This window comes from Macrosteles quadrilineatus, unplaced genomic scaffold (genome assembly GCF_028750875.1).
Source record: "Macrosteles quadrilineatus isolate MER2022 unplaced genomic scaffold, UCM_ALF_1.0 Scaffold_5__1_contigs__length_97177068, whole genome shotgun sequence".
NCBI lineage: Eukaryota > Metazoa > Arthropoda > Insecta > Hemiptera > Cicadellidae > Macrosteles > Macrosteles quadrilineatus.
The window spans coordinates 48,277,512-48,349,600 of NW_026542598.1; the positions used below are offsets into that span (position 1 = coordinate 48,277,512).

Sequence of the window (72,089 nt, forward strand, 5' to 3'; positions counted from 1 at the left end):
GGGGTGTCACCGGTGTCACTGACAGTGTCAACTCCACGACGGTACAGTACCGTACACCACGGAGCAGCACCTTCCTTGAGTCATCGTAAGTCACCAAGTCGAGGGTTGAGGTAGACGCAGGATGCTGGGGTGTCACCGGTGTCACTGACAGTGTCAACTCCACGACAGTACAGTACCGTACACCACGGAGCAGCACCTTCCTTGAGTCATCGTAAGTCACCAAGTCGAGGGTTGAGGTAGACGCAGGATGCTGGGGTGTCACCGGTGTCACTGACAGTGTCAACTCCACGACGGTACAGTACCGTACACCACGGAGCAGCACCTTCCTTGAGTCATCGTAAGTCACCAAGTCGAGGGTTGAGGATGCTGGGGTGTCACTGACAGTGTCAACTCCACGACGGTACAGTACCGTACACCACGGAGCAGCACCTTCCTTGAGTCATCGTAAGTCACCAAGTCTAGGGTTGAGGTAGACGCAGGATGCTGGCGTGTCACTGACAGTGTCAACTCCACGATAGTGCAGTACCGTACACCATGGAGCAGCACCTTCCTTGAGTCATCGTAAGTCACCAAGTCGATGTTTGAGGTAGACGCAGGATGCTGGGGTGTCACTGACAGTGTCAACTCCACGACGGTACAGTACCGTACACCACGGAGCAGCACCTTCCTTGAGTCATCATATGTCACCAAGTCAAGGGTTGATGTAGACACAGGATGCTGGGGTGTCACTGACAGTGTCAACTCCACGACGGTGCAGTACCGTACACCACGGAGCAGCACCTTCCAATTAAGCGCTTCCAGCTTGTAGATGTTATCGCAGCCTCCGAAATCGACGACAGCTACAAAAAGCCTAAAAACACACAATCGTATCAATACAATCTGACAAAAATGAATCGGCGCGGTGGGGCAAGCATCCGAGTAGATTCAAAACACTAAATATCCTCGAACCGGTTAAGATATAAAAATATATTTTTCTTACAATGATTGTGGTTAGTTTGGTAGTTTACGTTTTTAACTAATACGAGAGCACGCCCCGTGGTCGAAAAATCGACCAAAAGTATGTTTTGTGCAAACTTCTCTATATTTTCACCCCAAACTGTAAATAAAACATGTGATTGGAATGTCTTCCATTTGTTTGTACGACTGGCATCCTTGTTACGATGATTTTCTGTTTATATTTTGTTGTTATTTCGTCATCACCATAGCAACCCATAAGACCCATGTTAATTTTTTAAAATTTCAAATTAATTTTTTGTGCTTATTTCTGAGCCTATTTTAATTTATAAAGGGATTCTGCACACCTACAGGAAAATAGCTTTCTAACGGTATGCGTAGATTTTCCCTACGATACACACGAGCTGAGAAAAAAGGTTTTAAAGAAACATGCTTGCCTATTAATATATAGATAGATTGGGTGACACGTCTACGGTTATCTGTTTTTTTTCTCATAAAAAATTGGTAATCATGCTATAAGTTTGATAAATAAAGATAAGTACACTCTGAAGTTTGTAAAAAAGTATTGCAAGCTTTTTAATAAATTTATATTTTTAAACCTCTAAATTTTAGACCACTAAACCTTAATTTTAATACTTCAATCCATTGCTCTTATAGTGTTATATAGTCAATGATAAAATCTGATATGGCTACTACTGATGAAGACTTTTAAAGCACGTAATAAAGAGAACATGTACCTCGTTAGATCAAAGTATATAAATAATATAAATCCAACCCATTTTGTGTGTTTTCCCTGTTCCTTCGTCTAATTTAAACATTAAGGTTTTAACTTGACGTTTTACTTCAAATTTAATCATGTATTTGGTTCGCTTAAGAAAAATCCTAATTTATGATGCCAAGCATTTTGCCCAACAAATAACTAACTAACGCATTGATCATCTTCTTACGGCGTTTATTCTTGTATAATTTTTCAGTTGTAATTGTATATTTTAAGCGATTTATACATTAATAGCATGAGCTAACTATCCCATGCAGGTTCTCGATACTAAATGAATCTAGTTCCATTCCGCAAAGGACTGATATCATTGCTTATTAACATCCACACAGTATACAGTAGGTACTTAAACATTTTACTTTTTTATATCAGTCTCAGTTCATTACTTATTTCTCATTGCATTGTCCCATTATCAACTGAGCCGATTTGTAATCTGCAAGTGGCTAGGGTCTGTATCATGGTTGCATTCAAAGTCCGAACAACTTTTTGTTAATTCTGTATTTATTTGTATTTATTAGTTTTTTTTATCTGTTTTAGAAAAGTAAAAACATGTATTTCTGAAATTGGGGTACAGGAAGTAAGTCTTACAAACAAATATACCAACATAACGAATGACTTTAATAAGATCTTTTAGAAATAATATTCAATTTGTAATTCGATGTTAGATATTTAAGTTCATAGTGTCAAAAGTGTACAAGTCATATTCTCCTCATAATAATTCTCAAATTTCAAAGTTTATTTTTACCAACCAATGAGGAAAGAATTTTTGAGTTTTATACAAGAATTAGAGTATAACAAAACTCCAGGACACAATAATAAAGAACACAGCGTCCTTGCTTGAAAATAAGCTATTACCGTAGTACTCATGGTAAGACCTGTACCCGGGACCGATTTATTTTTTCGTTTTGAGGTCCCTAGAGGCCAAAAACACCATCCGTTCAAATTCATATATATATATATATATATATATGTGTGTGTGTGTGTGTGTGTGTGTGTCCGTCAGCACGATAACTCGAGCAAAAATGATCCGATTTTGATGAAATTTGGTACAAACGTGTAAACCTACATTTATTCGATCGAGTTCGCGAACCAGCATGATCGGACTATGGGAACGGGGGTTTATGGGGGGTTTTATGGGGTAAAAATAGGTTTTTCCCATTTTTGACCCTAAAATCACAAAAATTTACAATTTATTTCCAAACCATTTTGTAGAGCTTAAAAAAACAAATAATTTAGTATATTGAAGCGTTATTGTGTGCCTAATGGTTACAGAGAAAATTCCAAAAAATTGTAAATTTAAAATCCCCATGTTATTCTTATGGAGAATAAGTCAACTGTTGTAGTTTACTTGTTTATGAACATATTTTGATCGAATTTGGAAAATACATTTATTTCTTACTAAACTATTAACATAAAAAAAAACACCTTTTTACCCTCCCTGTTGCAGCAAACCTAAGTACTCGTTAAACTAATTCTATTTAAATAGGGAATAAATATGATATTTTTAAGGAAGCATTTTAATGTGAAATCCTATCAGGCTAATGGAAATTCGCTTAGTCTGCAGGTTTGCTGCGGCGGGGGTATTTTTCATATTTATTCTTTCTATGTTTTAATGGATTAATATAATAAGATGGATGGATTCTAAATAATTCATACAAGCCCAAGTTGGTTTTTTTATAAATGTAACGATTTTTGTAATATAATAGTATAATAGTAAGTGCTATGGTTGAGTCACTGCTTTTGTTGACCTATGTTGATAATAGTATGTCAAAGATATACCTGAAAAGACTTAGGGCCTTGAAGCTTATAACTAGCTTATTTAATCAAAATGTTTTTGAACTAAACTGAATAACCTAAATTACTTTTTACACAATGTGTGAAGAAGAAATGATAAACCACAATTTTACTGTTTGGACAGTGATAACCATAATTGTCTGAGAGTTGGGAAGGTAGAGATGATTTAGACCATTTTATTGATTCAAAACTAGACAAGGAAAATACTAGAAATAAAGTAAAAAACCAAATGCACAAAATGTAAGAATATATTTATTTGCTTCGACATTATATCAAGAAAAGGGTAAAGTAAATGTGTATTATGCTCTTTTTGGGCCAATGCTAAATTATGGGCTGATATTGTAGGGTTGAACATATCATGTATCAACTTTAGTCCCATCATTGCATTACAGAAAACTCTTATCCGCATCTTAGCCAATGTTTCTGAGAATGATTATCTCTGGCCACTTTTTAATCGATTTACAATTATTCCTATTAAAACACTTTTAGCCTATATGTCTATAAGTTTTTAAACTTTGTTCACTAATGTAAGAATTTCAATTTAAAATGTTCTCTAAAATAATAGGTATATGATACGAAATGTTTTTGAGAAAGTTCCAAGAATATTTTTAAATAACTTTTAGCATTGCTATTCATATAGTAATCCTTGTTTATTTATCAGTTCAAGTAGATAATTATGGAACGATAAATGAATGGTTGGGGCGTTTGCGAAATGTTTTACATTCTTTGGAGGATTGTGAATATTTGTTTGAAACGTTCAGATAATTGTAAACATTCTTTTGGTGATTTGGTATTTCTTTTAATTCATATAATCTTTCCAAATATGTCTGACTGATTATATAGTTATTTTAGCTGAATTTCTTTCCTGTCCCAAGTTATTATGTTGGTAGAATTTATATTATCATATAAAAATGTTTCGTATCTTTGTTTTGGCTATTTGTTTTTTTCCAAAAGCAATTACGTCGATATTACGTGTTTTTCCAGAATTATTTTAAGTAGGATGTGTCTCTAAGGATACATCTGGTAGTACTTAATATAATCCGAGTTTAACATATATTTTCTCTTTGTGTACGTTATTCCGCTCTTAGTCACTTTCTCAGCAAGTTTAAATTTGTGATGGTCATCCCATAGGAGCATTAGATTTCGGTATAATCTAATTGATTTCCAATTACAATCATCAAAAGTGTAATTGCATATTTTTTTTGTTTTAGATCGTGGACATAGTCTAAATTAAGCTTCATTAATCCTCTATAGCCATCTTAAACTATAAACGTACAGTAATTGTAAATGTAAATGTGATGTGCACTGTATATCTGTCTGTAAAATGTTTCTGTTTTGTAAGAAATTTCCATTTAATTAAATTGATTATTTCACGAGTTTTCACTTTACGTTTTGATGTGTCAACAATATTTTCAAAACTTTTACTTTCTATATGATTATTGTGAAATTCAATACTTTTACTTTTACCCTGTAGAACATCAACTTTCCTTGTTTTTACAAAGCTGCGGTCTATCGACACGTGGTGGTATCTATAGTGTGTATCATTAAACATGTCTCCTGACTCATGTCGGCTCGGGCCAGTCCCAGTGACGTAGGATCAGGATACAGGTTCCATCATACAGACTATACTTGGTTTCCATCGTCTCGCTATACATTGTTTTGTTTCATGTCCCATACAGCTGTCTTAACATTCACAGTCAAAGATTAAATTCTATGATGTGGAACATTAAATTGCATGCAAATGAGGATAGGAAATAATACCAAACACATCGCTTGTTTTATTATATTTAATGTATCAGTTATGTAAAACGACAATGGTATCAGACAAGTTAATACTGATCATACGAGGTTATAGTCGGTCGACATTTAACAGCTAAGTGTATCTTATAGGAACATGACAATTGCACATAGTATATCTTACTACACTGTATCCTTGACCATAGATACACTATCGAAGAATACATTCCGTGCATATGTTAAAGTTGTAGCCAAAGAGTTTAGTTCAATTCAGCCATCAGCTCATACAGTAATAGTTTATGTGGTTCATTCTATAATTGTAAAATGCCATATTTTTCTATTGCCACTATTTGGTACAGAATATCCGTTTATACAGTTTGCCCAAATTAACGTCATACTTACTATACATCGACAAAAACTCAAATATTTTTGTTTTTCTTTTTCTAAATACTTTTTCTTGGTTGACGTAAATAAAAGTGAACATTGTTGTGAATATTGTCTATGTTTTGTCAATAACAACTTTTAATTTATGTTAAACTGAGTTTATTACTTAATGTGAACTGTAGCATCTTTCTTGGCTCCATCTAAACTCGCAGTAAAAATACCAAATGTAAGATATGAGTTGCTTAGGCTTATTTGGCTTATCGGACTATGTTTTGTTCGATAAAAAGGCTACAGCTTATACATATAGATGCAATATATACTTCAATATCCATAGTCAATGATCGTACTATACATTGTGTAATCTACAATTTCGATCCGATAAATCGTAAAATGAATGTCGATACGATAATCGCATCGTGTATTGTGTAACTATGACTTACGAGTTTAACATTGAGGTAGGCCTACTTATTTTGTATTCTAGACTATGCTAAGAATGCATCTTGACGGTTTATATCACTACCAAGGACCTGTACAGATTAAAATTCCATTTTCTCCGTAAACAAAGTTTTGAGTGATTCATTCCCAATCATATTTAACATGTTTAAAGCAGGTAATTTATCATACATTTTTGCAATTATTATTTTTTCTGCAAAAGATCTTGTGGAGTTTGACACATAAAATCAGCAATTAAAATACATAATAATACTTAAAACATGGATATATTAATGCATAACTTAATAATATTTAAAATAAAAGAGTTTATAAAACTAAAAAACGTAATTAGTATATTTGGACTTTAAAGGAACTAGGAGTCTTATCAAATGTTTCCAATTTCGCTTGAGACACCTCCATTTTTCTTTTCATACACTAGTGAAACACGATAATCTAACTATAATAATAATTCAGGTAATTTACTTGTAATTTTGCAATCCTTATGCATATTTATTGTTGAACAATGGAACTGTCATGTCACGTAGTTTATAATAATAAGAGCATACTCAAATACTGGCCAGTTTTGCATACACAGGTGTATTAGTACTTGGACGCAATCAAATTAAATAGTTTTTTAGTAATAATGTAGCGCTGTGCTGTGGAGTGCGGTTTCAGATGTACTCGTAGTAAATGTATGGCCTTCGGCGGCTCTATTTTGTGAATTTCCCAGTTTACATAGTATGAGCAAATATTAAATATGGCTGAACGGCATCAATTTACGTTATGTACTGAAGGACTTATTTTTTTACTCTAAAATTTATTTTAAGATAAATTATGATTTAATGTTCATAGTGTTCAAAATATTTTTTTAATATTTAATAAATTTTAAATTTTAATATTCAAGAATAATTCTAAATAATGAATTCTTCGTGGTTTATGGGCTGTGGAAACTAAACATATAATCCAACACGTATGTTGTTTGCTTAGTTTGATTGCAGTAAAGTCTTATCTGACCAAATAACAATGATGCAGAAATAATACTACAGCTTTTCCTCTGGGTATCAGTGCTTACCAATACCTCGACCAAATATTTCAGCAAAACAAATAAATTTACCAGCACATTATTCCCTATCGGAGTACATACAATTTACAAGCCCAGCGCTAGTAGAGTTCACCGAACGTGATGGTCTGTGACGTCTGCAGATGGTGATGATGATGGTGATGCAGGTGATGGACGTCGTCCATGCTGCTGCTGTCCCCCATGATAACTGAGGGGGGTCCTACAGACGGGGGACCTGAGGGGGGTGCGCCACCGGGGGGAGGAACGACCCCCCCAGCACCGCTCTCCTGTCTCATCATATTGCGGCGCCACTTCGCTCGCGCGTTCTGGAACCAAACCTGGAACAGGGACTTATAGATAAAGTCTGATAGGAGAGTCTATTTATAAAATGTTTACATGTTGAACATGTTATGACTTGAAAACTAGAAAAATGTAAAAATGATATTAAACTGCTATCTTAATATCAGCACCGAAACAAATTGCTATTGACAATCAATTATTGAAGATCGGAATCTAAAAGCCATTTACAGGCTGATGTCAGCTGTATGTTACTTAGGTAAACAAAATAAAGAGTCTTCTGGATTGGATATTTTAACTAAATCCCAAGCTTGTTCTATTTTAGGATAGTATTCTTCTTGTTTTTCAACACTCATTACAAGGATTGTGAATTCGTCAACCGTTGTTTCGACATGACATAAGCCGAAGTGGCTGAGTGGTAAGTGATCTTTTTACAATAAGAATGTCACCGGCTCGTTCTTGCGTTTTTTTAATGGTTCGAAGCTGGATCAAGCTCCAGTTAATCATTGGGCTCTTAGTAAATGGTGCTCACTCAATACAAAGTGGATGAAAGACATTAACAAAGGTATCATAGAATCCATTCAACACTCATCCTTCACTCATGTATTGACATTGTATGGGTTTAATCTAATCCAGTACACTGTCCCCTAATTAGTTGGAAACCCATAATCAAAAATACCGTAGCATACAAGAAAACACTATATGGTTTGTGTAGCAAAATCGTGTATGCAGTCAAATATCTCGTTTATTTAGGTCAAATATATAGAGGTTGCTCTCTACTAGGAAAGCAAACTGGTCTAGTAGTAGAGCACGGGTCTTCCATCTCCCGAATCGTTCAAAGGGTTCAAATTTTACCAATTACCAAAGTATTTTTAGGAAGTGTTAATTACATAACCATCTAAGACTAGCTTTAAGTAATGCGTGAAATGGTTCCGAGTCTACTGAATGGGTGTGAAGGTGGACAAACAATAAAACAACAAAAACATGTCCTCTACGATTCTTAGCTCTATTCTATTCAATGAATGATTAGCAGAATAATTGATAGAATCCTCTATAACATATGTTCAACTAGGTTGCTGAACTGCTAGTAGGACCATGTAGGCTCTTCTTTTGCGTGCCTCTTGTACATTACGCGCGTAACTAGGTGGGAACAATGTACAAGAATGACTCCTACGACGCCTCGTCTTTGAACCACCGGGTGTAACGTCACAGACGCTGTTTCGATATTATCACCACTAATTAAAATTTGACGCCTCATAAACCCACTTTTCGTTTCCACATCCCTCACGCCCGAACCTGCAGATCACCTAATTTAGGAATGTCTAAATGCTAATTTAGGCAGAGCTTCTTTAAATAGAACCGGATTCATTCACCTTCACCTCGGAAAGGATTAGTGATGAATGAAGGCTTTCCATTCCGAAGAAAAACGTGTGATATGCTGATTGCTGAATTATTGCTCAAACATGTAAATTAATTAACCAATGAAATAATTACGTTGAGTAAATAAAATGAGAGACATGTAGATTCTCTGTGACTTTTTAGTATTGTGGTATGATTTGCTAGTAGCTCTTGAATCTTTCATTTCATTCTCAATCTATTATTCATTTCAATTGTGGCAGATGAGTGGTTTGCTAGGTTTCTGGATCCTAAGAAAAGTTATCAGTTTTTGTCTGTTCGAAACTTAGATTTTTTCTCTGGGTTTTCTTAAAATGCATGACAGTTTAAGCAGTAGACTAAAATGAATGTTCATTTAACTACTACATAGTTATTATGGCAGGGAGATGCAACTGTAACGAGTATCCTATCCAAAATATGAATCGAAGAAAATTTGTAAGAAGTATTATCATAAACTAACCAGCACTTCACATCATAAAATATACTTGTCATCCCATGGTAAATTTTGAAGCACGTTTTTTGTGTCTAGTTCATATTGGTGACACTGGGCGCTTGTGTCGACAAAATGTTGTTTCTATTGTTCAGGGTTGATTTCACGATTTGTGATTTACCACAAACTATCTCCAAAATTAATAACCGATGACCAACTATAAATAAAAACTAAAGCTGTTGTATTTGTTCATTTGTGTCTGCATTGGTTATATAACTAGGGGAAAAGTTACTATTTATGATTAGATAGTTTTGTATGGTTAAACGAGGTTTTAAAAAACCGAAATAAGAAGACAAAAACTGTAAAAAAAAAAACACGATCCTACTGGTACCAGACGGAACTAACAATAAAACTGTCTTCAGCTGCTCCGTAAGTATGAAAAATCTACTATAGGATTAAGTGTTATCTATGGTATTGTGTAGCTACTTTCCTGACTAGGATCAACTGTTTCTTAAACCAGGAAAAAAGTTAAACGCCCAGCAATCGAGTACAGCTTCGTCGTCCAATTTTGAGTTTTCTAAAAGATGCCCTTTCTACTATTGAATCTAGATGATTCCTTACAATCATTCAACAGATTTTCAGTTCAACAAAAACAATCACTCATACACCTTCATTCATATCATAACCGTATGTCCTCATAGACAAAGGGAACTCTTACATTGAATCCAACATACAAGCGCGGGTGGAGTTGAGATCGGAAAGATCAAACAATGGCATAGGTAATGGAAACGAACAGAAACTAATTGGACAGCCGTGCAACGGTGAATGTAAGTACGTTTTACAATACAGAAGAGAAAACAGGCTCACAATGAGCATGAGAACAGAAGACTGGTGAGGTGACCATGTTTGTATGTGGAGTGAAGTAGCAGACAATGGTACTTGGGGTGGGTTGAGAGGGCTGTAGGTGAGAGGGGTAGTCCGTGAGCTATCGACTAATCTAGCTGGTACACCACTCCGACACTTGTGGGAAAATGTTCAGTGGATGTTGCGTAACAATTGTCGTATAATAGTAAACAATTTGAAAGTGTATTAATACATTGTAAATTCACAATCAATTTTGGATTGTGTTTAGGGTAGGATTGCTGTATAGTCAAGATAAATCAATAAACACATGATATGGTTTGGGCATAAATTTTGTTTTTGGTTTTATTCCTTTTATTATATATTTTATTATTTGTTACATTAATATTTTATAAAAATTGCCATACAGTTACGGAAATCTATAAATACTCAACGTTATATCAAAGATAAATATAGTTTTTTATCTTTAAAAATGGCGATACATATGGTTTTTTACCATACTCTGTTCACAAAATTTAGGTTGGTTTTAGGGGAAGAAATCTATCAACATTATTTTGATCCTACCTTTGAAACGTCAATCAGCTGCAACAAATTAAATAAGCAAAAAATAGAAGAGAAACTTCCCCTCAAACCACAAAAATTTTGTAAACGAACTATAAGTTTAGGTCGATTCTTTATGTAAAAACTGATGTTAAGTAATCAACATCTATAACCAATTATATAGTTATTATATATTGGCCTTTTTGAACTTTTAAATTTAGTTATACATTTCATTATCTATAACCAACACAATAGATAGGAGATCAGTTTTGTTTTTGGATTTGTGTACATTGGATTCTGTTTAACCACAAACTGTTATACAACATCACAGGCAATATGATCGATAATAAATTTTTTTCACTCGACAGTACATTTTTTTTTAGGTAAATCGTTATAAATGGGAAAGCCTGATGAATAGTAGTATTTGCTTTCAAACAATAATTTTTTTCCAAAACAGAATTAGTGTTTTTAATGACTACAAAAAGAAAGTACATAGTTTAAGTTAGGATTTACAGTATAATCCACCCATAATAGTCAAGATAAAATGTACACCTAGAACTACTTAATTTATTTTAAATTTCAATGTATTTCAAATTACAATTACAATTACAAGTTTAAATTAAATTGGAAACCTTAAAAACAGCCCGCATTACACTTTGTGTAGAATTGCTTCAAAGTTCGAAGACCAGTAGTAGATTATCTTTATCTAAAACATGTATAATTAGTAAGGGGTTTCCTAAACGGCGGTTGAACCATTTACGTTGCATTTAGCACAAGTGCATTTAGATTGCATTACGGTTAATTGATGGCTTGCATAATAGTCAGGACTAAATGCAGACTGAGCCATCCAGTGCGGGCCAGGTGGAACGGTGCCCTCATTTCCTCGCGGTCAGGACTCGGAACTACGGGTCTTTTTTGCTAAATAATACCTAATATTACAATTCCAAAGATAATCGATAGCTATCAAATACGGGTGGCATCTGATAGTGGTAAAACGTCAGTGAAGAGAATTTACATGTGAACTTGAACATTTGAAAGCTATGTGGCGGAATCCATTCACTAGACAGCAACGTACTTTGGGAGGATATGAATACAGGATGTAGTAATCAGTGAAGCCTTGTTAATGACTAGTAAAAGCTGTTTCTTCAGCCAGAGCTATACATTACAAGCCCAATGATCAAGGACAACTGGATTCAATTTGGGACCATCAAAAATCATTGGTAGAGCTGCGGATGAGTTTTATGCCTGTCAGGGTGATTTAGCTATTTCGACACGTCAAAGTGATTGTTAACAAAGGGTTTTGGCTTTTAAATATGCCCTGAATGATTATCTAAAAAAATTGATAGAAATTATAATATTCAGTGGTTTACGTACCTAAACATGAAAAAGTCCTCAAGTCAATTGATTGATTACCATGATTTTAAAACACTAGTGCCATGGTCACTTCAACAAACGAGGATGATACACTTCATATTCATCTGAGTGGACATCGTCAAAGATGTGTCATGGTCAAACTATCAAACGAGAATGGAACATTATTCAACTTAGTATCAAACGTTAAGGGACGGAAAGAAACAATACACACGGGACTCACGCGTATAAATACAAGTACTGTTCACCGATCGATATGTTTAAAATTAAGTTGAAGAATGTTCCATTCACGTTTGGTAGTGTGACCATGACACAAGAGTGATGACATCATGATAACCAGTGTTACCAATAACCATCAATTACACTTAACAATTCTTTGTAATAATTGTATACCGATTTCAAACATCCTCAATGAACTCTTATGATTCATTGAACTGACATACCTGTAAAACCCTTTTCGATAGGCCGGTCTTCTGCGCTAGCTGCTTGAGATCTTTGGCATCAGGGTTCTGGTTGATGTTGAAGTATGACTTCATCGTCCTCAGTTGATGGTGTTTGAAGGACGTCCTCATCCTCTTGGTCCTCTGCTGCGACCCTTGGACACCCGGTGACGTCACCGAGGAGTCGTACGCCAGGGACTCCATGGAGGAAGACAGGTCCCCGCCGTGGAGCATCTCTTGGAAGCAAACATAGTAAAACTGTATAGACTTGTTCATCTAGAAAATATATATTTAAATTTGTGAATAAATAAACGCAGTCACTACTCAACAAAAGAATTACTTGAAATAATTACAGCCAATAATTGCCATATGTTAAAAAAGGTATATAGCACTTATTTTTACCATTGACGAATCGTACAATTGGATGTACCTGAACCTCAAGATCTAATGGGTACCAAAAAGTAAGTAAGACTGCAACGACAACTGCGTAGAATATTTTAAGATAATTCAATTTTGTTTGATCCCTGTATGCTAGATCCCTACGTGTAGTCAGAGACCTCCTACCATCCATGACCCCAGCACAAAGCCTGTCAGCCATGCTGTGGTCATTGTTTTGTGGCCACCACATTCTCTACGATGTCTCTTATCACACGACTACCTGTGTATGCTAGATCCCTGTATGTGTTACGTGTAGTCAGAGACCTCCTACCATCCATGACCCCAGCACAAAGCCTGTCAGCCATGCTGTGGTCATTGTTTTGTGGCCACCACATTCTCTACAATGTATCTTATCACACGACTACCCGTGTATGCTAGATCCCTGTATGTGTTACGTGTAGTCAGAGACCTCCTACCATCCATGACCCCAGCACAAAGCCTGTCAGCCATGCTGTGGTCATTGTTTTGTGGCCACCACATTCTCTACGATGTCTCTTATCACACGACTACCCGTGTATGCTAGATCCCTGTATGTTTTACGTGTAGTCAGAGACCTCCTACCATCCATGACCCCAGCACAAAGCCTGTCAGCCATGCTGTGGTCATTGTTTTGTGGCCACCACATTCTCCACAATGTCTCTTATCACACGACTACCCGTGTATGCTAGATCCCTGTATGTGTTACGTGTAGTCAGAGACCTCCTACCATCCATGACCCCAGCACAAAGCCTGTCAGCCATGCTGTGGTCATTGTTTTGTGGCCACCACATTCTCTACGATGTCTCTTATCACACGACTACCCGTGTATGCTAGATCCCTGTATGTTTTACGTGTAGTCAGAGACCTCCTACCATCCATGACCCCAGCAAAAAGCCTGTCAGCCATGCTGTATTCATTGTTTTGTGGCCACCACATTCTCCACAATGTCTCTTATCACACGACTACCCGTGTATGCTAGATCCCTGTATGTGTTACGTGTAGTCAGAGACCTCCTACCATCCATGACCCCAGCAAAAAGCCTGTCAGCCATGCTGTATTCATTGTTTTGTGGCCACCACATTCTCCACAATGTCTCTTATCACACGACTACCCGTGTATGCTAGATCCCTGTATGTGTTATGTGTAGTCAGGTTCCTCCTCCATCCATGACCCCAGCAAAAAGCCTGTCAGCCATGCTGTATTCATTGTTTTGTGGCCACCACATTCTCCACAATGTCTCTTATCACACGACTACCCGTGTATGCTAGATCCCTGTATGTGTTATGTGTAGTCAGGTTCCTCCTCCATCCATGACCCCAGCAAAAAGCCTGTCAGCCATGCTGTATTCATTGTTTTGTGGCCACCACATTCTCCACAATGTCTCTTATCACACGACTACCCGTGTATGCTAGATCCCTGTATGTGTTATGTGTAGTCAGAGACCTCCTACCATCCATGACCCCAGCACAAAGCCTGTCAGCCATGCTGTGGTCATTGTTTTGTGGCCACCACATTCTCTACGATGTCTCTTATCACACGACTACCCGTGTATGCTAGATCCCTGTATGCTAGATCCCTGTATGTGTTATGTGTAGTCAGAGACCTCCTACCATCCATGACCCCAGCACAAAGCCTGTCAGCCATGCTGTATTCATTGTTTTGTGGCCACCACATTCTCCACAATGTCTCTTATCACACGACTACCCGTGTATGCTAGATCCCTGTATGTTTTACGTGTAGTCAGAGACCTCCTACCATCCATGACCCCAGCACAAAGCCTGTCAGCCATGCTGTGGTCATTGTTTTGTGGCCACCACATTCTCTACGATGTCTCTTATCACACGACTACCCGTGTATGCTAGATCCCTGTATGTTTTACGTGTAGTCAGAGACCTCCTACCATCCATGACCCCAGCAAAAAGCCTGTCAGCCATGCTGTATTCATTGTTTTGTGGCCACCACATTCTCCACAATGTCTCTTATCACACCGATTTATAGCGTCAACAGTTGCCGAACCGACGGTAGGGAAATGCCAGTAGGTGGCCCACCCACCGGCACCATTGAAATCTCCACGTTCGTGATAAATAAACATCACAATCCGACTCGTTTTTCAGGCAGCTCTTCCTTTCCTTTATTTTCTTAAAAGGACAAATAAAAGCGGTCGTACGGGAACCGGCCTCTATAAACGTCCGGGACCGGTCGCCGCGTAACATGTCCCCGGTTTTATGGTATTGGTAACGGTTCGATGCTACACTACCGAAATCGATTCTCGGAGACCGCGATAGCGCGTTCTCGGTGGCCGCTGGCTTCTATTGGCTACCATCGTGCTATCTGCGCGATCGCCGCGGCTTCTGCTAAATATGGCCGAGAGGAGTGCTATTTTACATTTTATCGAAGGCGTGCTGAGGAGGTTTTAACACTCACGAGGAGAGGTTCCAAGGAATGTTATGTGCTTTTAGTTTTATTTTGCTTGTGAACTCTGAACCATTCGAAAGAGTGTCGCACAGTTAACTGTATTCGGTAACCTTGAAACCACAAAAAAAGCATTAAGATAGCAGGAAAATTCAAATAGTTCATGTTTGAACACAGTTTTTGGACTCGAAAATGCATTAATCCTAAAAATATTTGTCTCAATAAGAGTTCAAAATTAATTGCGTTATTGAGGCGAGGTTGAAAATCGAGCAAAGGTCAAAAACACCAGACGCGGAATAGGAGTGTTTTGCTTGTAGTTTATAAGTAACCCTTTAAATAGCTTCAATATTGTTTTGAGCTATGGACAATCATATTTCATCTCCTTATTCAGCTATTTGGCTTTATAAATTACTTGTTTTGGTCGATCATATGGTACATACATTTACCTCAAAAGTTCAACAAAGTGTGGTAGTGAATCTCACGACATGTTTCGCTTATTTTTGAAAGACATGTTTTTTAGGCGAGGTTTTTATACTGTATTGATCAGCTTGTGGGCTTCACTCACCTTAATTTGTTAATCCAGGACTCGTCAAATGTAACACAACGAAGACACAAACACACATACACGCACATAAAAATCGTCCTTGGATTAATTTACTCCGACGTTTCTTGGTCCCTCGAAACGTCGGAGTAAATTAATCCAAGGACGATTTTTATGTGCGTGTATGTGTGTTTGTGTCTTCGTTGTGTTACATTTGACGAGTCCTGGATTAACAAATTAAGGTGAGTGAAGCCCACAAGCTGATCAATACATGTTTCGCCTAGTCAGGCATCGTCAGGTGATCTCATATCAAGAATGCTTCATCCATTATGTGTTTGTATACGAAAATTTTAAATGTTTTAAATGTTTTTTGTTCCTTTTTATGTTCTGTTTAGGCTATTTATTTATTTGAATGTGAACTGAAGACTCTTAATGGATGAAGCATTCTTATGATAGGAGATCACCTAACGATGCATGCATATGCGAAACATGTCGTGAGTTTGACTTCCACACTTAGTTGAACTTTTGACATAAAGGTATGTACAGTACCTTAAAATTGTCCATTAAACAGTTCAGGTGCTATATAATGAATTTTAATTGTTTTAGTCGTTTAAAAGCTACGCAAATATGCATGCAAAAAGCTAACAAATAATAAGCTATGCATTTGATGTAATAAAAAAAATTGCAAACAATTATATATTTTTACTTAATTTTATACATTGATGAAAGGGATTTTGTTGTAGTAAATATTCAATGAAACTGATTATCGACACAACCAAATACGAAAATATTCCAGAAGTGACATTGTGCACAGAATAACTCAAACATTTGAAAAGTTTCTGTTTCTACTTTAGAAATTAATAAACACTTTATCCCCGCAACAAAGACATCGAAAATATCCGTTACTATTGCAGGGTAACTTAAAAGTAATCGCAGACTCGCATTACCACGTTTTAGGTCCAAACAAAGCGGAATATTATTTTGGCATTTTTCTAAACGCTTTTTAAGTTCTAACAAGGCCCTGTAATGCCTTTGCTGATAAGCCCTGTGGTTATCGGCCACTTAGTTCACGCCCTTGTACATGTCTCGGGTAATTATGTCGATACGGTGGCGAGCCGATACATAATTTACCAATTCTACTAGATGTTATGACCGGTAATTGAAGCCTAATTGAGGTTGCCACCTAATCTATGTAAAACTCTGGCTCAACCTTTGTCTAAACTTTAAAATACGATTAGGTTTTATTTCCCCGTAAGCCATGTTAATTTAAACAAAGCTGCTGTCATAGTGCTATTCCTGTCGTAGTTTTTGCTAATACGATATTTTATTGCATAACATTGTATTGTTTACATAATCTTGTTGGATCCGTTAGCTAGAATAGTTAATGTTTATACAGTATAGTTTACAGTAGTGTATGTAACAAAACCTACACAAGTAAAGGCCAATATTGCTCTTACAGTAGTATATGTAACAAAACTTATACCAGTAAAGGCCAATATTGATCTTACATTAGTGTGTGTAACAAAACCTACACAAGTAAAGGCCAATATTGCTCTTACAGTAGTGTGTGCAAAACCTACACAAACACAAGTAAAGGCCAATATTGCTCCAGTGCTCACAAAGGAGTTACGATTTTTACCATTCACAACTGGTTTGTTTTCCATTTTATCAGTCGACACCGAGACAGCCAATGGCAGCGGTTTTTTACTCTGTGCTGTTCAACGTCCGGCTATTGTTGAACCATTGACAGAAAGGTTCCGCCTCAGTGAAGAGACCTGCGAAGAATATTAACGTGGCTTGGAGGGAATCTCGGCAATGGCTCCATAGAGTAATGGAGTGTACACGGTGATTTAACACGGAGCAAGTGCAAACAAACATAGAGAGTGATGGCAGTTCCACATTTCTGCTAAAATTATTAAAATTGTTTCACAAAGATAATAAAGCACGGTTTTTAACACTTCGTTCAGTCACCATAGGATACAATTTTGTTATGTTTGTGTTGATACTGTACATTGAAAAAGTGCTTTAAGAATGAATATTGCAATATCACCACCATCTATTTAGCTAATCAAACATATATATCAAATAAATACTAAAATTGAGCGTTCTGCGTCCTAAAAACCACGGGTAGTGGATTTGTACCCCCTGGAATTTTACTCCCTGGGCAAACGTGACGTCACAAACCAGGGGGTAAAATTACGGGGGTTAAAATCCGGGGGTAAAATTCCGGGGGTAAAATTTCGGTTTTTATTGCTAATCTAATTAATCACGTCCTGTCTATTTTCATTAGACTTCCAAATCCGCGGGGGTAAAATTCCGTCCGCGAACAAACTTTTGAGCGCTTAGTTTACTACGTCATAGTGACGTCAGCTTTGCCCAGGGGGTAAAATTCCAGGGGGATAGAATTCCGGCGACCCAAAAGCCACACCGAAGTCGCGCTTTCTATTTTTTTTTTTTAAATAATATACATTACACAGTGACAAGACCATTGTTTGAAAAGTGTCCTGACAAAAAAAAGCTTAAAAATGTCATTGTCGTTAAACAAAAAAATACAGTTTATTGTGAATCAATAAATTGTATTCAGCCCAACTTCTACTTCAATAAATAACTACGACCACCTCTTAACCACGAAACATGATACGAAGTTCGAAAGCACTCAAATTAAAAACAAACCGCATCTGTACTTTTCACACAATTATTTTGAACCGATTGAAAACAAAATCTTCTCAAACTGGGACGTTTTCAACTTGGAAAAATAAGGAATGTACAACGTGACAGCGTGGAAAAGCGGCATCTGGTGCTCGGTGAATAATTGAGGACGGCCGATGTCAGAGTCTGAGACTGACAACTGACAACAACAACAGTGGAGTGTTGCTCAAACAACAAACAACAGTCGAGCTGTAATTGGCAACAACTCTCCAACTGTAGCAGATTATTTATGTATGTGAAACCGGCTGAAGGCTTGAACTAGGGTGAGATAGGGGTGGGGTGTTATTTGTTTCGTAATTCTAAACTCATTGTACTGTGGGTAGAAACACAGGTTCCTCTTGCCTATTCAGTATACATGAAATTAAATGTATGTATATTTTTTTTGTTTTATTATTGGCGTTTGGTTACTAGGGTTGATTATCGATTTATGTACCAGCGTGACTAATTTTCCCTTGTAGAACATATCTATTTGCCTTTGGTATTCACAACAACAGATTCTCTTTAGATGTAAACTAGACCAGGGTATGGATGGATTCCTTGAAAAAAAAAATATAGTTATGTTAAATAAACTATTAGTAGATTGTGTGGGTTCAATTTCACTTAGCAAGGGTCTGCGATGTATGTGTGTTATTTTTGGCATATCGTACAAAATGTTACTATTAGGACTTGTTTATAAATAGTTACTGATTTTGTCATATTCAATGCCAATTTTATAGACACTCGCAATGATCATAGATAACTATAGCTATATTAAACATAATAGGTACTCGTAGCTAACTGTCGAATCTAGGAATTCAAGGGATGGTCTGTTAAATTGGGGAAATGCTGGCCGACTTTTCAAATGAATCCTGCAAAGCCTTCCGAAACATCAGTCAGTATTTCAACTAGTTCAATATATGATTGTCCACTTTGACAGCAGTCTATTTTCCATACATGTACACTAATCTCTGTTGCAGATTACCTAGAGCTCCGGGTGGAATCCTCATGTTGACTGGCAGATCTGAGACACTGTCTTGGCCGGGGGACGGCGACGACATTAGCTTCCTCTTCCTGGGACGTCCCTTCTGCACGGCGGCGACGGCTGTCCAGTGGGCCGGGGAGAGAGCTTCCAGTTCAGCGGCGCCGCAGAAGTCTCGGTGTCGAAGGAGTTCGTAGTGAGGCCTGCAGTAGACCAGGCCGTCACGCATGCCGAAGTAATCACCCTGGAAGAGAAGAAGGTGTGAGGGAGAAAATATAAACGCAAAAAGAAGATAGTCGAGTGGTGATAAAATAAAGGGGTTTTATTCTTTACTGTTATGATAGTACGTAACATGTGGAAAATTCATTAAAAAAGCTAGGTTGTTAAGTGAAACCAAAGACCAGGTTGTTAGAAACACTACTATCATTAAACAGTTTGACCTTGTCGTAAAAGTAAATGAAGTTAAGTCCACTTGGTGTTGTTGATAGCTAAAGTTAGCAGTGAACTCATCTGGCTGATTGCAAATACACTCGTATATTGTCGGATATTTGTCGGGAGATATTCGCATTATTGACTTGGTGAACATACTGGCCGACGTGTTGGATTTCAGATGGAATCCGAAATATTATAAGTATTTTCACCAGTTCATCTCTGGAAGACCAAAATCTAAAAGTAAATTTTAGACTTATACACTTTTTGTAGTTTAAGAAACCTCAATTCTTCAACTAAGGATAATATACTTTAATACTTTTCAATGAAATATAGTACTCTAACGGAATATGTTAAATAAATGTCTTGGAATACCTTGGTGAGTAATATGCCACACGACGCACAAGAGAAGCAGTGTAGGTGGAATACAGCGTCTCTGGCACGCATCACCAGCTCTGAGGCAGAGATGCCTGCTTGGCACCGGGCACACCGCTTCACTGCGAACAGTCTGCGGAACATCAAACTGGATAAATAAATAGAATAACTAATTATAATGTCTTTAATTTGAAATACAATTTTACAAAAAATTTTTATGTTTAGGGGTTTGATGAAAATCTTTATTCCCAAAGAGTTCTAGGACGGATAAAAGGTTATATTTGACAGTTATTATGTCTATCATCGTGAGCTTGCGTTCATCCGTGATTCAACGACAGCTATTAAAAGTTTACTAATTTGGAATTTCGAATGATTATCATGTTTACAATTAATTTAGTTTGAAATTGAATGAAGCCATTTAATGTCCTTCATCTAGGATACAACATTGTTACTGTTGTATGGGGATAAGATTAGTTACAGCCATTAGTAAAAGAACCTACCATGCATATAATTTACAAACATACAAATTCTCAGTAGTAATACAGTATCTGTGATAATTCAAAATTAAGTGGGGTCTATGTAGAATATTTGTTTGATCAATATGGACGCAAAATATACCGAACCGACTGGACTGAAATATTACTCACAGGTAGATCATTCGTGGCCAAAACGTAGGCCTTGGGCACTTCATCTAGTCTCATAATGTACCTTAGATATTATTTACAAAAGGACAAATACTTAGTAACTTCTCCTCCTTCTTGAGTGAATACCTGGTTATATTCTAACAATAATCAATATATCTGTTTATTAATGCTTAGACCCATAACAGTATTTAGCAGTCAAACCACTGCTTGTAAAAAAAAAAAAATAAGTCACTAAGGTGAAAATGACTAAAATATCTCTGTTTTAGAGATAACAACACGAAATCTTTTACCTCAAGCTTACGTCGCTCAGATTACCCCCACACTACAGGAAATTCAATTCACCTCATAGGTAGATCATTATGAAACCATCAAACCCATGCTCCCTTCATCCTATTAGCGAACTAGTTTGATAACAGCACGTGCCCTCCCCACTGATAACTAAGGTGATTGTTCTGACCGCGACGCGTGGCGCGGATGAGCATGGGATCGAGAGGTGGATGCCCAGCGACGCAGGAGGAGGGTGGAGGATCATCCCCTGTACCTGCAGCCTACACACTACAGATCACTGAGTAGATCACCATTCACCATTCACTGGCGATGGTGATGGGTAAAGGCTCACTGAACCGCTTCAAAGCCAACAACGAGCACGTTTGACACTGGAGTAGTCAGGTATAATGGGGAGGGGTGGTAATTATGAAGATGAATTCGCTGTGAGAAATATGTATTTTCATTGTGGGTCACTAAAAATGTAACATGAAATTGAATCTTTTATATTTAAATATATTTTTCTGAGATTAAGTTATTAGGTTCTCTTCAATGCCTTTAAAGAAGTAGTATTAAGGTCGTTAATATAATCATAGATGAAAGGAGTAGACACTATTTTTACTACTATTTACTCCTTTTATCTATGATATAATGTGAGAATATGTTAGTATCCTTGTTATTACTGTATGTATTTAGACAACAGTTTACAATAAAGACTCTACAGAAAAAAAACCGTTACATTATAGTGGCCACTTGTAAAATAAAATAATAACCAAGTTAGATAAATCCACCGACAGAGAGTGCTGCTGAAAATGAATTTTATTCGTGGTACGCCAAATTTGTTGTCGTAACAAATCAACACAAATAAACGCTATACTAAACCGGTTAACCATACCGTTAAGGCATACAGTACCGGCAGCCTTAACTGTTAACCGATATGGCGAAAGGTAGTCGCAACCAAATTGTGTATTAATTATTTCATGTATTGTTTTGACGTGCTTGTATAAAATTCACAAACAATTAAAACATTATTAATATTAAATCTACTAATGCTGTCGATGAACCGAAATGGGCTGTTAACATGTGCAGTATTGTGTACAGTCATCATTGGTATTACATGAGTAGATACCATCTTGACTTTTGTGAAGAAAGGAAGAAATTCCAAGTGATTTTTTATTTTAGTATTTTTTGTTTAAGTAGAAGATGGTTGAATTTGCCTTTCACAAAGTATGCTACTATCGACAATAAATACTATAGTTGATGCCTTGATTGGATGGTTATAAAATTTACGTATTCGAAGTTATAAGTGACCATTGAGCAAAATGTTCTAAATTAGTTATTGTCCTGAAAAAGAACCAGCAGTTATGTCATATCACTTATTCAAAACACTCATCCTTCAATCATTTTTCCAATACTCCACCTGGGGTATCGGCGTCACAATGCAATCAAAATTAAACAAAAACCTGTAACTATTGCATTCCAAGATGTGAAGGCTGCTTGAGCATAGTACATAGCAGCGACTGTGTAACAAGTTAGGCGGTATATAGGTGGCATATGATGGCAGGGTCGGTGGCAGTGGAAGGTAAACAACTCGGCCACAGGTAAACACTAAACACGCCGATTGTTTACCTTCACACACGCGGCATTTACCTGCCCCCCCCCCCCGGGTGTTTGGTTTGGTGGCTTCACTCGTATGTTTACCCACAAACCGCTCATTATCCAGTTGCACATTTGGGATTTGGGATTTACTCTACCTTTGTAGGTTTCATGTAGCCAGCGTTAGTGAGGAATAACAATATCGACATGATATTGACGAGCATATTGTGATTGTGGAGTAGGCATAGTTATTGGTAGCTGCATTTTAGATTGTTCTTGCATAGTTTGATATTAATTCTTACTTTATATATACTTTAATAATTTACTTTAAAATAGATACCATACCAGTTTCAAGAGTACCTAGAATTGGTATTACAAATGTGGGGAGGTTTTTAATCATAAATTGATGACACAAATGCATAATGCAGAGGTGGATTATAACAGGGTATAGAGCACATATGTTTATATCGTTATTTTTTCATTTAAAAATATGTTTAAAGGGAAAAAAGGTTTTTATAGAAATGGAGGTCAGGTGAAAAATATGTCTTTGAGTGATAAATAAAGATTACTATGAAAAATATCTGTTAAAGTTTTTTTATCAGTGACTTTTAAATAGTCTTACTATTAAACACAATTAAAAATTGTATCTAAATAAAAATGGGTACCTACCAAAATGTTACTCTGCATAAACCTCAACGAAAAATGTAATTTGAATTTTGCTATTATTATTCCTTTACAATTTTTTTGTCTATTCGGACTGCATATTTAAACCAACTGAATAATGACTGAAATAGTTTTTTTTATATTTATATATACTGTATCATCAATTTTCCTATAATTTCTAGTTAGTCAAACCACGATGATTTTTTTGAATTAATTGATGTAAAAGTTGTGAACTTAAATGTCTATTGAATGCTTGTCCTACTGCTGGATATAGATTTGTATTAATATTTTCTTACATATTTACTTGCATACAGGGCTACTTATATAATAAAAATTAAAAACATAGTTAACAAAGTACCCTTTTTTATAACTATTTATAAAATAAATATTTATAGTAATATTATGTTGACTGTTTTTCTCAACAAATAGTAGTCTCGGGCTTTTTTATTATTTGTATTAGAGTTTTAGAAAATGTGAACCAATAGACATTTTAGTTAAAAATTTTCACTAAAATCTTAATAGGAGACAAGGTATAGATTCAATGGAACCCGAAGACTCACGATATTATAGGTTATAAAGGTCACCTTCGTTAAGGCATCTTGTATTATTAAGGTACTTGGTGTTATTAATCTACTTTTTATTGTAAATGTTCATATATTGTCACGTTGGTTGTCAGTTGGATCCCAAGGTTCAATTCAAGACCAGGATGCCAATTATTCATTATGCTATCAATTAAGGATGCTATATGTCAAAAAATATCAACAGTATACTATGACTTGGGCCGTCCCTTTGCAAAAACTGTAAAACTACATCGACACAAACATATAAAATCAAAGGAATATAATTTCATTAGACCTCTTATATACCTTATCGATTTAAGTTCTTGATTGTTTATAAGGTCTAAACATGTAATCAAGTATTTAAAAGGTGTTAAAAAAGTATGTCACGTAATTCTTACGAGTAATGTAAAATTATTCTACGAACGAACAATCCTCCAACAGTTTTCATCATACTGTAAAATAATAAAGAGAACATTGAATCTAAAAATAATGACTTTGCATGGGAATGTTTGAGCAGAACAAATAATTAAAATGTGGAACAAGATTACGTTCCGGAACTCCCTGCTCCCCTTTGGTAGAGAACTTATTACCTCCAAAGCATCCTGTCCCATATATAAAAGCAAATTTTGTATTAAAAAATGTAGTGCTTACCAACAACAACAACAAGAGTGATGATTGCAAATATTACCAAAAATATAAATTACACATATCAACATTAAACGTCTTCGTAAAGAACAACGATTTTAAGGTGACTTAGAGGGAGTTCACTTAAAAAAAAAAATTATTTTACTTTTATTCGTTACAACCACTTTTGATCAAAGAAAAATCCAAAATAATCAACACTACTTACAGAACCACACACAGAGTACGGAGATCCGATTCCCAGAACAAAACAAAACCCAACACAATTACACCATGGACTTTATATTCGACGAAGACACAACTACTAAAGATACGCGATCGAAAAGGATTACGATAGTAATTTAGGCGCGTATTTTACGCGCGATACAACTGACAACGAACAGCTGACTGGGCTCCGAACCACAGGACCACCTGCGAGTTTTTATGAAAAGGAAGCTTAAGTGGTGAAAAAATCTGTACGTCCAGGCGGAAAATGCGGGACAGGAGCGCTTGCAACACTACACCAATTATTCGAGTCCGGTAATTTTGCCCACTGACTACATGCAAACTCTATATTCATTAGCAGACTAATTATCGGACATACGGGCACTGGGCAACCTCTAGCGTCTTTGCCAATTATTGGGAATTCGGAATCGATTAGTCGATGGAATTAATTTGTTTGGGAATTGTTTTATGTGTTCAGTTGTAGCAGGAACTGTTGAATTCTCCCCTTACTTAAATTTAGAAGCGATTTATGGACGTAATTGTCAAAAATATATCCTGTACAGTGTACATTATTCGTACTAATTAGTTTGCGTTGTTTAACGCAATTGCCAATCAAGAAATTGTTCTTGGAACGGTTTAGACCCCGTAAATAATAATTCTGTATAATAATTATTATATGGAAAATATATAAATATATTAACTTAAGCGTCATTGATTACTGCGTTTTTGATTTGAGCGTGTTGGTTGAAAACTGTAAAACACATTCACGCGGAAAACGCAGCCGAATAAAAAAATGTTAACATATTTTTGCCATATCCAAAAGACAGAGCCAACTAATATATTTATAATTGAAATAAAATACTACCATTTTAAAGAGTAAACTAACCAAAAAAGAAAGAAAAATATTCTTTAGTTACATTTCCAAAACTACTTAGGCCTACGAATACATTATTTAAGATGTTTAAATTATTTTGTATTGTTGGAGTAGCTGAAAGAGTTTAGCGCTCACCTTCAAAACAAACGGTATTGACATTCTGACAAAATAAATAAAGCTGCAATAACTTTTGAACCGTAATTGTTACAGCAATGGGGTTTGTACTATTTTTTAGAATTATAAGAACATATTAATTTTGATCAAAACCAGCCTTTCTCCAAAAAAACAAATTTTTCGTTATTTTATGTTTTTTTTTCTTTTTAGAAAATAACATAAGTCACTATAGCTTTTGAACCGTGATTTTTACGGAAATGGGATTTGTACCATTTTGTTCAAAATTTTAAGGAATATAACATACTAAATTTTTTGAAAATCGTTTTGTCCATATTCAAGAAAATCTGATTTTTCCGTTATTTTATTTTATTATTTTATTTTTATGGGAAAAAAACATAATTTACTATAATTTTTAAACCGTAATTTTTACAGACATGGGAACCGTAGCGTTTTGTTTGGAATTTAAAGGGCTACAACATACTAAATTTTTATCAAAATCGTTCGGGCCATTTTTGAGAAAATCCAATTTTCCTTTATTTTATGGGAAAATCAACATTAAAAAACTATATATCATATAATGAAAAAAATTTGGAGATGGCATGGATTAGAACCTACACACCAAATTTAATCAAAATCGGACCACAGGTGTAGTCTCTAGCTCTGTACACATCCAGACACACACAGACATCACTTCGAAAACGACTTTTTTGAACCCAGGGGGACTCAAAACGAATAAATACACTCAAAACTCAAACTCAAAAATTTTGACGAAAATAATACTTTCTCCATATACAGTATTATGGTATAGGAAGAGAAAGTAAAAGAAGGTGGCAGTTTCGATCCCAAGCGAACCGGATAAAATTCCATGTTGCCTATTGTCAAAACCAGGGTTTAGACTGTCAAAAAAAAAAAAATAATACCCCCGCCGCAGCAAACCTGCAGACTAAGCGAATTTCCATTTGACTGATTTGATTTACACTGAAATGTCTACTTACAAATATAACATTTATTCCCGATTTAAATAGAATTAGTTAAACAAGTACTTAGGTTTGCTGCATCAGGGAGGGTAAAACTGTTTTTTTCTGTAAAATGTTAATAGTTAGTAAGAAATTAAAACATTTTCCAAATTTTATCAAAATATGTTCATAAACAAGCAAACTACAACAGTTTACTTATTCTCCATAAGAATAACATGGGAATTTTAAATTTACAATTTTTTGGAATTTTCTCCGTAACCATTAGGCGCATTATAACGCTTCAGTATACTAAATTATTTGTTTTTTTAAGCTCTACAAAATAGTTTAGAAAGAAATTGCAAAATTTTATGTTTTTTGGGTCAAAAATGGGAAAAACCCATTTTTACCCCATAAAACCCCCCGTAAACCCCCGTTCCCATGGTCCGATCATGCTGGTTCGCGAACTCGTTCGAATAAACGTAGGTTTACACGTTTGTACCAAATTTCAAAATCGGATCATTTTTGCTTGAGTTATCGCGCTAACGGACACATATATATATATATATATAAATAAATATATATATATATATATATATATATATGAATTCGAACGGATGGTGTTTTTGGCCTCTAGGGACCTCAAAACGAAAAAAAAAATCGGTCCCGCGTCCAGGTCTTACCATGAGTACTACGGTAATAGCTTATTCCATATATGGGAAATTCGCTAAAACAGAAAATGCACATTGTATGAAAACATAATTATGTATAACATAAATATGATTACTACTGGCAGTGTTATTGAGAGACTCTGGTTCTGATCATGACTGGTTATTTTGGAAACAATGTATTGATCACGTGACGTTGCTGGTGTATTCAGTGTCAGTTGTATTCGAATCCCAGTTACAGAGTCAATGCGGTTGCCATGGTTTCGGGCTCTGTCCCCGCTGTAGCCAATGTGCCAAAGCCAAAGCAGCGCCATCCCCCAATGTGTTCAAGGAGTGTATTTCAAATAGAAGACATCTTGTGATAAGTAATGTTACTTTCTTTTCGTGCATATATCAAATTAAGATGGTTCACTTTCTGGTTTGTTATTATTTTTTACTATTAACTCAGCAAATAATACAGCTATCTGGGAATATTAAAAATTGTAACATTTCTACTTAAATGGAAAAAGTTTATACTGTGATTATGACATGAAATAACGTACGTGGAAAGTTTTAACTAGAGGAAAATATTATTGAGCTCCAGTATTGTTAAAGCATTTAACTACGAGCTAGACTTTTTATTCCCATTGAGTCTTGTTTTAGAATAAACATGAAAGGCAGAGCGTGTCTACTGTCAATAGTATTATTATTGGTTTCTGTCGCATACTTCAATGTTTTAACCAATCGAAATCAAAATGTGGAAATGCTTAGATAGTAGCACCGCACCCTTGGCATAACGTATCTTGTAAATAATAGTATCAAGAACTTAAAGAAAAATATAACTTTACAAATAGCTCACTTGGTAAGTGGATATTTCAATGTTCATTCAAATTCAATAAAAATTGAGCTACATGTTGTCTATATAGATCTTGGCATCCAAAAGTCGATGGTTGAACATACATTTAAAGGTTTGTTTATCTGTTCACGATCCACACATGTTATATCGATAGCATTTATGAATTTTGTCGTTCAACGTCTTTTATAAAAATTAAACACTATACAAGAATATAATCGTCAAGTATATAATCAAGTATATGACTATGGATACAATTAGTGAAGTGTACTTAGGAAATCCTATTGTCATGGTAAAAATATAGACATTTTTAGAATAAAAGAATATTGAGTGGATTGAACCATCAACAGGGTCTACTGAGCTCAGCACAAATAAATAGTGTATCACTAATTAAATATTCTTTATTGCCAACTGCTAGTTTGTGGTTTCTGTAGAATACCAATTTACATACATGTAACCCAGCATCGTATGTATTACACAAATTACTATGAAAAACTAAGCGAGAAACATTTAACTTTGCATGAAAAAAATACTACGAGTATTGTATCGGTAGTAATGTGTCCATAAAACAATCACAACAACACCTAATTCCTAATTTTTATTACTTTACATTTGTGTTGCACTCTATCTATGGCTTTGATTCTGTTATCGGGTTTGTTGTTAACCGTAGTCCATAAGTTCCCATATTACTGTTTTCTTACATCTATTTTGCGTTGTTAGTATCTAGCTGTTAATATTTTAAAAATTCAAACAAACCAAAAATTATAGTGCTGCACCCCGTAGTTCAACCTTGTAACCTTTTAATGGTACTGAACATCATTGAATCCTACTCATTTATTTAGTCATATGTCGAGATTATTTGATTCATATGATTATTTTAAGGTCATGTGGGAAACTCCAGGATTTTTGAGATAAGTATATGCCTATATGTTAATCGGAAATATGAGCTATCATCATGCCAAATTTCAGCCCAATCCGACCAGTAGTTAACGCGTGATTGAACCCCAAACAAATAAACACACAAACTTTCACATTCTAAATATTAGTTATCAACCAATGCCTATTGATACTTCAGAGAATCTAAATATTCTCCTTGAAGTTGTCAGAAAACTGAAGAAGTGTAGAAGGAGGGTTAGGCGAATCAGCTTTTTACTAGCGTCATACGTAACGTCATATTTGGAATCATATTTGTGGGAATTTAAATGAGAGGATGTCGTGGTGACATACTGTACAATCAATTATTCTCTCAACAGCTGACCCCATACGGGTGTTGACTTTCTGACAAAAAATGTCCTCAATTTGTAAATACGCCAATATTAGCAATAGTCTACATACAGAAATGTCCCCTAAAGAGTTACTTTAAATTGCAAACACTTTAGAAGATGTAGGAGTACTAATAATAATAGTACTTGTACTGATCTTTTAAACGCATAGTTGTGCAGTACATCGATGTTTCGTTTGAAGTAATTTGCCTATGGCGGATAGAAAGTAAAAGGTACGCAGTTTTTTTTTTGTTTCCTGTCCATCCAAAGTCTCTACACAAATTGCTACATTTCCACAATTCAAGACCACATACCTGTAATAATCGTCCTTGCAGTATATGTTGCCGTGGCGGGCGAAGCAAGTAAGTTCAGAGTCAAGAGGTATCTTGCACTCACAACACTGCAGACACCCGAGATGCCACTGACGGTCGACAGCCAGAAGGTAGAAACGGTCTTGGATCCTGGTGTGACAGCCGGCACAGAGCGCGAGACCCGGGGACAGAGGCTCAGCGTGCTCCTTCAGCATTCCTTCATCCCCGCCCCAGCACCACCTCAGCACCAGCTCAGCACATCACTGTCGTCTGTAACATATCATGACACATGACTATAGATCCTGGTGTGACAGCCGGCACAGAGCACGAGATCCAGGGACAGAGGCTCAGCGTGCTCCTTCAGCATTCCTTCATCCCCGCCCCAGCACCACCTCAGCACCAGCTCAGCACATCACTGTCGTCTGTAACATAACATGACATATACTGTAACTATAGATCCTGGTGTGACAGCCGGCACAGAGCGCGAGACCCGGGGACAGAGGCTCAGCGTGCTCCTTCAGCATTCCTTCATCCCCGCCCCAGCACCACCTCAGCACCAGCTCAGCACATCACTGTCGTCTGCAACAGAACATGTCACATGACTATAGATCCTGGTGTGACAGCCGGCACAGAGCACGAGACCCAGGGACAGAGGCTCAGCGTGCTCCTTCAGCATTCCTTCATCCCCGCCCCAGCACCACCTCAGCACCAGCTCAGCACATCACTGTTGTCTGTAACAGATCATGACACATGACTATAGATCCTGGTGTGACAGCCAGTACAGAGCGCGAGACCCGGGGACAGAGGCTCAGCGTGCTCCTTCAGCATTCCTTCATCCCCGCCCCAGCACCAGCTCAGCACCAGCTCAGCACATCACTGTCGTCTGTAACAGATCATGACACATGACTATAGATCCTGGTGTGACAGCCAGTACAGAGCGCGAGACCCGGGGACAGAGGCTCAGCGTGCTCCTTCAGCATTCCTTCATCCCCGCCCCAGCACCAGCTCAGCACCAGCTCAGCACATCACTGTCGTCTGTAACAGATCATGACACATGACTATAGATCCTGGTGTGACAGCCGGCACAGAGCGCGAGACCCGGGGACAGAGGCTCAGCGTGCTCCTTCAGCATTCCTTCATCCCCGCCCCAGCACCATCTCAGCACCAGCTCAGCACATCACTCTCGTCTGCAACAGATCATGTCACATGACTATAGATCCTGGTGTGACAGCCGGCGCAGAGCACGAGACCCGGGGACAGAGGCTCAGCGTGCTCCTTCAGCATTCCTTCATCCCCGCCCCAGCACCAGCTCAGCACATCACTGTCGTCTGTAACAGAACATGACACATGAATATAGATCCTGGTGTGACAGCCGGCACAGAGCACGAGACCCGGGGACAGAGGCTCAGCGTGCTCCTTCAGCATTCCTTCATCCCCGCCCCAGCACCACCTCAGCACCAGCTCAGCACATCACTGTCGTCTGCAACAGATCATGACACATGACTATAGATCCTGGTGTGACAGCCGGCACAGAGCGCGAGACCCGGGGACAGAGGCTCAGCGTGCTCCTTCAGCATTCCTTCATCCCCGCCCCAGCACCACCTCAGCACCAGCTCAGCACATCACTGTCGTCTGCAACAGAACAAGACATATAACTATAGATCCTGGTGTGACAGCCGGCACAGAGCGCGAGACCCGGGGACAGAGGCTCAGCGTGCTCCTTCAGCATTCCTTCATCCCCGCCCCAACACCACCTCAGCACCAGCTCAGCACATCACTGTCGTCTGCAACAGAACAAGACATATGATTATAGATCCTGGTGTGACAGCCGGCACAGAGCGCGAGACCCGGGGACAGAGGCTCAGCGTGCTCCTTCAGCATTCCTTCATCCCCGCCCCAGCACCACCTCAGCACCAGCTCAGCACATCACTGTCGTCTGCAACAGAACATATCACATAACTACAGATCCTAGTGTGACAGCAAGCACAGAGCGTGAGACCCGGGGACAGAGACTCGAGCTGCTCCTTCAGCATTGCAACAGAACATATCACATGACTTATAGATACTGTTGTGATACTGCAATAAAATTAGTTCCCAAAGCTTTAATGGCAGTATTGTTCTAACCACCTTCGAATTGTCAAACCACTTCTACTGGGACTGCTATGAGCTCCTTCTGACGTATTCAATGCCATCCTATCCCCCATGGACTTTAAATATATTACCACAAAGAGAGTAGGTAATGTCGTGTGCCACAGAAAAAGTGCCTTTAAAACATTTTGTTGAAGTGCAGACTGACGTCACGCAGTAGCTGAGAGCTGAGCCTGTCGTAGGAATCAGAAAGTTCAGGAATCAGATTTGACCCTGAGAAAACTCATCATTTTTATGACGGTTCAATCTGGATCCAGCTGTACTTGGTCTTGGCTAAAGAGCAAGTTGGTCTTTTTCGGTAATAAAGCTTATATGATTATAATCATGTAATATAATATGATCTTTATCAGTAATGAATCTTTCATATCATTCATTCAATACACATCCTTCACTCATTTTGACGCTCCTGGTGTGATCATACCTAAAAACACATGCAAAGTAGTAATTCAGATAAACGTAACTGTGTCATCTTATTTGGCACGCATCAATACATCTCGTAGAGACCATAAAGCGTTGACTATCGATGCGCGGAGTTACGAGGGATGCAGCCTTGTTACATTCTAATACCTAATTAACGTGAACGTGTTCAGTTGGCGACACTGGATGGTGTTTTCGTCCGCTACAGTTGGCAACGCTATGGTAATGGTACTCTACCAGTTTCGCACTTTAATGGGGCCAGTTTATCGTCCCGATTGATTTATCGTACGGTGACAATTAGCCATCCGAATGCCGATTTCATTCATGAATTGCTCGCGTTGTGTTTTATGTCGCGTTTACGGTTCGTTCGTTCATTCATTGAACCGATCCATCCTGAGCCAGTGTCGCCAGCCAATGGGTAATTAGAAATTCCCGGATTGGCGCCGTGCAATGTGCAATGTGCAAGCTGGTTACTGATTTGCAATCGGGTCTCGCCGAGAAATTATCATCGGTTGATGTGGTTGTGATCGAAATTACTCAAGTGTTGCTGCTTTTCGTTTACTTTCAACAAATAAACCCTGGGTGATATTACTGCTAGAAACTCATTGAACATCATCTGCAAGCATCATTGAATACATCAACTTTATCTGTGATTGAAGCATAATTAAGAAACTTTTTTTGTGATCGCTTTTTACTAATAATGAATTCTTATTTGTCATTAAACGTATTTTGGATAAGTCTCTAAAACTTAAATAAATCTCGTGTTTATGTTTCAAAAGAGTAGGTAGGATAATAATAAGTAAACTAGTTCAATTTCTTCAATTACCAATTAAATTTATTTGCTTGCGCTAACCAGCCAATATCCTTCATCATGAATGTCGTTGCTTAAACTATTTTAGGTACATAATAAGCTCCTAAACTTTAGTGAAGTTTTTCTAAAACTATGTTACTCAGCTAACCAATGCTTTACAATTAATTTATATATTCCTTTGCAAATAATACTTTCTGTCTTTATAAAGGACCGTATTTACCAGCAAAAGATAAGAATACTAATTAATATCAACAACGAGATTGATGAGACTGCGTCAATTTTGTATGATATCAAATTTTCTATAAGCTATACAGCCTACATCTGACCTGTTCTGATATTCAGATAAATACTATTTTTTTTTCAACGTTCTTAGCTACATTTAAGTAGCCATTCCCCTAACTAAACGGAACTACGACATTCTCCACTCAATTAATTATCCATCCCACCTTTATAACACGTTAGAGAGCTACTAAGTCCACAAAACGCCATTAAGTACTAAAGACCATCACTGGATTCTAGCTCACATTCTACCATAAAACTTCGAAAACAAAACCAAAGGGAGGAATGTAAGCCATAAAATAACAGGACATTAGAGACCCTGAAGCCGTCCTGGGCTATGAAATCGTCAGACAGGCCCTTCTCAATTAATTAGAGATGCCGTTGAAAGTGATTTTATACAGCGGAAAGTGAATAAGCCGGCTACGACGAGGTTTAGATTTCAAAAAATATCTAAGAGAACGTAAATATTATTCATTGTTTACCTTCTGAGCATAATATAAAGCAGATTGTAAGTCTACGACACATTACGTAATTTTAAATGACAACAATGTAATCACGTAAATTTAACAGCTGATTTAATTGTAACGATGTCCCAAAAAGAATGGATCAAATCTACAGCTTAACATACATTTTACCAAGGGTTGTTGAAAAGCCAACTATGGCTAATTTTAAAGCTTGCGACTTCAATTTTTTTTAGTAACCTTCAACAGTAATCAGCTGTTCCATTGTTGATGGCAGGTTTGAATTTACAAAACATTTAGTTACAATATGGAAGTGCACTTGAAAGCACAGAATGGTTCATAGAGACGAAATATGTTGTGTGATTTTTCCCTATGGGTTTGTGAAAAGTTAAATGTATCTGTCGCTCGCCGATCTCGAACACGGATGAACTTAGAGCAAAGATAAGGGAAGCCTTTTGAAAATATTTAATGAAATGTGCCACAATGTGTGGTCAGAGCTGGAATAATACTATTATACTATTATAAAATTGAGGTGGTGTCCGTCTGTATGTATGTCTGTCTGGGTGGCTGTCACGACTAAAATACTGAACCAATACAGTCAAAATTAAGCACAAAGATGGTCTTCATAGGAATGTCGTTCCTTTCGGGCTACGCCCCTTTGGACGTCCAAAGTTTTGATGTGAGGTTTACAAAAGTAAATATAAATTGGTCTCCATGGTAGCATGTGAACACTCACTTGACTTTCTTAGATCAAGTAACGGAGAACATGTAGGAGGTTAGGCAGTGCAACCATGGTAGGAAAAAACTTAAGAAGGAAAAAATTGTATGTAAAGTTAAATGTTTATATTAAATAATAAAGTGTTTATGCCAAATTACTTTTGATTCATTCTTTTAAGGACACCCTGTACATCAAGTAAGTAGCTCTTTTAGTCAAGCGATTAAGTAATATTAGAAAATAAACCATTGTAGTATTTGATATATTAATTACTTTAAATAATAACAGTGGACCTCATCCTCCTATAGTAAAATCTAGTAGTCTGTGTTGATGTGTGTATTCATTTGATTACGTTTGAGTGCACTTATATAAACTAAACGGGTTTTTCTCAGATGATATGGTTCACAATGTTAAACCACTTGGTTAAAAGTTAACAAAATAATTTGCAATTGACGGTGTACTCTTTGTTGGAAGGTAAATTCAACTAAGTTCATTTTTATTCTAAAACTTAGATTTATGGAATTGCCAGAGTCTAACTCTATCCACAACCCGTATTTGTAAAAGATAGTAACTTAACCAACAAAAAAACGGGGCGTTGGGGTGTTGGCGACAACGATGCATACAGATATAAAATGTTGACAAGCGTAGCTCAGATATTTAGGAATAAAATTACTGCTTTGATATTGAATGCGTTGATGGATTTTATAATCCATCGTAAAAACAGTGACATAGTCGAGGGACAAATTTCACGCAGCAAACGAATATTAAACAATGGCTCCAAGTAAACCATGAGTACAATAGTACAATGTGATGAACGAAAGTAGAATTCCATCTAGTAAAACAATGTTGTTTGTTCAATAAACCTCTGGTAAGGAATTGGCTATCAAAGTTGTTTTTCTCCTTATTTTTCATACTTAGGTAGTTGATAGGGTCGTTGAAGAAAATATAGTTTACAACAAGAAGCCCTTTTGGATTAGCTTATATCATTAATAAGTTTGAATTTAGAAAAAACTATATTTTGTTTGCAGTACCACATATACAGTAATTTTCTGACTCCAATTTTCATTCTTCCAACATTTTACGAGTTTTGTTGTTATAGCGTAAAAAGTACGATCTTGAACTGTCCAAAGCTAGAATAATGCTTCAGTGAAAAAAAATTAGTAGTTGTAATAAATCTACTGGTGTTGAGTGTATCGGCTATTAGCAACAATGCAACAATGTAGAAGTCAGCTGATCAACGGTGAACAGTAACAGGGGTTTTCAAAGCAAATATTACTATTACTCAAAGGACCAATCCCCTAGCTTGTTATTGAGCGTAATATCATCGACTTTCATACACTTATTCTACAGTATGTAGGATTACATTTGAAGAAGTTAATTTTCGACTGAAGGGAATTAAAATTACAGTACATAACCTTTACTCTTTTGTTATAGTACCAAAAGACAAGACACACTTTATACTTTTATCGGTTATTTTGTGGTTTTAATTATTTTAATTTGTCCAAGCAAGAGAGGAATACTGTAGTAGACCTCAAAACACACTCATCATGCCAGACAGAGACATTTTAAACGTTGGCTTCAAGATGTAACATATTGCGTTGGCTTTACCTAATCCATAAGGACGGTAAATTTATAAGGGTGATATTTGGTCTACGCATTCGTTTTGAACACTGCAAGTCCGCAGTATGTTAATAATTTTGAAGACTGTGTTTGTATGTATTTCATGATGGTGACGTTCAGGATGTTCTGAGGTCGACTAAATGTTTACCTTATATTTACGGGGGGATTTAAACGTATCGTGTTTCACAATGTTGTTAAAATAATAGGAGAAAATACATGATGTCTACCTTTATTTAATGGTTTAGTTTTAAAATACGATATTTTGAAAGTTCGTTAAAAGATAAGAAGCAACTCTTACAAACCAAAACTCCCTCTACATAATCATTCATTAATCGTTTTTATCTGATACTTAAAGGTGAAAAACGTAGGTTTAATCGGCGCTACTATACAACAAATTGGAATTTCAAACTAACAAAAATATGATTCTAAGTTCTAAATGTATGGCATAAATTATTTAATTTTACTATTTATTTACACGCAATTTATGAAATATTAAAAATGATCTACTACGCACGTGATTTATTGTTACTGTAGCGTTACGATCGTATACACAGTGGTCAGTGCTTCGTATTTTAACACTGGCTGAGACCACCTATCAGAACCATTATTACTGAAAGCTCAATAATCAATGACAGCTGGGTCCAGATTTGAACCATCAACCTCTCCATTGCTACATTGTAGACACGCTCATTTAACACTCAACAATGTAAACTGTTTACTTATCATCAAGTTCCAACTGCAAGACCAGGCTTCCGTAACTGAGACCCAAACTATTTATAAGTTAGTACTAAATAGATGGAAACGTGAAATAAATTTTGTATTAAAGTATTTTTTAATTGTTGTTTATGAAGATTTTGCCAGCTCTGATTAAGTTTATTGCAACATTTCTGAAAATATGTATTAATTATAAAAGACAAATTTATCTTCACATATTTTAAGTATGGGCCCAGGGCGGAAATAGTTATGTTTTCCATCGCTGTAGTTTGGGTTAAGACAGTAAATCTGTTTAGGGACAATTTGATAGCGATGTAGAGCTTATTATCTTATTGTTAGAAGTTCTCTCTGATTACTATGTTCTGCCTGCCTTTTGTGCACAAATCATATGTTTTATTATATTGTTAATACTCTATTTACCTTTTTGTTTACTTTTTGTCAGTTCTTTGAAAATCATGTTCATTAAACCATCTCTTGAATTTTATCTTTTTTATTGTATCAATTTTACTATCTATCATTAACACTTATCAATATAGAAAAATCCAAGTTACAAAGACAATTTTCTATTTCAACTTATGGCAAATATATTAACACACTATACCCTTATTGTTCTTAAAAACGCGTGGCACGTTGAGCATAGCTAGTCTCAAATGAAAACTGTTATAAAGATGATATAAAGGCCTCCAAATCTACCAAACATGTTTTAGTTTAGTTCGTGAAATAGTATTACTATTAAGCAAAATTTAATAATTTCCATTACTAAAATGATCAATTTTATCAAAAAATTTTGTGATATCTCATACTGAAAAATGTGGACGTTTAAAGTTAGATTCATATATATTATACCTAAACGTTGGAAATCCAAACTACCGTATTGTAAAGCTGTGCAATAGAAATCACCTAATGTATCATCAATATCCCTTTTAATTAAAATTAATGAATTAATAATATAAATATTGAAGACAATCGAATAATCATACATTCAAATTTATTTTAAATCACCGCAGAACCGAAACACTTAACCATTTAATTGCTTAAACCATTGAAACCCTCTTATAAACAATAAATCTTCCCGAAGAAACCAATTACTGAAGCGATTAAAATATTAAAATCCACTCGTGAGCCCCAGGTAAAACCAATCAATTGCCTACCTTTCATTTAATCCGGCGCGAAATCCACCACCACTGGAATAATACCACTCGACTAACTCATTACAGATACAATACAAATAACTCGGACCGGAATCTGGAAAAAGGAAGTGAAAGAACGGAGCCTTCAAACTCGCTGAGATTTAAATAAAAATTCAATGGAAGCTAAACGTAGGTGGAAGATCGGTGATCGGCGCGCCGCGGTGCGGACGAGCAGTGAAGCAGGTGGAGCATGCGCGTGTGTGAGAGGCCACGCCCCCCTACCCCGCCCCCTCGGCCGCGCATGCTCATGCGTGTAAGTGATCAATATGCATAGCTACTGGCTGTGGCTGTTGGCTGTTGGCTGTAGACACATCGGAGCTGGGACGGCGTTGGGGTGTTAGCGACAACGATGCATATCTTAGATATAAAATGTTGACAAGCGTAGCTCAGATATTTAGGAATTAAATCACTGCTTTGATATTGAATGCGTAAAAGCTGCATACCTAAATGCCACAAGGGTGGTCACCATGTAATCAGGAGGTTTTGGTTCGAACCTGTGAAAAGTCAGTATCTTATTGATGGTTCAAAACTTGACCCAACTGTTCTTGATCATTGTGAGTTTAATAATTGAACTTGGTTAATGAAGCTGGTGATCTTAGTAATGAAACTATCATCATCTCATTCATTCAAGACTCATACTTTAGCCTAATCATCTTCACCTTAAAATACCCAGACTGGCGTGTGTTGGCGTTGTATAAATAAAATCTATTGCAAAGAAATCAGTAAAGTAATCAACTTATCTTTAAGGAGCCACAATCTGCTTTAATGAGAAACAAATAGTAAATAAGCGTACTCCAATAGTTTGGGGTTAAAACGCTAGTTAAAATGGAATGTGTAAATATGTAATTTGTATTTAGCTGTAAATTTTATTATAAAATAATGCAACCTAGATAAGGTTGCCGTCACCAAAAGTTAAGCGAAATGGGGACGCATATACTTGCGTAGAACTAGGGGCCTCATACGGGAAATTAAAATGATTTGTCTATAATTAAAATCAAATTTCATTTTTTCACACATTTATAATGTAGTAATCGAGATTTCATTCTCACAGAATCTATTACAAATTGTGTTTGACTGAATAAAAGTATATATGACAAATAAAATTTTAGTATTCTTGTTACAGTTATAAAACATTGGTTGGAGTGAATAAAACTAGTATATTCTCATTAGTATTTTCTAACTAGTTTTAGCTAATTCTCAAAACTAGGTGAATAAGAATTTGCTAAAACTAGTTAGAATATACTTGGGTCATTTGGCAAATACTAGTATATTCTAACAGGTTAGAGTAAACTAGGCCTAGAAAATACTAAACAAAATACAAACTTTCAATTCTGAACATATCACCCGCCTTGGTGCCCTTTGTTTTCACACACTACACAGGAATACCAGTACCTCAGTCTAGCTTTATCTGTCTGCAAGTGAATATTACCCTCCATGTACTAACGTTGATCGGGCATTGCTGGTAAAAATCGTTAAAAAATAGTTATATATTGTCTTGGATAAATACAAAATGCAAACAAAAACTAAAGCCTTGTCCTTATTAACAAACAAGTTTTGCTAATAACAATGTATTAGGAAAGGTTATTACTAGCACAAGTGAAAAAAACTCATAAATAATAATAAAACTGTTTGAAAAAGAAGACGGATATGAAAGCTACGGGAAACAAAGCCATCAAGCCGAAAGACTGGGAAAATGAATTTCTAGATATGAATCAGGAAGAAAAGACGTGTTTAGTAAAGTTACCGGTTCCATTTCAGTGGGAATTAAGAGACACGCACAAAATGAAGGAGACCCACTCTAAGGACCTTCTGTTTCCTTCACTGGTGAATTGGAGGGGCTCAAAGAAAAATTTTAAATGAGGAAAACAAAAGAAAAACTAATATAAAACAGATGAAACCAAAGATCACTTGCGTAACTTCAACGTTTAGTACTGCTACAGCAGTTTCAAAAATTCACTTGTTGTAAAATCTATGTTTTCACTAGTAAAACGCATAAGCTGCTTTACATAATATGTAAAGTAAACTATATAGAACTAAATAGAAAAACGCACTGTGATAGCCGTGAGTTAGATGTAGATCTACATCTAACTCACGGCTATCACAGTGCGTTTTTCTATCATAAACATAGCCAAGACTGAATGAAAACCCTACTTTGGCCTCCGTCACTAGAAAGCTAGCCTGCCTACCCCTAGCTTAAAAATCTTTAAGAATATACTAACCTTGGCTAGTAAAAACTAGCGTTTATTCACCCACAAAGGTTAGAATATTCTAGTCATTTGGTGATCTTAGAATTTACTAGGGGTAGTATATTCTGACTATTTTTATTCACCTAGAACTTAGAATATACTTGAAATCAGCTTAGTTTAAGCAAATACTAGTTTTTATTCACACCACCCATTGTTACAGTATAAGGTTGCTTACGTCAGACAAACAAGAATAACAGATTTACGTACATGAACACACAAGCACAAGATGAAATAAAACTGCATTATTATTTTCAATTTTAACATACAACTTATATGAAAATGTAAAATTTATTTTAGTGATTTTCGAAATATGAAACTATTTCGATAGTCATTGCAATACTACCAAGTCCGATGAAAATTAAAACAAGAATCAAAAGCCAAATAATCAAGTCATATAACAACCTTTTCACTGAGAGTAGACGGAGTGGACTAGTCATCCATTCCCACCATATAGCAAAGTTTAAAGGATGATTTGTGTATTTATTGTTAGTGAAATATAAATTGACGATGTTTTTTTTCAAAGTATTTTATAGTGAACGCTTTACAGACTTTTACACTTACTATAACAACACAAGCACTGTTTAATAAATAGTGTTGATCGGGTTTTTTATTAATGAATTGAGTTTGAAAAATGAAAGAAACCAAGAAATAATCAGCAAACATAAAAAAGTACTCTACATTTATTGAACATAAACAGAAACTTAGGCTTCTCAAAACTGTGTTCAACTGATCTATAAGCATACCAAATTCTAAAATAAGGGAGGGCATGCAAAATCGATTAAAATACACATAAACCCACTTTATGCGCTGAAAAAAAAACTATCAAAACCTATTTTATACCATTAAAATTTCCATAAACGAAAATATGTAATGTGTTATGTACATTTAGAGTATGAAATATAAAAATAAAAATGCCAATGGAGAACTCCGTTATATAGTTTAATGTAATAATAGATCAATCGAAAACATAGTTTATTGGACATGTTTGTTTTAGGTACCTACCTATTAAAACAATTTCTTCTGTAGAAAAATGAAAGCATCATGATTTATATTTTATGTATAACTTTTTAATGCTTTTCCCGAGGACATTTTTTACTATATAAACCAGATTTTGACATCTTACGTTAAACCTGAAAATGATTTTGACCAGACACAAAAAAACTAAAATATACTGTATACTGCAGGTCTCGTTGTAAGTTTGGCCAAGAAATCTAGAAATCTGTATAATTTGACTGAAGCATCGTTGAACGGCATAGCGTTTATCAATAGATTATACCATGAATACACAAACTTGGGAATACTAAATAAAACGGGATCAATATTTTTACAAATATAGTATTTTAAATATCGAAAAGACTTTCCTTAAAATAAACATAGTCAATGAGAGTAATCCTTCAACCAAGGAATAACATAGACGGTTATTCCTTGGTATGTTGTTCCTTGGTCCCTGGGATAACCATCCCTACTATTTGGAAGATACACAAATATAAATTAACCATAAAAGAAGCTTTATCATTTCCAGTATCCAGCAGGACGTAAACTCACCCACCTCCATAACTCGATCCATCTTTAACCCTGTTCTGGATTTCTCCCTCCATAAATGTAGCAGACACCCCGTTCTAGCTTTCTCTCTATAAAAGTCTGTGATATTTGAATTTCAAAATGGAAGATTTATAGGTCTAGACAAAAGGAAGACGAGATGCGGCTTCGCATACACAAGTACCGGGCATTCAATGCAGAATCAATTCATTGTTCGTAGCCTGGCGAGTGGCGGCACTGGCAGTACAGTAGTCTGTAGTCAACGATCAGGGATAAGGCTACATGGCGACGGGATAGGCGGTCTACATGTCAAAGAATTATCATTTCAGCTACAGTTTTCTATCCCAGACTAAGCTGTCTCTATAATGTAGTTTTTTGTCTAAACAAATTATTGTGATGCTTGAACTACTGTTTCACAACAATACACTTTTGGATACTGAAGTAGTCATAAATATATGTATCACCTGTGTACCATTTTATTTTATTCAAAAGGTCGTAGTTGAGTGAACCACTCACAGAGTTCGAAACAGTCTAAAATTATATTTCCCTCTTAGCTTTTTATTTTGGGCTAGTTGATGTAGATACACGTTGCAACTTACATGAAGCTAGAGTTTCATAAAATAAGTTGTCTTTTCAGAATCGCTTAGTTAAAAAGTTGGCATATTCAAATAATATAAGAGATCAGTTATTGTAATCAGCTTACTCTTGGTGGTGGCTTAATTTCACCGCACTCATTTTTATAAGAAAACAATGAAGTACAGTATCTAGTTCTATCCATAGTCTAAGGTACATATTTATTCGTTAAAAAACTAAGTGAGCATATTTTTATAAGTTCAAGAGTGTATTAGATACCAAAATAGATTTAGATTAAAAGACTATTGTGAATATTTCCCATAACTGATTATTAAACTACAAGTTTCACGACGTTGCGAGTTTGGAATATAACTGTCTTCAGCTCGGAAAAAAATCAAACCCACAATAACAATAACTAAACACAATATTACCATTGACTTTATACCAACTCAATGAACATTAGACAATGGCTTTAAATGTATCAAAATTTGTTGGGGCAATTCATTTTATACTGACAAAAATAAAACGATACTTTTTTGCACAATAGGTTATACTAAATTAATTAAGTTGATGGTTGAAAATTGAATGATTGAATGATAATATTTACTCCTTATTTATGTGTTTTTTCAACAAAAACTTTAAGAGTTTGACAATACATATACTCTAGTTGTTATTTAATTTCTAAAATTCAATACTAGGATACATAAATTTATCGAAAAATCATTGATTAATGCCATTTCTGTTTCTATATCAATACAAGTTACGCCCTTCATACAAAGAATTCCAAAAAGTATAAATTCAATATAATAAGTAATTATAGTAATAATAATAAACAATTCATCAACTATTATGAACATGTTATGAATAGTATGATTTTTAACAGTCAAGAACCCCTTATCAAATCAAAATACCTTACAAAATTTTCAAAATAATTTTTAAGGTCCTGAGGATGAGTACACTAATTAACGGTTCGAACACAATGTGTTTGGCTACTGAAACTGTCAAGAGATATTTTTTTCTTTCGAAGACTACGGGTTTCCAACCTCGAGTTTAATCGTTTTTACTGCCTCGGCATTCGACTTAAAACATATAAAAATAGTATTACTTAATAGAAATTCAATTATTTAAATCTTAAACCGATATAATGTGCCTTTCATTTCAACTGCTCAACATAAAACGGCTAACTCTTTATTGAACCCACAGATGGTCCCAAACCGAAACTTATGATTAACCCTAAATGCAAAACCGGCCATAAAATATGTCCGTGAGTGTGGAATCCACGATTTCTACACTAATTTAATTAATTATGCATAATTTTACGTCAAAGCTCACTCGGACGGATGCTAATCCTAATTAACACGGAGTTAACTCTTTACGAGGTAACTGTAAGGCAATAAAAGACAATGTCGTTTTAGGGAACCCATTACCCAGGGCTAGATAAGGGCCGTTAACGCGTTTCCCAATTTCGCCCTCTTGTACGTAAAATCGTAAAGGTTTATGTGGTATGACCGTAATAACTTTCAATTAAGTAGGGCGAACGGTCATTATCGGGCGTTACCGATCGTTCGGACGGTTTTACCCCAAAACAGGCATGTGTCGAATATGCATTATTCATAGAGTAATTGCTGAGTCTTATCGATATTGGGCGTGAAGAAGCTCGGTGGCTATGTGACGAAAGTCGGACCTAGGGACGGAGGATTTTAGACAAGTTAGGGTAAATAGTCTGGCATTGAGGAAAATGAACTGGAAATTAAGGTGAAATAAAATGGGCTATTGACATAAATGGTAGATCTATTATCCTATGGGTCTGATAAATATGGAACTAAATAGCAACAACGTAGTAGCTACTACGAGAAGGTCATACATTACTATACATCGTATGGCTTTTTATGTCGGGAGTTCTCCAATACGTGGAAAGTTCTTTCAAATAGGTTTTTAGAGTGGTTTTCTTTATATGTAGCACCGGAAAATCAGTGCTAATCCTAAAGGTGATTGGACGGATTTTAACTCGGGACTTTGATCCGCGCTCAGATCACTAGACACTAGAAAATATATGAACATGCTTTAATTGGTAACATAAAAATTAAAAGGCTGTTTGAACAAAGGAATGAGAATATAATTAAAGTAAAGAAATACGATACCGGTGAGGGTACAATCACAACAGTTAATAATTTATGTGTGAGAGAATACCCTGAGGAAGTAGGTATAATAAATCTACTCATAAATCGTAGTCTACGCTGTTTTTTATGTGACATTTTGTATTAAATATAAAAAAAAATCTTTAAGGCAAAGCGACCATATTCCTCAATTTGTGTGTGGATGTTCTGGGGATGAACCCACTCCTCTTATACCGAAGGCTGATTTGATACTCTACTAAATTAACACGTGGTTAGCAACACACCATGAGACCTGAGATAGTCCTGATTGTTTCAGAATCATCGAAAACCGCTCTCACCTCCCTGAGTAAGTCTACAAACACTCCATTTGATCGTTTCCTTTTGTAAATGACTAGCGCTCGCAAATGTCTAGTTATCGCAAACGGTTATCAAACGCATCAAACAGCGATGTTTGAAAACAAATCCAGTGTATTTGATACATAAGCTGGGGTGGTGCAGAGACTTACTCGAGGGGTGACGGGCCTAAAGCTGCTTTGACTTTGACTTTGTCATGGCAAAAGCGTCTCGCATGTCATTATTACAAAAGCTCTTCAATACGTTTAAACCCTCGCTTTTCTCTTTACAGGAAACGTAAATCATATCGAATCTCCTAGGTAGTATGCGCGTCCTTTGTAAAATGTGTAACTTGAAGATAATCAAAAAAATTAGTTTATCGATAGCAGCAGTTGCTTCGAGACTGGCGAAGAAACTTGATTTTGCTATTCTTAGACTTTAGGTTGTTTGAAATTAATAATCGATCGATGTTAGTCTCTGTGGGTGGTATATTTTACTTGAGTGCTTAATTATCTTACATTTAAACGATATATTTAGACTACTGTAGATCTTTTAAATAAGTTCCAAATGACTACCAAGGTATCCATAACCCTAACTTTTGGAAGAAGATATTTCTCATTTTTTGTAAAACGGAAGGTTTACGATGCGACGTTTTTATGACATTAGGTGGTTTGTTTTGTAAGATGAGTTAAATTATTTGCAAGGGGTTAAAAACTGTTCCAGAATACCAAAACCTTTCTTTGTGTTCAGTTTATTTAATTTAATGCAGATCTTCTTAGTCTGAACGACTTCGATCGTGTAACAAGGAGTTTAATATTTTTTTTATGTAATTGAGTAGGCATGTCCCTATTTGTAATACGGAAGTGTCTTTTTCGCAATAATCCAACACATCCATCACAAAAACCTCAAGTTTTGACATGCACTCCGTGTACATTTCGAAACTTTCCCCCTCAAATCTTAGGTCGGAAAGTCGCACCTGTCATCCCGTAACACCGACATGGCGCAACCAAAGAAGAACTTTCCATTTTGCACGGCCAATAAAAAGCGGTCGGACTGTTGATGGAAGTGGACGTCTCGACAGGCGGCAAAGGCAGGGAAAGTGGGAGTGACAATCGCTCAGCAATGCCGTCTAGAAAGCAATCATCTGTATGCGAGGACCGCCTCGGCCGAATTAATAACAATTACAGTGCGTGCAGGACTCGCGACGCGATCGTGGCGAAGTCTGCTGGAACCTGATCCTGCAACTCCTTCCTTGGACGATCCTGCCGCAACCTTCTGCGGCTGAGGATGTTCATGGGAAGACTTTGTAACTGGTGAGGATCATATGAAAAAATAGTTGGAAAACGTGTAAGGATTTCTTCTTTAACAATGTATTGAGAAAGAAAAAGAAAAATGTAACTAAGTTGAATGATTAATTCATGCGAAATTGGAATTGAAGTGTAAGATTTTTGTTATTTTCGACTTAAACATAGACCACCACTTCAAATTTCATTGAATTTCAAATTTCATTTCATATTTGAGGTGAGTTATTCCAGGAATTCACGATTAGAAAATATTGTGTGACACGTATTAGAACTTGTAAATAAATGAAAATACTACTATAATTACAACAGCGTGTGGTATACTTATGCCATCAAACCTCAAAGTTGCTGATTTGATTCCAAGCCGGCTCGATTCTGGTCTCATGTGCTATTTGTCATTGAGCTATCATGTAAAAAACTAAACATTTATCAACACACACAAACCTAAAACATTTATCAAGTTTTGAACTGTATTCAATTGTTGATACAGTTATGCATTTTTTTTGTTCAGGTCGCTAATTAGTGATGCTAACTAAATAAAGAGCGTTGAAAATTGTAAAAGGAGTTTGAGTTGCGTTTTGTCGTTGCATCGTAAAATCGTAAATAAGATTTTGCTAAAACCCTCAAGTTGTCAGGTAACACTTTGAAAGACTGGGAATTAACGTATACCTTTGACTTATACATTGTACTCATGTTATGGCTTTAAACATTAGGCTACGGTTCCACAACAACCCCTCAAATGTGTTTTTTTTTTTAGGGGATCGAATCGGTACCTCACGCATGGAAGTTCAAGCTGCACACCACTTGGATAGCAATACTCTCTAATTAACCAAATACTGGTTATGATCCCAAATTGAAAGTATCTGATCACGTCACAGTTTAGAAACAAATCTTTGCAAAGCTCGAAGTTGAGAGGTGACATTTAAAATGAATGGGGACTTACTCAAACATATGTTTTGGCGCTACATTTTGGGCCCTGGCCGCTTTTGAGTCGCCGCTGCCTCTGTTCTGGGCGGGTCGGACTGCAGCACGTGCCCTGCGGTGCTCTTGACATCGGAGCTTCTGGGGATCAATTTAAACAAACATTAAAGACACCAGGGTCACACCCCGCCACCCTGCCCTGGCGTCATGGTCAGACGCTGCCCTGAGCTGGAAATAGGCCATCCAACACCATCCGGGGTTGTTTCAGGGGTTTAAAACTGAGGTTATGTTCAGGTATATGAAAAGACATATTTTGAATTTACGAAAGCGTAAGTTACCTGGCATCATGGCTAGATCCTGGAGATGGAAATAAGCAATCCAACACCACCCGGGATTGGTTTTGTCACTGAGGTATTGATCATCTTATGGAAAGAGGCATTAGCTGGGAATGTCAGCATAATAATGCAAATATTATTTGGAACTACGGAAGGCTCTAACGACACTAACTAATGTCAAAAGGGTTTGAAACTTACCACAGTTTTCTTTATCATTGGGTTGTCAATAAATTGTCCTAGCTTGCTTAAAAATAACTGGAGTAGATTTTTCATGTCAAACTGGATATGTATAGTAATGAAGAGTGGTTAATTGGAAGAGTAAGGTATATAAGAAATTTTGAAAACAAACAAAAATTATAAGCAAAGTCACTGCAGAACATATCAGTTGAGTATTAGGTCAGCTCGTGAATGAGGATGAACCAACAATCAAAAAGTCATAATTAGTAAATTAAGTACAAACGCTTTTGCCAGTGATAGGTATCATGTTGGTGGCCCATAAGAATTTCAAAATTAGCTACATTAACTTAGACTGTTAAAATTGTGACTATAACCAACATCCTTATCCTGATTTTTCATGCAGATTTAATATTGGATGGTTCGTAGTCATATTTTGGACTGGATTGATACAAGTTCGAATCAATTGAAGCTTCTACAAGAATCTCACTCCTCGTCCTTCTCCGATCTTCTGGTCGTTTCGAATACGGCCATCGCCAAATATGGGGAAAGGAAACAATTGACTCCAAAAAACCAAAACAAATAAAAAGACAGGGAGAATTCCCATTTGACCCAGATACCACGATTGTTCGGGTCCACTTTCTTGCGACTGACGGAATGGCCAAATCAGGAGGCGGCGAAGACTGGTCCACATTACAATACAACGTCACCGTTTCTCTTAATTGTGGGACACCCGGGGTAAAAACCGGTCAGGAGAAGAAAAGTAAACACAGAGAAGAGATAAATCAAAGAGTGTTTAGTGACGAGTGACTGGATGATTGCAGTATGCGGACTTTCCGTAAAAAGGCAAACCAATTAAATTCATCAGGGTGAACAAATTGTTTCCCCAACGAGGGAGATTTTTTGGTGTCACGAGTTTACGCAGGCGCCAATTGTGGATTGAGCTATTCCAGTTTTTAGACTGATTTCAACTTTTTAAACGGATTAGAAAATACTTCTCACGAGTGGTGACAGAGATTGTTGCGCTGGGTTGTTAGGGGAATACTTTGTTTTTGTACAAAATATGGAGGAATTTACCTCATTGTCGTATATCAAGCTGTAGAACGTATAGGAACTTAACAGGAATAAATACTTGAGTAGAAAAAAGCTCTCACCATAATATAATGTATGAAAATAGGTCATGAAAATCAATAGGAACCAATGAAGTACTTCCCAAAAAATTCAAATATTTTTAATAGTGTACTTTGTCCTACATTTAGATGATGGAATCTTACTTTTGGAAGCAAACGCAATGTATGTTTGGTAAAAATAATATATATACATGTTCCAGAATCATAATACAGTATGTCGTGTGAGTTACTATACCCAATAAGCAAAATCATTAAGAATTTATCAAGATAGACATCTTCCAGCTTGGAATAAATTTGTATCCATACAGAATAAATTTAAATGAACCACTTTTACTATATAATACGATGTGCAAGATGCTATAGGTTACAATAAGTTTACTTTTCTGTTTGAATTGGCTGGCTGATATGTTCGACAGAATTATGATTAGCTCTGTCGAAGAATCAATTCAGTTACGTACCTGTACAAAAATTAAGAAATGACCCCTGTATGCTACTACAAATAGACAAAAAAAACCCGTAAGCTAGGCAAAACCCTAAGTTCTTAGGCATTTTAGTATGAGATCACTGGTTTCACCTACCTCAACAAATTTGAACATCTCTATCCAACTGTCGTAATCTATTAACTTGACATTACTTTATAGCGTTTAAACTATGATGTGGCCGCTAGTACTGAACCGTGCAACCCCTGTAGGCTGAGGGTGACAGAGAGGGGACGTCCTGTGACGGGTTGCATTCCTTGTTCAGCTCGCTTTACATCTTAATTTGGCCAAGTCTGTTCAACTTCAAAGGACACGCGCCCCTTCTCGTGTTGTGAAACCAAGCAGACTCCCTTGTAACAACAGGCGCTATCTTGTATCTCGCCTGACTATCGGAGTTGGCAGACGTTGTCACAAGAGAGAAACACTAGGAAAGAAACTTATAGGCTGTTCAATAGTCAATTTAAATTCCACTTCCTGATTGATATGATTCATGCAACGTATGAATAAGAAAAATGATACCATAAGCACATCATTGAGATGTAGAAAAAATATTATTCTGCATGTTTGCACTGTGCATCTATGATGCTGACAGAATGAAATGGTCTTTGAAAGGTGGTGATAAGAAAAGAATCTCAACGGTGGTTCAATAGTGAACCCAGATTCCATTTATTGTTGATATGTTAAGATTTTTTGCGTATGAATGGAAAATAAGATCAGACCAAAAGTTCATCCTTGAGGTACACCATACTCTAAAAAGCTACATGTTCTATAATCCTAAAATGATATTCTGCATGCATACAACAGTATCTTTGATGTTGGTAAAAATGTTTGCTGACAGGCACTGTGTGACAAGACAATGGAGTTAAGTCCAATATAATTTCCAAGGTTAGTGTCACGAAGAGAGTCGGGCTCAATCCTGAAGAGTCGTTACCGTTTTCCCTTCAATGTGTTGGTGTTTCATCCAAATTCCAGCAGTGTAGACACCATACAATTGTGATGTTACACCACAGTTGCACCTTCTGAGAAGCTTGCTGGGGGTGACTCCGGCACCGTCATGTTACCCAGCGGCAGCAAACCTGCGATAACGCGACTCCTCACCTCGCACTTGCCCAGATAACAGTGATAAGGGGTCGTGAGGCTGGGAGGGGAATATCTAAGTGAGCCCCCGTGGAGCCACTATCAGATCTCACCTAATGAGCTGGCTTGGTCTTTGTCCACACTGCTTTATGCATATGGCCCTCCGCACCTACAGCGACAGCGCTTACGTGAGATAAACAAAGTACTCAAACACTGGACGATCGATTTTATATCTGGATTTTGATGTTTTGCATTGCCTTTGTGTATTTATATGGTTATATATTTATTTCTTTAGGTTTCTGTATTGGAGTTGGTAATGGCAAAGTAAATGTGAAAATTTCGTTTCCGTCCTTGATGAGAAATTCTTTTAATGTCGAACTCCAATTGCCAAGCAGGTTTATGAATCGCTCATTGGGCTGAAAAAATATCATCGTAGAGTATTTCAGCAAAAAACATTTTAATCATTATTAAACATGCCGAGTAAATCTTTCGAATAATGTCTTCTCTAACAGAAATATTTTGAATTGTAGGGATTTTGTACAATTTCCCTTAATGCGCTTAGTCGTTAACATAAAGACAATCTTAAACGACTAACTGAGGTTATATCTTAGTACATTATGGTTGGATGCAGCAATGGTTGGACAATGTGTTCAAGATTCACAGTTAGTTTGACAACTAAAAACAGTAAACTGGAAACTTAACAAAACTGATTTTAAACAGAGGTAGAGAACACCATTTCTGTCTTGCATCTAAGATAGAAGAAACACAAAACTGTCTTTAACCATGAACCAAAGACCAACAACTGATATAACTGCAATAACTGTGCTGGGAAAAAAGAGACCCCAAAAAGCTGCGCAGAAAAGATGGAGAGGCTCCCATTTCTATTCAGGAACGGAGGAACAAGAACCAAGTCTCCCAGGTGTCCATTACCAGAGGCTCACGTCTGGGGAACACAGGACCATTTCGCATTTTGGACAGTTCCTTGTTTACAAGCACTATCTGGACCGATCTGCTGCATGTTGAAGCATATCTGAGCCATTTGATACCCTTGTGTCGCTGAGTACAAGAATTGTTCTCACAGTCTTACTGTTTAGAACCACTCTCTGATGATAGTATCTCAATTTTTCAAACACCTGCTTCAGTATCAAAAAAATATGCCCAAAACAATAACTTGCTATCTGTTAAAATTACCACACTATTAATTAAATTTACCTCATAGCATAAGACGAGGAACACACACAAACAATCATAATATATATTTAGAACATATACAGCAATATATTACCCACACATCACCTGCAAGTCATGGAGAACACTTATTGTTATTTTGTCATTATTCTAGCTCAAATCACTTTCTTCGTTTGCAATTTTATTACTAAATATGGTAGATGGGCTCAGGACTACAGACATAGATGTTCATGTTGGTAGCCCTGAGTTGGGCTACCATTGAACTAAATTCTATTCTGAAGAAAATTATCTGTACAATTTTAAATTATTTTTTATTGATAAGTATCATAGGATTGGTAAGTTCACTGCTCGACTGTGGCTAAATATGAAACATAATTTAAAACTTCATGCTTAGTCCGAATTTGAAACCCGTTTAGAATCAAGCCACGATTTCTATTTATTTCAAACCTACCTGTGTGTGCGCTTTCTTACCGCAAAGTTAATCATACATATGTATATTCATTGAAACACCCATTAATATTTATTAAAGCCAAATATTCTTTTGACCACAAACGGAATCCCATCTAAAATCAAACCACCCTTTTCGAAAGGACTGCTGCATCCTAAATTTCCATATAAAACCTGCCGAAAGCAAAAAGCTGCCCCCAGAAGCCGTCTGTCCGCTACCCGCAGACCCTCATTACAATTTGCTAATCAAGAAATTTGGGGAGGCGGCTCAGAATGCCCAATCTCTATGGAAATTGGAAATTTGTGTTATTTATAGAGGGTGTTCCCAACACTCATAAAGCTGTTTAACTATGATTATAAACTGTGTCTTTCAGGATTATGGCACCAAAGTATTTATAAAATAACCTGATCTGGATGAAGATGTTTGAAAATATGACTTGTGTGCTGAAGGCAAGGATCAAAGCTCACTATTCACCAACATAGCTCACTGCTATGTAATAATGCTAATGCTGATGCCTAGGGGTTTGGAACCCATAATAAACTAAGGTTACACCTATCTAGAATCAAAAGGGAAGAAGTTTCTCCGAATTTGAGTACCTCTTTCATTAAAAGGCGTAGATTGTTATTATAACAACTAATTTAGATTTATTTGTCTTGTAATTATCTATATTTAGGTATTAAGATCATGCACTAATGTTTAAAGTCAAATATATGACGACCATAATAGTACCATAATACCATAATAATGCACTTAATATTACATGAATTAGTAACTAACAGGAATCTGACAAATTTAATCACTTTGGGTCTAAACTGTAAAGATTAGTAAACTCAGACTTAACCGAGACACAAACTGGCTCTCAACCTCAACTAATGCAAAGGTGAGTTAGAAGAATGAGCAAGGTCCAAAACGTAGACGAATGAAACATTCTAAACTATGTTCTTGGTCAAAATCTATTTTAGCCGAATATTCCGGTACGTTGAACAGGCCCACAGCTACTACCTTTCAAACCTACTACAGTACTTAGAAAAATAAAAGTTTCTAAACTACTAAGCAAAACGACTTACCGCAGATTGTGTTCACAATGTCAAACACTACACAGTTTTTTTCTGGGGAAGGAGTTTGTACAATATAATCAGACGAAGTTATTCGATAGACAGTATTGTATCTTAGTGTGACGTTGTCATCGTAAGAGGTTCGGACGTCATGCAGAACCGTCACAACGGGAAACAATACTTTGCAATTTACCCTCCTCTGTCCACACAGCTGAGCTAGACAACTCATCAGTCGGTGAGAAAATGTAACTTATCTCAGTATATTGTATGGAGAAACATAAACTGGTTAATTCTCCAATGATTCTGATTCAGACATTAGTCTGCCTGTCTGTCATGTCTTAGGTGTGGAGAACCAAGCCAAGTAAATGAAAATGCCCTGAACCTCTACCTTCGACTATTTTTTTGCAATTTTCACATTACTTCAGACTAGATCTATGGGTTGCGGTATTATCACTCAGATAAAATCCATTTGTGACTTGGTGTGATTTGAACCCGGGACCGAAGTCCCGCGCTCTAACCACTAGACCAGCTCGCTCCTTCTTTATCTTTGACTATAAAGAATGATAACGTCCCATTACCACGTCAAAGCTCTTGCTAGTTTAAAATGAAAATAACCAGATTTCCTTTGTTTTTCGTATTTAAATTGTATGAACCGACAATTTTACCAAACAAAACTAAATGGGACTGTATGAAAGGACCATGAGGTCCTAAGTTCACCTCAATAAGAAGGATTTTCATTTCATTTAAAAGGAAGACTTACTGTAAGCTATTTAATCTTTTATGGATACCACTATTAAAGTTTCGAAATCTAAAAGAGAAAATCACCATGGAATGATTTAAAAACAACTATTTAAACCTACATAAAATTATTAAGACGAGAAATCTTTACAACCTCTGCTTTGCATTTTCGAGAGCAGTATTAATAAATTACCGTACATCCTATTATGACTTAATCTCCGAAAGTTATTAAGTTCAGAATCATCCGGCCATTCAATGGCATCATAAAGTGTATGATAAACGCAAGTGCAATTTTCAATAAACATAACCAGAACAAAACGAGGATAATAATAACTACGTATTTGGAATTTCTCATTAAGTTGAAGCGCACTGACTGACGTTTACTCGGGGGCCTCTGTAAATACATACGCCATAAACCGGTGGTTTTTATTTATTACTCCAGAATGCGATCATAAAATCGCAGAGTGTAATTAAAACGCCGTTTCACGAGTAAGGCCGGCAGCAACACCTCCGATTGGTCGTTCCAGACGTGCAGACGGTAGTCCAGTTGAGGAGGTTTATCAAGGTAGACCTGAACGAAGGAGTTTGTAGGAGTGTAGGAGTTTTGCCAACGGGTATCAGGTAGAAAGGGTCCCCATCCGTGAATTCATCATACTGCGGAGTTTTGCCATCGGTTGTGGGTTGCGCGAGAGGGGGAGGGAGAGAGAGAGATTACACGTGACCGTGAGGGTGGCTTCCGCTAGGGGTGGACAAACCAGGCAGGATGCTGACTGTGTTCAAAGTAATGCAGTTATGCACCTCTGACTGTGAAAGGAAATGTATTGAATTTTTAACCTAACCTAACCTAACCCACTGCGACAAGCGCATAACTGTTAAGCGTAGACAACCCTGACAGTGTTTCCACACGACCAAAAAAAATATCCCGCTTACAGGGTCGAAAAATCCCGTTTTATCCCGCTTTTAAATCGGTGAAAAATCCCGTTTTATCCCGCATGATTTTTTTGGTACAATTCCTAGTATTAAACTGTACGTATCATTTTTATAAGTTGTTTAAACATCACTATTATATTTTGCTACAGTATTTAAACAATTTGAGTTAGTTTTTCTCTAAAATTGAGTAGAAAAAAATAAAAATAGTCGTCACGGCCGAAAATCCCGTTTTATCCCGCATCCCGTTTTAATCCCGCTCAAGGTCTAAAAATCCCGTTTTCGGGATAATAATCCCGCGAATGGAAACACTGAACCCTGACAATCGCTCTCCCTCCCTCCGTCACACTCTTTCTCCCACCACCACCGTTGGCAAATCTCCGCACCAAGAGGTGGCCGAGGGATCCCGTTTGTAGAAATCCATCAAAAGTGGGTGCTATAGAGTTTTTTAAGCATTGTTTGTGAATAAAATTGAATTAGAAATTGAGAACGGCATTGAAGTTGTAGAACAAACCACTTATTCGTTTGGTAATTCGTAAGACCTAGAGTTCTTGACATTGTAAACGTCCAAAAGTATATCCTCGAGATCATACTGTAAAAGACTGGAACAGCGAGCAAGGAATATCATTCCTTGCTATCTTCCTTCCTTGTATTCCTTGCTCGCTGGACTGGAATGATACAATGCTGGCATACGCGTATGGCCTTTGATACAGGCGGAAAGGATTTTTTTAGATACTGTTGTAGTAACACGTCTCTTCCTTCTAACAAACATTTATTTTAGAACACTTTTAAAATGATTTTTTCACATAACAAGTGTCGTGGCTTATGGAACATATGTGGTCCTCTTTCCCAGTCATGCCCTGAACGAACAACTTACAATCTCTATGGTCCTTTGGTAATTGTACATGATGTTGGTTAATGGATTTCCTCGGGCCTGTATTTCATCACATTGTAGATGTTGACACAATAAATAAATGTTTATAAAGTAATGCCATAATTACAACCATTGCCCTTATCGACCACATTGAAGTGGGCTAAAACAGTGACGGATACTGCTGGGTTTTACCTCCTCTTTGGGGAAAAGGGTTGTGGCCAGAAAATACACAAGAAACAATTTAAAATCGATCAAGGTACCATCTCATCTGTGGAAATGGAGTTGCTGAAGGAATCAGCGATGGATGTAGCTTGAACATTTTCCACACAGATATGGTTCGACGGATTGCAATGTGTTGGTGGTAAATATAAGTTCAAGTAATGCAAAATTTCTTCGGATTATTCGACAGCATAAACTGTACTCGTCTAGTTATGTAGTCACTACAGTAATCATAGATGGTGGAAATGGGTTTACAGTACATGTATCCAGATTGGTGTGCGATCATAAACACATTTTCGCTGGCGGCGAAGCAGCAGATGGAGGTGGCGAGCACGCTGGTAGTCTACATGATCCGAAGGTTGATTTATCCGGGCCCGCCCTCGTCCGGGGCCCGTCATTAAACCATCATCACACGGCTACGGCGATATGAAGACGTTCCTGCAACGTCAACACTACCACACTGTTGCGTCACGCATTAAATGGTCATTGGTGTAAACTAGTAATATACTAGAACAGTAAAGGTTTAATTGTAAAAGTAGCAAATCTCTAAAGGGTAACCAACAAAAAATTATTGTACATTTTCTATAATAGCATTATTATTGTTTACCTCTTATAATTTTACCGAACTAACCATGCTAGTAGGTAGTGTGAATGCATATATCATTAAGAGCTCCAACCTGTAAAATAAAACCAATTGTAAAAAAATTTAATATTTCATGACTATGAGTCTCTTACATGTAACAACTATTATTGTTTACAGTCAAAACTGCTGAATATACAAGCTTGCTTTACTAACTTTACTACGTCTGTTACTGCATATTCCATTTTCACATTGCATGTGGATTGTAAATTTTGCATGACGAATACAAAACTTAACAATAAATCTCCTACTTTATGGCCTGTCAGAGTTAGGTAAGAACATTGCAGTAGAATGGATTATAGGCTATCCGTAAAATGATGAATATTTTAGGGTAAAAAGTCCAGTATGAATTTTGTTTGGATGGCCGCTAACACGGGTTTAGCATTCGTTTGTAATAATAAGTTAATACGTTATACATAGAAACAAATTATAATGCACTGTAAGAGCGGAATTCTGACACTGTAGTTACGCAGAAAATTATCCAGCAGAGGGCAACCCTGTAACTAGTTCCAGGAGTCCGGGGAAAAGCTTTCCCTCCGGAAAATTAGAAAGATTAGTTGCATTCAAAAATAAATATTTTTAGGCTGTCTTAGAGACAACATTCTCTTTCAAAACATATTTTTCAGATTCGCAGTAATGCAATCCTCTTAACGCGATCATGGCAACATCGTGATTTTTTTCTTCGATCACGATATTATTACAATAAATCCTTTTCGATTTATATTCCTCTTAAAATACAATTTAAAATTCCCCAAAAATGTTCAACCTCTCAGAGCTTGAACGACATTACTGTTGTGGGCAAACGGCAGGTATAACTAAATAATGTGACTTGTTAAAATCAACCCAAATGCATCTGGAACTTGATTTTTTTGTACAGTATTTACATTTTGTGCATACGATATTCAGGGTCGACTCCTTTGAGTAAATAAAATAAACATTATTTTGGACTTAGTGGCACATTACCTAAAACCTTCCAAATTCTTGCTGGGTTTTAAATAAATTGGGGTTTGATTTTGTCATTAGTGATAGCATTGACCTAGTCAAAGGTAATAGTAAATAAAATATGTTATTGTTTCAAACACTCTGGGGTTTCTGGGTCTAAGTTTCCTTCAATTTAATGGGTTTGATCTGAATAGATATTAAGGACTCGTTGTCTATATAAATATCTTTAAACTATAGGATGTTCGTTTATTGGAATATGGTTATTTCTCTTGTATAGTTCGTGCGAACGCAGAGCACTGGCTCTGAGTAGACACAATAAGAATATGCAGCAATATTGAAAATCAAATGTGTAGACACTGAAAACTGATTCTTATTAATATCATCATATCACTTTTAAATTAAAAAGTCACTATAGAGACACGTTTTAGCCACAGGATGCATATGTGCTTTTAAACCATTGGTATGTGTACACAATGTAATATTTTAGTTTTATTATATTTTTTAATGTATAGTTCAGTTATTTTATGTTTGTAACGTGTGTCTACGACAGGTAACTGATGAAAGTCCTCCGCCAACCTCAACAATTAACCATGATAGGTAGAGTTATTCCCAGATTCTGGAAGCTTATTCCCAGAACTGTTCAGTGAATCGACTCAGGTGGTCGAAGTGAATATCCGAAATAGATTCCCTCGAGTTAAATAACCCTAGATAAACCATCTTGGAGAATAAACTAGTAGTCCACAGATGGCAGATGGGCTGGCATAATTAACCAGTTCCATGGCAAGCTGATACCATAGAAGATACCACTAGTGATAGTTTTATGCCAACTCTTCATTAGGTTACAGTTGGCACATAAATTCAGCCCAAATTAGTTTATAATGTATGCATTGTTAAAAATAACGATTATTTTATTGCTATTAATATTCAGTGAATTAACGATGACTTGACCTAGTTATTGGTTGTAATATCCTAGAAAGTAATAGTGCTGAATTTTGTAACTAACTATTTTATTTGAAAATTAATTACTGACTAATTAAAATTAATTGGTATGGTTTCCTTCACTTATCAATTTAACGTTTTTGGATTATGATGAAATGAATTTTCTTAGAGTAGGTTTGTATCTTTAGTAAACGCATATAATGAGTTAAATAATTAGTTACTGTTAATTTACCATGGTTTAATTTATTTATCTGACGAGTAATGGCTAAAAGACAAAAAACACCTTGGAATCCAAAAGAATACCTACAATATTTATGTTATTTTTATTATTTTTTATATTGTTTGTCTAAAATTTCTACGCAGTTGAATGGAACAAATTATATTATTAACATGCACACGTCAAACAATAACAAAACTAGTTTTACAGATCCTTCACAACACATAAACAAAGACCAAAAAGTATAAACAAAGAAAAATAAATATTCAAACGGATAAAGCTACTAAATTTATAAGCACGACACACCCACATATATACCAGGTTCCAGGTTCATATATTTAGGCAACATTAGCCCTCTCCACACATGTCCAATAGATTTACACAGTTTCTTAAGTTCATTTATGTGTTTGTTTAACTATATGTAAATGTGCGCTCGCGGCGGACACCGTAAATAACCAGGTAACTTCCCAATACCCTCGACCCATGAATCATATCCTGTATTTGCATGTTCGAGGCTAGGTCCAGCGGGTCCGGAGAGGGTGCTCCGGGACCGAATACATTACAGGTAATATTTTAGCTTCAACCTAACCTATCCTAAATCATCGAGAGCCGCCATTTTGTCCCGTGTATCTTTATTATTCTCGCCGTAAAGTACACCAACTCAATACACGATGTGGTGACTGTTCTATGTGTTGTGAGTTTATGTGTGGATGTGGTATCATTACATCAATATGGCGGAGTAATGCGAATTTTAACCTATGCGAGAAGTATGAGTGTAGAATGTAGTGTGACTTGTGTAGGTTTGTTACTAAATAAGTTTAAAGACAACTTTATAACCAACAATTTCTGTCGGGTGTGCTAGAGACAACTGGTTGTTTACCTAGGGTCATTTATAAGCAATTAAATGATAAAGGGCTAGAGTTCAGTTTAAAATAACCAAAAAGCTACAGACTGTTTTCTGGATCGAACCACCACAGATTTCAAAGCTCTATGGTACTATGCTATATAGTGATTATTTAGTTGAACTTGTAATATAACAACAGTAATATCGTATATTTCATAACAAATATTATTCGTGTATTAGTTTGCACTATCAGGCGTGATATCAGTAATAGTTCTGATAAAATTAATTGATATCCGCTTCCTTTTACTTTAAATCAATAACTAATCATAATTTTTTAATTATTTTAAAATAAGTAATGCAGTTTAAAATATCTGGGAATGGATGTTTCCAATTGTGATTGTTAATTAAAACTATGATGGAAAGAAACAAAAAATTATCACACTATTACCCATTTTTATGAAAACTACTATCTGCAATTTACAATGACTGTAGCGACAGGAAAAGATATTTTAAGTAATCTGACACAAATAACATATAATTTAATTTCAATTGTTTTAAAAAGAGTAATGCCTTTATAATTAATCCGCAAACAAACAGAAAAGAAATTCTTTGTAGATTACTAGTAAAAATTTTCATCTCTAAAAACACCCGAGTAACCAGCCTCATGTAAACATACGTGCTTCATATAATTATTACACTACCTATTGTTTTGATTTGGGTATTAGTTTAGGCCAAGCCAACACAATTTCCTATGAAATGTTTAAAATTTTACTCATATCCAATGCCAATCTTTGAAATGATGCCTTTCCAAGCTGCATTACCATAGCATGGACCTGCATGCTTATTACGTAGACATAAGTGTTATATGCAGGCTGTAACAAAGTGCAATAATCTCTCTGCACCATCGCGCACGCTGGAATGGGCTTCCGTCACCATGAATATTTAAATCACTTTTCTGCGTCTTGTCTATAATTAAATGTTATAATTGATACAAAGGCGTTACGGGAACTAATGATAATATCATAGCTGGACCCAGATATCATCTTCGCAGACCACCCCTTCTGTGTTGGGACTGCCCTCTGCTATGCCTTACATCGTTATTTCTGTGTCTATAATTTACTTTGCATAGCCATTTTTCACCATCATTCTCAAGGATGACATTTAATGATGTCTGAGACTATTGAACGAAGCATTGCACTATTTATAAGGTAGTTTGAGACAAAGAAGATTGTACTCTAAACTATTGTCCGTATACACGGACATCTATATAGATAAGATGTTACATTGTCATTGAGTTGTTTTTTGATATTTAATGATATATGAGATCTCGTTTATCTCATTAAGGAATTGTTCTCTTTACTTTGAGTATGTTTAAATGGATATTGTCAAAGAGAATTTTTTTTTGTACATATTTTTCTAGATACAGATAAAACTTAAAATTTTGGACCTATAAATTTTACTTTTGGAGCCTATATATATTAATTGTACAACATTATCACATCCAACTTTTTCAGTTAATTTATAAAATTATATATATTAATGTTATATATTTGAAACATTTGGTTTTCCTTTTCCGAGTTCGTTTGGCTCTTCCACCCGACCGATTTTCATGATTGAGGTCTCAAATTGAAGGCATGCACGCCAAGTTTTCACATCAAGCATCGGATAATATTACCTACTGTATTACTCGACCAAAACACATAATTTGATTTGTTTTCGAATTCTTCAATTTAATATGTATTTTGCTAGTTATAATTACAGCCTATAATCCTATACATATATACCGGCTTTCATTTAAGCTATTAGTTATTCAAATCAGACGAGTTTCAAGCAAACGGAAGGTGAACAACCAACAAATTATTTTTCATAAGGTTTTTCTATGATTAAAAATATTATGTTTTTCCTTATGTTTTAGACTCAAAATAATCAGTACACTATAGGCTTTAAATTAAGCTATTGATCGTTTGAATCAGTTAACCTCAAGATACTTTATTACTCAATCAAAAATCATAAATTTGATTATTTCTCGGACATTATATTCATTTCAACGCTGCGGAGCAGCGTGGGCCCTCTAGTTTTATTTAATCGTTTGAATGTTTCATGTAGAGATTGGTAGATATCTTTCTAGTACACTCATAAATGATTGTTAGCATAAGCACCTAACATACGAATTTTGAAGATATGTGCAAGACAAGGAATGACTATATATTCACTCCTTCCAATTTTGATTCTCCAATAAGGTGTGAACTAGTAAGCCTATCTTTTATTTTAGTGATAGGGAAGCACATCAAAAAGCCTCTTTAAAGTTTGGGTCGTCCATCAGAAGACTACCACGGCTCTCGGGGCTGTAGTTATTTAGTTTATCTGACTTTTACCAACACTTATACTGCAATAACAATTTCTTACTTTTCGCACTCTGTTTTTAGGTTCAACAGACGCCTTCAACCCTATTTTCAACTAATCACTGTCATCAAACCCTATATTTTGGTTTACGGAAGATACGTTTTATGGAAGATATCAACCATCTTTGCCTCACACTCTGTTCTACGGACCTACGGTCTAAGCACAGACTGTTCTTCTGCTCGGTATTTGTAGTGTCGACTGTTCTACGGTCTATGCCTTCTACCGTACCCACCAGTGGCCACTGTTCTACGGCATATGGCTTCTACCGTACCCACCAGTGGCCACTGTTCTACGGTCTACGGCTTCTACAGTCACACTGGCCACTGTTCTACGGTCTACGTCTTCTACCATACCCACCAGTGGCCACTGTTCTACGTCTCCCACCATCACATTGGACACTGTTCAAATGTGTCGACTGTTCTACGGTCTATGCCTTCTACCGTACCCACCAGTGGCCACTGTTCTACGGTATATGGCTTCTACCGTACCCATCAGTGGCCACTGTTCTACGGTCTACGTCTTCCACCGTCACACTGGACACTGTTCTACGGTCTACGTCTTCCACCGTACCCATCAGTGTCCACTGTTCTACGGTCTACGTCTTCTACCGTACCCACCAGTGGTCACTTTTCTAATTTCTACGTCTTTTACCGTACCCACCAGTGGCCACTGTTCCACGGTCTACGTCTTCTACCTACCCACCAGTGGCCACTGTTCCACGGTCTACGTCTTCTACCGTACCCACCAGTGGCCACTATTCAACGGTCTACGTCTTCTACCGTACCATCAGTGGCCACTGTTCTACGGCCTACGTCTTCCACCGTCACACTGGACACTGTTCTACGGTCTACGTCTTCCACCGTACCCACCAGTGGCCACTGTTCCACGGTCTACGTCTTCTACCTACCCACCAGTGGCCACTGTTCCACGGTCTACGTCTTCTACCGTACCCACCAGTGGCCACTATTCAACGGTCTACGTCTTCTACCGTACCACCAGTGGCCACTGTTCCACGGTCTACGTCTTTTACCGTACCCACCAGTGGCCACTGTTCCCCGGTCTACGTCTTCTACCGTACCCACCAGTGGCCACTGTTCAACGGTCTACGTCTTCTACCTACCCACCAGTGGCCACTGTTCAACGGTCTACGTCTTCTACCTATCCACCAGTGGCCACTGTTCCACGGTCTACGTCTTCTACCGTATCCACCAGTGGCCACTGTCCTACGGTCTACGTCTTCTACCGTACCCACCAGTGGCCACTGTCGTCGCAGCTACTCGCTATCAGCAGACGACATCGAGCTCGTGATAACTCTCGGTTCGGTGCTCGTGGCTAACTCTAACAAGGCTCGATCCAATCGTTCTTCCAGCAAACCGGCTAAATTTAACAAGTTAATCAACCGCGGGATTAGCCGCTTTATCGTGAGACTCGGTCGTGAGGGATAGCATCGCCGTTTCGGAGGTCCCGCGAACAAATCACCGAGATTTATAATCTATTTGCATGTTAAGTCTAACTCGGTAATATATTCTCCGTAAGCGCATGCTCGTCCGCTCTTCACACCTAATCGCAACACCTACCCGGTCCTGGGTTTATTAAAACAGCCCGACATAAATCATATGATTTAGAGCCGGTTTGTTCAGATCCATCATTTGAACAAATACGCCCGATCGGTCGAAACACGGACCGTATTTATTGCGGATTGTATTTCACACTGTAATCGTCCGAGTATTTCTGTTGTAAGTCGTCGTACGTGTGGAAGTCGTGTTCTGCATATTAATGGCCATGTGGGCGTTAATGGCGCTTCTTTCTGTTTTAATGGTTGTTACAAATACCCAACAAATCAGGCGAGATCGGGCTGTTGTGGGAAAATCGGATCGTTCAGTGTTGGTTATTACGAGAATTATAAGACGGATTTGTATATTCATCTTTTAAGTTGAAGAGGAATCGGTGCACTGATTGCTACGTTGGGAAACAAATTAAAGACCAAGGTAAATAATCGCTCAAACAATGTCATGCTGACATGGATGTTTTTAATTTTAGCCACCAAAAGTTAATACCTTTTTGAATGCTTCGTTCCAAAAAAAAGGAAACATTCATTTAATTAGTACTAGCTGTTACCCACAGGCTTCACCCCGTGTGACTTCATAAGTATTAATAAAACCATTGATTTACAGTAATATGAACAAATAATCACACCTGATTTTAATAAAGTAATAAATTGAAAGAATAACATACAAATAAACACAGCTGAGTTATTTTTAACATTAGGTATATGGTAAGTTCCTTTTAGAAATGAATAACGGAACTTAAAGGGCAATCTATGAAATAATAGATAGTTTTGTGCAAGGTTTCTCGTCATTACAAACATTTTAATATGTGGTTTATGGGGGTGTGAATTGTCGATTTCTCAAAAGTTCATGGATACTTTGGGCTTTATATATAGATTTTCCTTGACGTATTATCCTTAAATTTTTTAATGAAATAATTACTATGTTACGTTTTACGAAAACTAAAGACAATAGGTAACTTTTTATTATTATGTAAATAGATTGATTTAAGTAATACAAAATATACTGTTATGGTCATCCATAATGGTTTGTAAAAAAATCAGTGCCGACATAAAGTGTCATCCAAAACGAGTTGAAAATATCAACTCACAAGGATGAATGATAAATATTTTACGAATGATAGAACAAGATAATCGTAACCTGTAAGGGGAGGTAGTGGTCTACTACCGTTGCAGTATTAGGAACTGGATACAAAAATGTGGTAATCATATCACAAGTGTCATTAAAATAGCTTCAATACTACTAATGAAATATTTTCACTATAACTCTTAAAATACTCTATGACTACGAGTGCTCAATTACGATAATTTTCAGTAACACATTTTTCAAGTGGGAACAATATTCAAACGTGTTTTAATCCACACCTCAAAACCAATTAACACTTTCGCCATTGAAACCGTAAGCACCATTGGGAAAACGAATATACCAACAAATACCAACCGGAATGAACAAGTGGCCATCATGGGTATCAGCTGCTGATTATCGCACCCCAAGACAAAGACTGATAATGAGCTTACTATGAGAGCTCTCCTCAGCCGTGCTGAAGCTCTCGGCAACATGGCGAGTAGAGAGGTATTAAATTAATTAGCAACAATTATACACTATGTTGTTTAACGACTAATTGGATATTTTATCCACTTTTGCAAATCAGTATGAATATATTTCTTTTTATTAAAAATGTATTTAATTTTACACACATTTAAATTACCAACATAAAATACACCCTGTAATAATTTTAGATTAACACAATTCAGGCACTAAAATAAACTTCGGTTAATAACTAAAACGAAATATTTAATAATAATTCCTTATAGAACAATGTGAAACTGATTAGATTGCGAAAGCTGGTGCTCGTGTGGGATCAACAATCGCATCACAAATTCACACTACAGTAAAAGTGACAATGAGCGGTAAAAGTACTCAAATAAAATATATATACATAGAAAATATAGGACAACTATAGTAAACCATAGAATCATTAGAAAAACTAGCATTTATAAAATGTCTATCAGTTTCAAATACTAATCTGAACAACGATTTAAAATTGTTATGATTGTATAAATTCCACCAACATAATCAAAGGAGATCGACATCAAAAGATAATTATTCATAACTTAAAAATCTATGGAACTAGCCAGACATATTTGTACCAATGATAAGAACTAACTGAAATACCAAAAGCACGATAAAATGTTTACTGTAATCTAAGTATTCAAACAAAATTTTCACAATCCTTAAAAGAATTTAAAGCTTTTTTTTAGCATCTTAATAATCTGTATAATGTTTGCAATTATCTACCTGAACGAATACCATATTAAATAAACTAGGAGGATTGTTTAAATAGCAATGCGCTTAGTGACTGTATACCATGCTCTTTTTCAAAGCCACGTAAGCTATGGCCTCGCACTCTGGGGGTCATACAGCTGCAGCACATGGCATCTTGCTCCTTCAGAAGATGGCTCTGAGGGTGATTACGTCCGCCGGGTACCGTGACCACTGTAGGCCTATATTTAGGGGTTTAAAGATTCTGACCGTCTACAGTCAGTACATCCACAATAGCATGGTATTACTAAAGGAAAACTCAGCAACGCTTGTTCGACGTGAGGACCAACACTCATACCAGACACGGCATGCCCATTTACTTGACCTGCCAAGATGCCGTCTTGCCTGGACCCAAAAGGGCTACCCTTACTATACCAGCAAGCTCTACAACACACTCCCATCAGAAGTGCGTGAGTTGGACGTGAGATCTTTAAGAGACAAACTGAAGGACTATTTGGTGCGCATAAGTCTCTATTCGTTGACTGAGCTAGAGGACACACCACTTTTTGGCAACCCACCGCCATCATAAGTTTTTATTATTCTTTTTTTAGTTATAAGTTTGACGCAGTCCATTCCGACATTGTCGGTCACCGATGCAGTATTCAAGTATTCAAGTAAGTAAGTAAGTAAGTGAGTAATGTCTGAAGATAGTCAAAGACGGTCTTTGCACTGTAACAAAAACATTTCGTAATACATACCTATTTTGTTATAGTAGTTTACGCAACGATTGCGTAAAGATAGTGTTAACGACACGAGTAGAAAATTTAAGGTACGAGCCTTGGCGAGTGCCTTAAAAACGTCTACGAGTGTCGCTAACACTATTTACGCGAGTTGCGTACACTACTTTACCTACGACGGTGTTTTAATTACTAAAAATCACTACTCATAACTTATAAGAGAGGTTATGTTTTTGTTTATAACCTCTAATTGCAACTGACAGTGATGCAACGAAACATTGTATCAAATACTAATTGCACCAATCAACAATTAAATTGGCCTGAACAGCTGATTACTTGAATTTCGAATAATTACAATTTTGCTTCTCCTCTCTCAATCCTTGAACCTCATTGGTCCGTTACCCGTGTTGTTATGAGTAAAACTATGCTGTTATGAAAGTAAACAATGTTGTTAGGAGATACTTTTCAATTCTAATAACTGTACTGAAACATGCATTATAGTCCAGTCAAGGAATGAGGTGTAGAGTGCGTGAGCAGGCAACTAAGCGATTCCTTCAGAAACTTGTTCAGGGGGCTTAGGGTGTTACCATACCAAAAGTCCTGACTCCTAGGTGGTGAGCCAGTGGGTGGAGGGGGGAAAAAGGGGGGGGAGAAAGGTACGCATTTTGGGTTTTTTGATTATAACTCGAAAACTATCAACTTTTTGTATACTATAGTAAATTATAAAATTGAAGAAGATTAAATATTCTACAAGAAAAGTATATAATGTGTTTATTTTGGTTCAACAGATTACGAATTATAACTTATTTAATTAATATCTTATCAAAATACTCCTTCCATAAGAAATACATGTAAATTAGTATGTGAAATGGGGCGAATCCTATCCGCCCAAAGGAAATATAACTGATATTCTGGAAATCTTGACAAAATTTCCAGTAATTTGACACTTTAATCATTAAAATTGATCCAAAATTAAGGCGAGGGCGAGGTAACAAAATGTCGAGTTTTGGTGTTTTATTTTATTGGAAATATAAAAAAAAACCTCAAATCATCCCGTTTTTAAACGCTCACCCTCGCTTTAATCTTTGACAAAATTTCATGATTAAAGTGTCAAATTACTGGAAATTTTGTCAAGATTTCCAGAATATCAGTTATATTTCCTTTGGGCGGATAGGATTCGCTCCATTTCGCATACTAATTTACATGTATTTCTTATGGAAGAAGTATTTTGATAAGATATTAATTAAATAAGTTATAACTCGTAATCTGTTGAACCAAAATAAACACATTATGTACTTTTCTTGTAAAAAATTTAATCTTCTTCAATTTTATAATTTACTATAGTATACAAAAAGTTGATAGTTTTTTAGATATAATCAAAAAACCCAAAATGCGTACCTTTCTCCCCCCCTTTTTCCCCCCTCCACCCCCTGGCTCACCACCTAGGAGTCAGGACTTTTGGTATGTTAACACCCTAAGCCCCCTGAACAAGTTTCTGAAGGAATCGCTTAGTTACCTGCTCACGCACTCTACACCTACTTTTGGATCATTCATTGACTGGACTATTAAAACAACAAGGCACTGTTATAATCGTTTATGGGATGCGATTTTTAGCAAACTGTCCTAACTACAACTGAGTGTAAAGTTTTGAATTACAATATATGGCAACTTGTTTTAAAATATAAACTGCCGAAAGTCCTGATGTGATTTAATTAACTTTTAATACAACCATTTGCTATGTCTTACTAGATATAACCTATGTTTAATCTATGATATAACCACGGAGAATAGACCTATCGTCTGTCATATAACTCACTTATTTAGGATTGGCCCGATTTCCTTTATATTTTTTACTACGATTATGTATTAAGGCGTGGTCACTAAAATTGTTAATATTTCCTTTTATAAACATGATACTGAAGTTAATGTCTGTAGAAGCAAGTATCAATATATTTTAATGGGGTAAACAGTTCCACAAGGGCCTGATTTCTACCCAGCGTCATCCTGACCGCTTAGCAACACCAACGCATTATTATTTTGTTGACCTTAGTAACTCCAATAATGAGCAAATTTCAATTGAAGCCATCATTCATGTTATTTTTCATAGCAACCCACACTCATAATATTTTTTTAAAGGTCGTATTTTTCGCTGGGTATGAATGCACCGTGAGCGTATATATAACATTTGACTATTGGATACTGAAGTAAACATACCATTAATATGGACCAGCTGTTTATTTTTTTTTTATGCATTTGTGTGAGCCAGTCACAGAATGTGGTAGTGTCTAAAACTCTATTTCCACCTTTTTTTCGGTTGCTGACATAGTTAATAGGTCGTAACAGTTGCTGTAGCTCAAAATAAGTAATTCCATCAGTATGACTTGGTAAAAAGTTCATGTATTTGATTGAAATTAGTAATTTTTTATCAACCCAATCTGTCGGTGGCTTACATCAACTACGTCGATTTCGATTAAATACTGATGACAAATTAAAATGGGAAAGGAATGCCTATAGAACTAAGGACGACGATATGTGTATCGTTGTTACTGACTAAGATCTGCTGTTTCTTTAGGCTCTTTTATCAGTCGTTTTAGACGTATTTTATTGTTAGTGCCCACAACAATAGTTTTCTATTTTATAAAATCACAAGCGTTTTAAGGGCAAGCGGTTCAAGACGCTTAAAGTTATTTGATATGCCGGTAATTGAAATCAGTCCTCTTATTGAGTAAGAACTTAGCTGTGTTAATACAAGAATATGATACTGTACAAGATTATCATTATTTTTTTAGGAAGATTCCCACTGCGTATTCATTAAAAATTCTGAATAATGGAGTATATGATCAGTGTAGGTTTTTACTGACAAAAGTTTAGCTGTTTGTTTACATTATTTGAGAGATACAATAACTCATTCTAATTGCAGCTAAATTGCAGCTAAATGTGTGTTATTTAAGTTTTCAATTATATATTGAATCTACCATTTACCTCTATGTGCGTCTCTATCTATCTACCCTCCCCCCCCTGGTCACTCAGCTGATCAGCTGATCTCGCACCTCGTCCGACCAGGTAGACCTCGTTAACCCGAACACTCGGCTCGGATAATCACTGACGAGATATTTACACGATCCTCTCACAAACAAATTATTTTAAAACCAACACTTTTAATTTCAACTGAGTTGTAATATACCGGCCGTTTAACATGCAAGCATAATTCAAAAATTCTATTACCGCGGGACGGGAAGGTCCTGACCCGAAGAGGATGATTTACACCAACTTTGGGCGCCACCGAGTCCGTAAATTCTAAACATCTGGCGGACGCCCCCGCCTCTTCCCGCCGAAAATATTTGTCACAGAGTCAGCAATTATTTACGATTCCGTGTTGCACCGTGTAAACTAAACTGAGCTGACTTACGGCGGCTGGCGATGTCTAGAATGGACTGGCGAGTGATCAAAGTTCGGATTGTCAGTGTCAAAATGTTTATCTTCGTGTCAACTGGAATTGTGAATTTGTGTTTTGTATGATGAGTTTGCATTTTTACAATGTTTTGCGACAAGGTGAATGGCGGTGTATGCTTTGAGTTACCAATTGGAACAATATACAAATTGTAAAACAATAAAGAACTACATTGAGATTACGCCACAAACCGCACTTGAAAGAGTGAAAAAACATATTTAGTAAACGGTTTGTTTGTTTCTTAAATTTTAAACGGTTAATATTTTCAAAAAGTTATAGATGAATTATTGTCAGCACGAAAAAGCCTTTGGACTGGGTTGCCTTTATAAAACTAGTCCGTGCATGTAGGATGGATGTAGATATACTATAATCTCAATAAGCCAGTTGTGGCAAATCTTTGTTAAAAACGTAGTGAACTTTTGGAGCCGTGGGATTCATCTACATGTAAGTGTGTTTGTGCGTGTGAGTTTGTCACCTAACCCGATCAAATGTGCCTGATTAACCAAATGATTTCTTCAGAGATTTAAAAATTGGGTTTATCCATCAACACTTAAAAAATATACCTCGTAAATGTTTCTTGATACCTAATATTGGTTTAGCAAGAGACCCTACTTAAATAATTAACATTTGTGTAGTTTAATTCAAATGAAAAAGACACTGGTTTTAAAAAACCATTCTGGTTCTCCTTCTGTGTAATAAAACACCATTGTAATGGAAAAGTTTAAATAGTGTATTTATTATTAATTCATAAAAAAATGAAGAACTTTATTCCTTGCTATAAAGCTGCGTACTTTATAATGTAGCATTCCTGTCCTAAAAGTTTGATATAAACCCCTGTCAAAATGACCCATACTGTGCAAAATGATTCTGTTTATGTGGTCCGAATTAATTAAGTTTTTGCTCTACTTATAATTCTTATCCAAGAGTGTGTATAAACCCACTGGAAATTATTATTATTTAATTTATTATGAGCATTCTTATTAAAATGTAAACCCACAAAAATGCATCTTTAACTATACAACTTTTTGTGGAAACAGAATTATTTGCGTTTGTAGTAATTATGTTATTCACGGTGAACCGAGGAGGTATAATTGTAGTTTCACTGTTATATGGTAATGCTTGCATTCGTAAACCATATTAATCTAATTTGTCGGCTGGCAATAACACTTTAATGATTCCAATTGCTTATGATATATGATGATTGTTCAGCCAGAGTTAATATGGTGGAAGTGTTTTATCAAGTCGAATGACCGCGCTGCATCATGCAATTCTAATATGGGATCGTTCCCTTGCACTTGTACATCAAAGTACAACATTGCAGTATTGTATTACTATCATTAGTACCTCTGTAGCCTAGAGTGGCTGTTATAAGTTAAATACGGAAAAATGAGCGAGGGTTAAAAAGACACTTTTGTTCCATGAGATAAATTATAGTATTCGTTAAAATGGACAACTCATTATGTTTATTTTATTTTTATTTATTTTATTTTATTTCCCAACGGCATAGCCACTTTAGAATGAAAAACATTTACAACTTGAAAATACAGTAAACAAAATAGTAAGTTGTACAAATAGTGAACAATAACAATGTAGTAACAATATCAATAGTAACAAAAATATTAACAATACAAATAGGCTATTATATGTTAATTATTTCATAGAAATTAGGTTTTAGGTTTTATTTCCGTGAATGCAAAAATATTTTCTGTCTTTCTTCGAAAAGCTAGTTTAAAAACAGTTTAAAGCAACAGATATTCCTCCTCCAACTATTTACGGAATTAAAAATATGTTTATATTTCAGTTAGCCTAACCATCAATAATAGTGTATTTAACGTATCCAATCCATGATTTGTACATGATGATGAAAATCAAATAATTTTTTTTTAAATATACGATGATACATAATAATCTAAACAGTTTTTCTTGGCTAAATCTGCGGGCGAAGTAGAAAGGGATAAAAAAGACAGACCCGTCTGATGAACTAGCGTATACCGGGTGCTCAAAAAGTTAGCAAAACCTGCGTATTTTTGATCAATTAACGCGTTTTTCGACAATTAATTCAACCATTAGTGACATTTCCCTTCCTCTACATTCCAGGTGAGAAGCTATCTTATATAACACACTATATAAGACCAACATGGTTGAGTATTCACTTCTGT

At 36.3% G+C, this 72,089-nt stretch overlaps 1 protein-coding gene across 1 annotated transcript; it reads right to left on the minus strand.

Moving 5' to 3' along the window:
* Positions 1-6,841: 6,841 nt before the first annotated feature.
* Positions 6,842-30,164, minus strand: LOC128994862 (LIM/homeobox protein Lhx9-like). Its single transcript, XM_054419682.1, has 5 exons — positions 29,902-30,164; positions 20,312-20,444; positions 19,511-19,751; positions 12,474-12,706; positions 6,842-7,474 (listed from the first exon to the last, which is right to left on the minus strand). The coding sequence occupies exons 1-5, from the start codon at positions 30,111-30,113 to the stop codon at positions 7,238-7,240; spliced, it is 1,056 nt and encodes a 351-aa protein (XP_054275657.1). The 5' UTR covers positions 30,114-30,164; the 3' UTR covers positions 6,842-7,237.
* Positions 30,165-72,089: the final 41,925 nt, after the last annotated feature.

What these genes read in the sequence shown, in the direction of transcription:
- LOC128994862 (XM_054419682.1), bottom strand. Translation starts at nt 30,113, where the DNA reads ATGCTGAAGGAGCACGCTGAGCCTCTGTCCCCGGGTCTCGCGCTCTGT. An exon ending in GTGGCATATTACTCACCAAG is followed by an intron (nt 19,752 to 20,311) that starts GTATTCCAAGAC and finishes CTTCTCTTCCAG; the next exon opens with GGTGATTACTTCGGCATGCG. An exon ending in GATTCCACCCGGAGCTCTAG is followed by an intron (nt 12,707 to 19,510) that starts GTAATCTGCAAC and finishes TTTGCTTCCAAG; the next exon opens with AGATGCTCCACGGCGGGGAC.